General features: G+C 42.6%; 2 protein-coding genes across 2 annotated transcripts; both read left to right on the top strand.

Moving 5' to 3' along the window:
* The first annotated feature begins 14,990 nt into the window (after window positions 1-14,990).
* Window positions 14,991-29,712, top strand: LOC109906417 (shootin-1-like). The gene is made up of 17 exons (XM_020504097.2): window positions 14,991-15,174; window positions 18,494-18,543; window positions 18,741-18,801; window positions 20,779-20,873; window positions 21,117-21,276; window positions 21,519-21,616; window positions 21,705-21,786; window positions 21,890-21,984; window positions 23,961-24,107; window positions 25,141-25,294; window positions 25,613-25,775; window positions 27,716-27,774; window positions 27,951-28,048; window positions 28,166-28,195; window positions 28,290-28,343; window positions 28,548-28,728; window positions 29,017-29,712. Exons 1-17 carry the CDS (start codon window positions 15,141-15,143, stop codon window positions 29,166-29,168), a joined length of 1,713 nt encoding a protein of 570 aa, XP_020359686.2. The 5' UTR covers window positions 14,991-15,140; the 3' UTR covers window positions 29,169-29,712.
* An 11,103-nt stretch (window positions 29,713-40,815) lies between these two features.
* Window positions 40,816-66,874, top strand: LOC109906221 (protein TEX261). Its single transcript, XM_031791910.1, has 6 exons — window positions 40,816-41,003; window positions 48,588-48,667; window positions 49,009-49,162; window positions 49,360-49,427; window positions 49,901-50,003; window positions 65,401-66,874. Exons 1-6 carry the CDS (start codon window positions 40,934-40,936, stop codon window positions 65,514-65,516), a joined length of 591 nt encoding a protein of 196 aa, XP_031647770.1. The 5' UTR covers window positions 40,816-40,933; the 3' UTR covers window positions 65,517-66,874.
* The last annotated feature ends 5,215 nt before the right edge of the window (window positions 66,875-72,089 follow it).

The raw sequence follows: 72,089 nt of genomic DNA, 5'->3' as shown, positions 1-72,089 counted from the left end.
ACATTGGAAATGAGAACTTGTTCTCAACTGGCCTACCTGGTTAAATAACGGGCAAATTGAATTAGTCACATTGGAAATGAGAACTTGTTCTCAACTGGCCTACCTGGTTAAATAACGGGCAAATTGAATTAGTCACATTGGAAATGAGAACTTGTTCTCAACTGGCCTACCTGGTTAAATAACGGGCAAATTGAATTAGTCACATTGGAAATGAGAACTTGTTCTCAACTGGCCTACCTGGTTAAATAAAGGGCAAATTGAATTAGTCACATTGGAAATGAGAACTTGTTCTCAACTGGCCTACCTGGTTAAATAAAGGGCTAATTGAATCAGTCACATTGGAAATGAGAACTTGTTCTCAACTGGCCTACCTGGTTAAATAAAGGGCTAATTGAATCAGTCACATTGGAAATGAGAACTTGTTCTCAACTGGCCTACCTGGTTAAATAAAGGGAAATTGAATTAGTCACATTGGAAATGAGAACTTGTTCTCAACTGGCCTACCTGGTTAAATAAAGGGCAAATTGAATTAGTCACATTGGAAATGAGAACTTGTTCTCGACTGGCCTACCTGGTTAAATAAAGGGCTAATTGAATTAGTCACATTGGAAATGAGAACTTGTTCTCAACTGGCCTACCTGGTTAAATAAAGGTGTTCTCAACTGGCCTACCTGGTTAAATAAAGGTGTTCTCAACTGGCCTACCTGGTTAAATAAAGGTGTTCTCAACTGGCCTACCTGGTTAAATAAAGGTGTTCTCAACTGGCCTACCTGGTTAAATAAAGGTGTTCTCAACTGGCCTACCTGGTTAAATAAAGGTGTTCTCAACTGGCCTACCTGGTTAAATAAAGGTGTTCTCAACTGGCCTACCTGGTTAAATAAAGGTGTTCTCAACTGGCCTACCTGGTTAAATAAAGGTGTTCTCAACTAGCCTACCTGGTTAAATAAAGGTGTTCTCAACTGGCCTACCTGGTTAAATAAAGGTGTTCTCAACTGGCCTACCTGGTTAAATAAAGGTGTTCTCAACTGGCCTACCTGGTTAAATAAAGGTGTTCTCAACTGGCCTACCTGGTTAAATAAAGGTGTTCTCAACTAGCCTACCTGGTTAAATAAAGGTGTTCTCAACTAGCCTACCTGGTTAAATAAAGGTGTTCTCAACTGGCCTACCTGGTTAAATAAAGGTGTTCTCAACTGGCCTACCTGGTTAAATAAAGGTGTTCTCAACTGGCCTACCTGGTTAAATAAAGGTGTTCTCAACTGGCCTACCTGGTTAAATAAAGGTGTTCTCAACTGGCCTACCTGGTTAAATAAAGGTGTTCTCAACTGGCCTACCTGGTTAAATAAAGGTGTTCTCAACTGGCCTACCTGGTTAAATAAAGGTGTTCTCAACTGGCCTACCTGGTTAAATAAAGGTGAAATAAAAATACATTCAAATACAACTGGTCGGTAAAATACACAGCTACAGAATTGAATATTTGACCCAAGGTGTGTCAACAGTGTGTTACAGTGAAATGCTTACTTACTAGCACCTAAACAACAATGCAGTTTCAAAAAAATACAAATAAGAATAAGAGATAAAAGTAACAAGTAATTAAAGAGCAGCAGTGAAATAACAATAGTGAGACTATATACAGGGGGGTACCGATACAGAGTCAATGTGCGGGGGCACCGGTTAATTGCGGTAGTATGTACATGTAGGTAGAGTTATTCAAGTGACTATGCATAGATGACAACAGTGAGTAGCAGTGGTGTAAAGAGGGGGTGAGAGGGATGAGGGTTGGGGGGCACTGCAAATAGTCTGGGTAGCCATTTGACTAGAAGTTCAGGAGTCTTATGGCTTGGGGGTAAATAGAGTATAGTCTTGCACTTCACAATATATTGTCAATGTCAAATGACACGATATTCGATTTAATCATGTATCGGGACAAACCTAGTGCACATAAAATACATGTAGTGTTTAAATTACCATTTACCGAATAACAAATTAGAGTTAATTGGGTTTCTATCGCATTTTCAAATATACTGATGGTTTTCTCCAATAACATGTTGCGTTATAGTGAGTGTGCCCACCTTGGTATTGGCACCCACCTTGGTTTTGGCACCCACCTTGGTATTGGCACCCACCTTGGTATTGGCACCCACCTTGGTAGTGGCACCCACCTTGGTAGTGGCACCCACCTTGGTAGTGGCACCCACCTTGGTTTTGGCACCCACCTTGGTATTGGCACCCACCTTGGTTTTGGCACCCACCTTGGTTTTGGCACCCACCTTGGTATTGGAACCCACCTTGGTAGTGGCACCCACCTTGGTTTTGGCACCACACCTTGGTATTGGCACCCACCTTGGTATTGGCACCCACCTTGGTATTGGCACCCACCTTGGTATTGGCACCCACCTTGGTTTTGGCACCACACCTTGGTTTTGGCACCCACCTTGGTATTGGCACTTGAGCTCTAGCAAACAGCTGGCAGATACAGTGCTGGTAGAGCCTACATGATGAGATTATTATGGACAAAAGAGTGACATTATTTTTATTTGTTGAAAATGGCCGCCAAGCATCGATGATCATGTCACCAGAATAGGACCATTCGATATTTATTGGAAAGGAGCATCGAGCTCATTACAGTGCACTGTGAAGTTATTTATTTCATCAGTATCCTCACTAACTGCATGCTTTCCCGGCGAGTTGTAGTGGGAGGACCACACAACATGTCATCGCGTGACTCCAGGTTTACTTCGATATTATGGTTATTAAATCGCGGTTATTAAATCGTTATTAAATTGCGCATAAAAGCATTTCCACTGACATTTCTTGCATAATTAATTTTACAGACACAAAAAGATCCCACCTTGTCGAGCATATTTTGTTTTGTCGACATTTGGAAGATTTACTGACAAATTGTCAGTTTCCATCGGGCCTGTCGTGACATTTTTTTTCGACATGTACTTTACTGCATGAAAAGGTTGGATGAAAAACTGATAATTGATGCCTCATAATTTACCAGGGAAATACACATTTTTCATTACTGTAAAATAAACTTAATAGTCCTTTCATATTGCCCAACCAGTCTCCTTCAGGTCCATCCCAGTCTGTTTCTATATCAAGGTTCGGCTCAATTCAGAAAACTACCACGCCAAATAGTGACCATAAGATTGACCAAGATGCACCACTAACACATCTGGGACCAGGTTGCCTTTATTCAACCAGTCTCCCGACTTCCCAGTCTGTTCTCTTTGTCCACAGTTGTGCCAGGGATGTCTGGTTGGCGGTTGCTAACTATGTCACTTTGTGCCTGCCCAGACGACTGCTTCCTCTGCCACCATTCTGGCTCCACGCTGAGACAGTGACCATCCATTACGGGTCTGTGCCACAGTGTGCCAGTCGGCTCCAGCAGACAGACAGTATCTTCAGTGACCTCATCATCATGAGACAGTGGTGAGAATGGTAATGATGATGATGATGTACCGCCGTGTGTGATGTCACCTAGTCTTGGCCAGTAAGGCTCTCACTGGCTGACTGGCATTGTTTGTCTGTCAGCGGATTCTGATGGAGTTTTCTAGACTACAAATGACCTCTTTGTGCTGCTATTCGTTTCTTTGAGATAGTCATGTGCACACACAGCAGCAGCATCGTTTTCATTCTCAATTCACACACACACACACACACACACACACACACACACACACACACACACACACACACACACACACACACACACACACACACACACACACACACACACGCACACACACACTTCTAATCATTAATGTTTGTCACCTTTTCACTTACCTGAAATGTTTTGCTCAAATAAATCGAATTTAATTGCATAATTTTTAACAGTCTGGTAGAGATAAATATTAAAGCCAACTTTAAAATAACAAATAGGTACATTTAATTTCAGTTCCAAATCATTCAGAGTAATTGAACTCGACTTGGAATGTACATTTATATTAAATTATTATTATGTTAAAATTCGATCTAATTATTAAATGGGAACGGAATTGAGTGAAAATAATGGAATTGAACACAACACCAAATATAATCTGAAGCTTCATGTGATGCACCTTATTTGTTTTAAGGGACGCAGGTTGCCTAATTCGATATCTTTTAATGAACGAATTCGTCATAATTAATTAAATGTGCAAAACTAACAATATATTCTATAGCCTATTTATTTGTAGGCCTGTGGTCCCTCAGTTTCAATGAACTCAATGCCTTTGACTGCTTGGCAACAGTGTCCTGGCTGGCACTCTGCTGGTTGACAGTCTACTTGTGGTCTCTACTGGAAAAGAGCAGGGAACGCAACAGGTGGCAGAACATAGAGTTAGAGCACCACCTACAGGCCTCCCAGCAGTAGGACCGTAGTCTCTGTACTCTAGTCTAGCAGTGGACAAGCACAAATGCAGCAGACATGTTGCCAGTTCTAGAACAGTTGTAGAATTCCATACTGTACAGATGTGTTATTTCTCATTTGTTTGTGTGTGCATGTACTGCAACGGCTCGATATTATATCATGTCAATATCACATCGTATCGAAATCCCCTATCCAAATGTACTGTGTTTATTTATTTTTATTTAACCTTTATTTAACTAGGCAAGTCAGTTAAATAACAAATTCTTATTTACAATGACGGCCTACCAAAAGGCAAAAGGTCTCCTGAGAAGAGAGACAACACAACACTACATAAAAAGAGACCTAAGACAACAACATAGCAAGGCAGCAACACATGACAACACAGCATGGTAGCAGCACAACACATGGTACAAACATTATTGGGCACAGACAACAGCACAAAGGGCAAGAAGGTAGAGACAACAATACACCACGCAAAGCAGCCACAAGTGTCAGTAAGAGTGTCCATGATTGAGTCTTTGAATGAAGAGATTGGGATAAAACTGTCCAGTTTGAGTGATTGTTGCAGCTCGTTCCAGTCGTTAGCTCCAGTGAACTGAAAATACAAGCGACCGAGGGATATGTGTGCTTTGGGGAATTTAACAGAATGTGACTGGCAGAACAGGTGTTGTATGTGGAGGATGAGGGCTGCTGTAGATATCTAAGCATCAACCAGTGGGTCTTGCGACAGGTATACAGAGATGACCAGTTTACAGAGGAGTATAGAGTGCAGTGATGTGTCCTATAAGGAGCATTGGTGGCAAATCTGATGGCCAATTGGTAAAGAACATCTCGCTGCTCGAGAGAACCCTTACCTGCCGATCTATAAATGATGTCTCCGTAATCTGGCTTAGGTAGGATGGCCATCTGAATCAGGGTTAGTTTGGCAGTTGGGGAGATAGAGGAGCGATTACAATAGAGGAAACCAAGTCTAGATTTAAGCTTAGCCTGCAGCTTTGATACGTGCTGAGAGAAGGACAGTGTACCGTCTAGCCAAAAAACATCTAGCCAGAAGGACAGTGTACCATGAGGCAAATGTTTGGAGGTAGCTTAACATTTAAGTGCATTGGGTCAGTAACTGAAAGGTTGCTGGTTCCAATCCCCTGGGTAAATAATATGTCGATGTGCTCTTGAGCAATGTATTTAACCCAAATTGCTCCGGAAAAGAGTGTCTGTAAAAAATGGAAGTGATATGCTTGATCCGTTTAGTTCCAAAACGTTACATTTAACTTTGTTTGTACACAAAAAAATTATGCAGAAATAGAATTAGAGGGACGGACAAATCTGCTTAGAAATCGGGACTCGTGGCATCATTCTGGTTTGGTTTTGTTTTCACAGCACAGCGGAGTCACCGAGGGTTCAGTGATATCTACAAGGCTGCTCTGTCACATTTAATTATCTCGCTCGTTGTCTCTCTCTCGGTCTCTCTCTCCCTCTCTCTATCTCTCTCTCTTTCTCTCTTTGTATCTCTGTCTTTCTTTCTCTTTCTCGCTCTCTTTCCCTCTCCCTCCCTCCCTCTCTGTCTCTCTCCCTCCCTCTCTCTCCTTCTCTCTCTCCTTCTCTCTCTCCCTCCCTGTCTGTCTCTCTTCCTCCCTTCCTCTACTGTATTCTCTGGTTCACAGCATCATCCTCGATTCCCTTGTTCTAATAGTTTCTTGTCCTTGTCTCATCCTCTTCTCATCCGTACCAAACCTCTCTCCTGCACTATCTTTAGGTCTGACCGAGCAATGCCCTCCTCCACTCTTCCCCCTTTCCTCCTCCTCTCCTCCTCCAAGTCGCTTTCCCCCTCCTCCTCTCTCTTCCCCCTTCCTCCTCCTCTCCTCCTCCAAGTCGCTTTCCCCTCCTCCTCTCTCTTCCCCCTTCCTCCTCCTCTCCTCCTCCAAGTCGCTTTCCCCTCCTCCTCTCTCTTCCCCCTTACCCCAGTCGGTTGTCTTGTAATCTGTCTGCCCTGTGGGGTTGTGACCCATTGACCTTTGGGTGCCCTCTGCAGTGTAGCCTCTCAGTCAGCTGCAGCTGAGGTCCTGCCAAGAGAAGGGATAATCCTATCACACAGTCATGCTGCTGAGAGAGGCAGGGCAGGTGAAGAACTGTATGTTTGTGTGTGTTTATGTGTGCTTTTGTGTGTGTGTGTGTTTATGAGTGTGTGTGTGTTCCGATATGTGTGTTTATCCATGTTCACGTGATGCATCATTATTAATTGTCAACAGACTGAATATAAACTGACTGACAGAGTGTTTGTGAGTGCTATGTAATATACATTGATCTACTCTCCCCAACCAAACCTGCATTTATCTGGGGCATTAGTCCTAGTACCATGGCTACAGTACGATACGCCAGCCAGCTACAGTCGGCACCAGCAGAACAACAACTTGTAAACAGACACAGATGCCGGGCTGAGTGTGTGTCCTCAATCGACGCAAGGCATCAGATCATCATCTCCTAAACCCAGTGAGCTCTGTATTATCTCAGTTAAAATCCACACTGACTATCAACACACAGATGCTGCTGCTCGGTGGCTGTACTGTACTGTACTGTACTGCTCTCTCTCTCTCTCTCTCTCTCTCTCTCTCTCTCTCTCTCTCTCTCTCTCTCTCTCTCTCTCTCTCTCTCTCTCTCTCTCTCTCTCTCTCTCTCTCTCTCTCTCTCTCTCTCTCTCTCTCTCTCTCTCTCTCTCTCTCTCTCTCTCTCTCTCTCTCTCTCTCTCTCTCTCTCTCTCTCTCTCTCTCTCTCTCTCTCTCTCTCTCTCTCTCTCTCTCTCTCTCTCTCTCTCTCTCTCTCTCTATATATATATATATATATATATATATATATATATATATATATATATATATATATAAAAAAAAAACTGTATTAGCTAGCTGCCCAAGACGTGATGGTAATGATAAACAACTCAGCTTATGCCGAGTCCCTATGGGTTTATCCATTGAGTCAGGTCAAAATCAGGACATGGTAGGCCTGTATGCGTATATATATAAATTGTTACCAAACAGAGGCCTATAATAAAAATAGAACACGGAAATGTGTTTATTATCAGTGTCCTACATCTCCTCCCTGAGTCATAAGCATCAATGACTTATTATAACAGCACATTAAAGTGGCAATCAGCAGTAGCAACTATAACAAAGTGTATTGTTTCTCCTCCCCGCCCCTGTTTTGGTAAAAAGCTGATTGAGTGAGAAATGTAACCACTCAAACCATCCACGATGTCAACATGATATTTTTAACCATGTTTGTTTCAGTTACATTGTTTACAAAACTTGGAGTAAAACCAGCTTCTATTTTGATGGGTATGACAGTTGAACTTAAAGTTCATGCCACTGGGCACAAACAAACATCAGTTCAATGTTTATTTTTGATTTTTTTTTAACCTTTATTGAACTAGGCAAGTCAGTTAAGAACAAATTCTCATTTGATTTACATTTGGTTGAGGCCAAATGCCAACTAATGTGAATTCAAAGTGAAATCAACAAACAATTTCACCATGTTATTAGATTTCGGTTGTACATTGGATGAAATTAAGAGGAAAGGCCTTTACATTGATGACTTTGCAAATCCAATCCGTTTTCCATGTCATCACATAGATTGTGTGGGTTGAAAGGGGGGTAGAAAGCACGTTGCCTCAAACAATTTTTTGCACAGTGGAATGAGGCATTTCTAAGTTATATTCTCCAAGAAAGTGGGTACAGATCATTAATTTAATTCCAAAAATGAATGTAGCAACCGCCGATTGCTCCTTTAAAGCGTTAGCATTGTGCTCATTAATTTACTTTGCACGTTTTTGTTTTATCCCAGTACAAACACATCTGATTCCAATAGAAGTGGGTCGGCTATGAAATCGTTAGGTCCTGACTGCTAATAATTCCCAATACATTTATACACTCATAAAACAGTAAAATCGTTTTAGTACAAAAGTGCCGATATTCTTACTCTCAAAGTGATTTACGAAATAGTTCAATTGATCATAGGAATGATTCACAAATTTTTTTATTGACCCATTTCCTCAATCAAGTTCAGAATTGTAATTAATTCATATTTTGTATTGTGCAATAACGCAATAATTTGTGATAGCCTGGTGAAGATACAGGCCTATCTGAATAAAAGTTTGTGTTGTTCTTATTCTTAATTTCGTTTATTTCAACTTATTGATTGAAGTATTTTTTCTGTATAAATTATTAATATTTAAATAAATAAACACATATTTAGAAATAAAAAAATTGATAACTTGCAGAAAACATCTTAAAAAGATCGACATTATTTCTCTCTATCTTGCAGCAATCACAAAAATGTAAGACCAGCTTATAAAATAACTGTAAAACTAAAGAATTTCATAGAACTTCTAGAAATTGACTATGGACAACCTCGAACATTTTCTCTAATGGCACTTTTGTCCACCACAAATTTGTAGAAATATGAATCATTTAGAAATAAGTAGGAACATAAGGTATATATTTTTTACAACTAGGCCAGTCATGGTTGCCTATGTTGTTTTCTTTGAGAAAACATAAACATGGATAATAATGTGTGGAATGTCTTTACAAAGATGACAAAACATACAAAGAGGAGCAAAAAAGGTTGCACCTGCCACTATTTCTAAATTTCCACCTTTTATGCTGATCCTGGGTCAGTTTTGCATTTCCCCCACTAATGGAGAAGCTGATCGTAGATGTGTACTTAGGAGGGCAATGTCACCCTACACCAGTGGGGCTTTTACTGTGCTTTTACTGTGATAATGTCCTCTGCTAATAACATCAGACAGCAAGGATATTATGTGACAATTTCACCTTTATCACCATGCTGTAATTACTGTAACAAAGGTCAGGGTGCCAGACAGAGCTAGAAGTCTGGACGGCCATGTATCCACAGCGACAGACAGGTTGAGAAGCCTGGAGTGCCATGTATCCACAGCAACAAACAGAGCTAGAAGTCTGGAGTGCCATGTATCCACAGCAACAGATAGGTCGAGAAGCCTGGAGTGCCATGTATCCACAGCGACAGACAGGTCGAGAAGCCTGGAGTGCCATGTATCCACAGCGACAGACAGGTCGAGAAGTCTGGAGTGCCATGTATCCACAGCGACAGACAGGTTGAGAAGTCTGGAGTGCCATGTATCCACAGCAACAGACAGGTCGAGAAGTCTGGAGTGCCATGTATCCACAGCGACAGACAGGTTGAGAAGTCTGGAGTGCCATGTATCCACAGCGACAGACAGGTCGAGAAGCCTGGAGTGCCATGTATCCACAGCGACAGACAGGTTGAGAAGTCTGGAGTGCCATGTATCCACAGCGACAGACAGAGATAGAAGTCTGGACGGCCATGTATCCACAGCGACAGACAGGTCGAGAAGCCTGGAGTGCCATGTATCCACAGCAACAGACAGGTCGAGAAGCCTGGAGTGCCATGTATCCACAGCGACAGACAGGCCGAGAAGCCTGGAGTGCCATGTATCCACAGCGACAGACAAGTCGAGAAGCCTGGAGTGCCATGTATCCACAGCGACAGATAGAGATAGAAGTCTGGAGGGCCATGTATCCACAGCGACAGACAGAGATAGAAGTCTGGAGGGCCACGTATCCACAGCGACAGATAGAGATAGAAGTCTGGAGGGCCATGTATCCACAGCGACAGACAGAGATAGAAGTCTGGACGGCCATGTATCCACAGCGACAGACAGAGATAGAAGTCTGGAGGGCCATGTATCCACAGCGACAAACAGGTCGAGAAGCCTGGAGTGCCATGTATCCACAGCGACAGACAGGTCAAGAAGCCTGGAGTGCCATGTATCCACAGCGACAGACAGGTCGAGGAGCCTGGAGTGCCATGTATCCACAGCGACAGACCGGTCGAGAAGCATGGGGGGGCCATGTAACCATCGTTTCCCATGCTTGTTCAATGAACCATAAACAATTAATGAACATGCACCTGCGGAACGGTCGTTAAGACACTAACAGCTTACAGACGATAGGCAATTATGGTCACAGTTATGAAAACTTAGGACACTAAAGAGGCCTTTTACTGACTCTGAAAAAACCCAAAAGAAAGATGCCCAGGGTCCCTGCTCATCTGCGTGAACGTGCCTTAGGCATGCTGCAAGGAGGCATGAGGACAGCAGATGTGGCCAGGGCAATAAATTGCAATGTCCGTACTATGAGACGCTTAAGACAGCGCTACAGGACGGGCAGCTGATCATCCTCGCAGTGGCAGACCACATGTAACAACAACTGCACAGGATCGGTACATCTGAACATCACACCTGTGGGACAGGTACAGGATGGCAACAACAACTGCCCGAGTTACACCAGGAACACACAATCCCTCCATCAGTGCTCATACTGTCCGCAATAGGCTGAGAGAGGCTGGACTGAGGGCTTGTAGGCCTATGGGCAGAAATCCACTGTCGCTGGACCACACAGGACTGGCAAAAAAGTGCTCTTCACTGACGAGTCGCGGTTGTGTCTCACCTAGAGTGATGGTCGGAGTCGCGTTTACTCTGGAGCGGGATCGATTTGGAGGTGGAGGTCTGGGGTCTGGGGCGGTGTGTCACAGCATCATCGGACTGAACTTGTTGTCATTGCAGGCAATCTCAACGCTGTGCGTTACAGGGAAAACATCCTCCTCCCTCATGTGGTACCCTTCCTGCACGCTCATCCTGACATGACCCTCCAGCATGACAATGCCACCAGCCATACTGCTCATTCTGTGCGTGATTTCCTGCGAGAGAGGAATGTCAGTGATCTGCCATGGCCAGCGAAGAGCCCGGATCTCAACCCCATTGAGCACGCCTGGGACCTGTTGGATCGGAGGGTGAGGGCTAGGGCCATTCCCACCAGAAATATCCGGGAACTTGCAGGTGCCTTGGTGGAAGAGTAGGGTAACATCTCACAGCAAGAACTGGCAAATCTGGTGCAGTCCATGAGGAGGAGATGCACAGCAGTGCTTAATGCAGCTGGTGGCCACACCAGATACTGACTTACTTTTGATTTTGCCCCCCTCCCCCTTTGTTCAGGGACACATTGTTCCATTTCTGTCTGTGGAACCTGTTCAGTTTATGTCTCAGTTGTTGAATCTTGTTACGTTCATACAAATATTTACACATGTTAAGGTTGCTGAAAATAAGCAGAGTTGACAGTGAGAGGACGTTTCTTTTTTGCTGAGTTATATATATATATATATATATATTTAATGGTATATTCATTTACATTTTCTGTTTTATTTGTGTCATTGTCTTTGTGGGTCTGTTTGTGAGTAATGACGCTTACAATGACGTTCTGTTTCAATGTAGTCTACCCAAACAACTGCAGCCCATTCTCACACAAACCTCACCTTTCCCAGAGACAACATAAGTCCTGTAGGGTCCAACTAAAACATAATTTTTTACCCTTTAGTGTGTGTGTACTTTACTGTATTTATACTTGCGATAACACTTTTCAACAGTAAAAGCTCAAAAATAGCTGAAGGATCTCTTTAAAGTAGTCCCCATAGGTCAGTCTGTCAGTGCTGGAAGAGTATGAAGGAGTAGGTTATTGTTGTTTTAGGGTTGATTGTTGCAGATTCGAGATGCTTCTTTTTCTTCACGATGCTGCTAACCATTACATGTTGTTGTATTATGAATGTTAACATCAGAGATGGACCTGAGGTCTCTGCCCTTAACAGATATAGGCCTGGTCCCTGTGAAGCAGTCTACAGATAGAAATAACAGCATCCACTGTAGGGATTATTAATAAATCAAATCTAAGTTGATTTACATAGGAAGGAATAGTCTGAATAATTGGCGTACGTGTGTGCGTGTGTCAATAACAGAGGGTTCCCCATCCCAAATGTACACTGTGTCATGTTATCTCGAGAATGAGCTTTTAGTTTTTAATGGCAGATCTCTGTTGAGACTGCAAACAGAGGTCATGGCCTGAGTTAGGGTCTGCGTCCTAAATGGCACCCTATTCCCTATTAAAGTGCACAGCTTTTGATCAAACCCTTATGGGCCATGGCCAAAAGTAGTGCACTACATAGGGAATAGGGTGCCATTTGGTTCACACATAAAATGTTCCCCTGGTGTAGTACGAAGATACCGGATATGTTTTCTCTTGACAGTGACACTTCGATTTTTCTGTAAATTTAGAAAGACAGTGCCCCCCTTAGAGATGTCAACTGGAGTGCACAATTTCTTACTGAGGGCGGGGATACTTCAGCAAAGTAAAACTACAGTACACTGTTGAGTGGAAGAACATGGCATCTTATTCCCTATGTTGTGCAACATACTTTCATATGGAATGGAGGTCATTGGGATGTAAGATATATTTTAAGGACAGGCAGAGATGCTTTGGGGGATAAGTATTGAGGACAATGTTAAATCTCTTTAGGCTAGGGGGCAGTATTTTGATGTTTGGATGAAAAACATGCCCAAAGTAAACTGCCTATTTCTCAGGCCCAGAAGCTAGAATATGCATATAATTGTCAGATTAGGATAGAAAACTCTCTAAAGCTTCCAGAACTGTCAAAATATTGTCTGTGAGTATAACAGAACTGATATGGCAGGCGAAAACCTGAGGACAATCCATCCAGGAAGTGCTGTTTTTCTGAAACTACTCTTTTCCATTGCAAGCCCATCCTCCGTTTAAAGGGATATCAACCAGATTCCTTTCCCTATGGCTTCCACAAGGTGTGAACAGTCTTTAGACATAGTTTCAGGCTTTTATTCTGAAGAATGAGCGAGAATGATCACATCGCGTCAGTGAATAGCCAGATGTCCTCAGATTTGTGCATGCGCGCGTGCCGGGAGCGAGACCTTTTCTTTCTCTCTTCTATTGAAAAGGCTACCGTCCGGTTGAAATATTATCGATTATTTATTGTAAAAACAACCTGAGGATTGATTCTAAAAAACTTTGACATGTTTCTACGAAGTTTACGGATACTATTTGGAATTTTCGTCTGCCTGTCGTGACCGCACGAGCCTGTGGATTACTGAACAAAACGTGCCAACCAAATGGAGGTTTTAGGATATAAAGAGAATCTTTATCGAACAAAACAAACATTTATTGTGTAACTGGGAGTCTCGTGAGTGCAAACATACGAAGATCATCAAAGGTAAGTGATTAATTTGATTGCTTTTCTGACTTTCGTGACCAATCTACTTTGCTGCTAGCTGTTTGTAATGTTTTGTCTAGCGGGAGAATTGTCCTCAGATAATCGCATGGTTTGCTTTCACCGTAAAGCCTTTTTCAAATCTGACACGCCGGCTGGATTAACAACACGTTAAGCTGTGTTTTGGTGTTTTGCACTTGTGATTTCATGAAAATTAAATATCTTTAGTAATTGAATTTGCAATTCACTGGATGTTGACGAAAATGATCCCACTAAAGGGATCTGAGCGGCAAGAGGTTTTTAAGATCAAATCAAATCAAATGTTATTTATCACATGCACCGAATACAAATGAAATGCTTGCTTAGGAGCCCTTCCCAACAATGCAGAGTTTACACAAGAATATATACAGGGAGTACCAGTACCAGATCAATGTGCAGGGGTATTTGAGCTAGATATGAATGCAGGGTAAAGTGACAAGGCTTCAGGACAGATAATAACAAGAGTAAAATAAAGACCAGAGTATCAGCAGCAAATTATGAGTATAAAAATGTGTGTGTACAGTATATGTGTGTTTGTGTGTGTAATGTGTATGCATGTGTGTTTGTGTTTTGTCGGTATGCGTGTGTGTGTTATGTGTGTGTGTGTGTGTGCAAACAGTATATATGAATGTGTGTGGATAGGGTTTGTATATATAGTCTAGTGAGTGTGTATATGGTTGGTAAATATAGTCTAGTGTCGTGTCTTTGGCATCATTAAAGTGAAGACTTATTATATAAAATCTATTATCTGTAATTATTATTACGTGATTAAACTAATCATGTAAATGTTAACCAGGAAGTTGGGCACCAAGGAAAATCTTCAGATAACAAAGTTATAATTTTCCTAATTTAACTTTTCAGATATCTTAATATCTGACCAATTAGTCTTCTAATTAATGAATCATTCTTTACCTCACGTTAGTCTAAATTCCAAACGTTGAAAGTTGTTGGTTATCTGCACGAACCCAGTCTTTGCTATGAATCATCCATACATCAATTGTCTAAATCATTTATTTATTTACTAACTAACTAATCACAGAAATGCACAAACAACAATATATGGTTACAAGGAAATTATAAGGGAAGTGGGTGTGGACTGAGAAAGCCGGGAAAGATAAGAGACACTACACTGTTGATAATTATAATAATTGAAATGCTAATCCTTTGCACATGAACTCCCACTCATTCGGGAATAATTGCAATCAATATACTGTATAGTCTAGTGAGTGTGTATATGGTTTGTATATATAGTCTGGTGAGTGTGTATATGGTTTGTATATTTAGTCTGGTGAGTGAACTTGGGGTCAGTGCAAGATATAGTCAGTTAAGATAGTTTGTGTACCATTATTTGACTATTTAGCAGAATCCATGGAGTTGTCTTACTAAAATACACACTATGACAGTTTATTCACTTCTGGAATAAGTGTGTGAACAACTCCCCATCTTGTAACACTTAATGTCAAGACTTTCAGTTCCCTTTCCTACACACTGGGGCTTGTGTGTCAGTCAAAGGAAGGGAAAGATCACGAGTTACAACAGAACACAGAGACTGTAGAAGGGAGACTAGTCTCTCTTTGTCTAGTAGTCAGAGAACCACAGTCTAGAACCAGAACCAGAGCCTAGCTGGGTTGTGATGTGGACCCAAGGGGAAGACACCAACGCTGCAAGTGAGACTAACTTTGAATTACTCAATATATATAATATTTAAGGGTTTTGTGTATTTTTTATTGAGATAGTACAGTGAACAGGAGACAGGAAAGGTAGGAGAGACTGCGAGTCAGAAGGGCAGTGGGTCGGAGTTGAACCCATGTCGACTATGGTAGCCTAGGCTGTTTAAGGACCAAACAGGCCACAATGTCTCAATATTGTTGAGAAAGCCTCAAGGACTCTTGAGGATTTTTTACCTCAGTTTTTGTCTTTCCATTGTAGGCAGTTTTTGTAGGTCGACATTGTCTGTACTTGGTGGTAAATTCATTTGGTAGTATGTTATTAGTGATGCAACCAGAAGTTTATATGAATCCTGAATAAATATACAGTTGAAGTCGGAAGTTTACATACAGTTAGGGTGGAGTCATTAAAACTAGTTTTTCAACCACTCTACACATTTCTTGTTAACAAACTATAGTTTTGGCAAGTTGGTTAGGACATCTACTTTGTGCATGACAATGTATTTTTCCAACAATTGCTTACAGACAGATTATTTCACTTATAATTCGCTGTATCACAATTCCAGTGGGTCAGAAGTTTACATACACTAAGTTGACTGCCTTTAAACAGCTTGGAAAATTCCAGAAAATTATGTCATGGCTTTAGAAGGTTCTGATAGGCTAATTGACATCATTGAGTCAATCGGAGGTGTACCTGTGGATGTATTTCAAGGCCTACCTTCAAACTCAGTAGCTCTTTGCTTGACATCATAGGAAAATCAAAAGAAATCAGCCAAGACCTCAGAAAAAAAATTGGTGACCTCCACAATTCTGGTTTATCCATGGGAGCAATTTCCAAACACCCGAAGGTACCACGTTCATCTGTACAAACAATAGTATGCAAGTATAAACACCATGGGACCACGCAGCCATCATACCACTCAGGAAGGAGACGCGTACTGTCTCCTAGGGATTGAAGATGATGGAGGAAACGGGTAAAAAAGTATATTTATCCACAGTAAAACAAGTCCTATATCGACATAACCTGAAAAGCCGCTCACAAAGGAAGAAGCCACTGCTCCAAAACCGCCATAAAAAAATCCAGACTACGGTTTGCAACTGTACATGGGGACAAAGATTGTACTTTTTGGAGAAATGTCCTCTGGTCTGATGAAACAAAAATAGAACTGTTTGGTCATAATGACCATCGTTATGTTTGGAGGAACTAGTGCACTTCACAAAATAGATGGCATCGTGAGGCAGGAAAATTATGTGGAAAAATTGAAGCAACATCTCATGACATCAGTCAGGAAGTTAAAGCTTGGTTGCAAATGGGGTCTTCCAAATGGACAATGACCCCAAGCATACTTCCAAAGTTGTGGTAAAATGGCTTAAGAACAACAAGTCAAGGTATTGGAGTGGCCATCACAAAGCCCTGACCTCAATCCTATAGAAAATTTGTGGACAGAACTGAAAAAGCGTGTGGAGCAAGGAGGCCTACAAACCTGACTCAGTTACACCAGCTCTGTCAGGAGGAATGGGCCCGAATTCACCCAACTTATTGTGGGAAGCCTGTGGAAGGCTACCTGAAACGTTTGACCCTAGTAAAACAATTTAAAGGCAATCCTAACCAAATACTAATTGACTGTATTTCAACTTCTGACCCACTGGGAATGTGATGAAAGAAATAAAAGCAAAATAAATCATTCTCTCTACTATTATTCTGACAATTCCTATTCTTAAAATAAAGTGGTGATCCTAACTGACTTAAGACAGGGAATTTTTCCTAGGATTAAATGTCAGGAATTGTGTTTAAATGTATTTGGCTAAGGTGTATATAAACTTCTGACTTCAACTGTATGCATTTTTACTGTGTGTGTGTGCTCCTATCTGTATGTGTGTGTGTGCATATGTGTCTGTGTGTGTATACTGAGTTTGAGTGTTTATGGTCTCCTACTCTTCTACATGTCCCACTCAGCTGGCCCTAGAGATAGATGAGAGAGAGGGCATACTGAATTAATTGTTTTGATTCTGGTCATTTCAATTAGGTTCTGATCATGTTGAAATAACCACACCTGTCTCTCTGCAAAAAAATGCTACAACATCCCCCAATTATGAAATGATTTACTATGATATGAAACATTGGACGTGACTTGTACCTTATTTATTTTCCACATCCCTCCATAAAGCTGTCTTTGATTAGAGAATGTAAAGAATCAAACCCTTGTTCATAATTCTGTGTAGTTGAGGGAATGGTACGGCTCAGATCCATATTGAAAGTGAGACTTTCCGAATCACTTCCTGTATTCTCACCTCAGAATAGATTACCACAGTATGAGTAATACTACCCATAAAACCTAGCGGACAAACAGAAAAATGGTCCCAATAATTTTCCCACCATTCATTGTTCCCATATGGGATTTTTAGAAACACTTAAAATAAGGGCTGTAAACATGGTGTGACATTTTCATAACCATGTAAATCTCTCTAGGATAAGGTGACTGTAATTAATATATTAATATGGATAACATAAAGATCTACAAATGCATTGATGATCTGGACGAGACTGCCAAATCGAGGAAAATGTAATAATATCTGGATTAAGTATCTAATATTAGCTTAATGTATTCATTAATACATTTGCAACATTTCTTTAAAAAATGACAATTCAAAGAACTGTCTTGTGCAAGTTTTCACTTGACACAAAAACTGTTAGCAAAGGTGTCAGCTGGAGATGACGTGCAGGAGCTTGCAGGGATTTGTAGTCTTGCATGATGTCCACTTTGATGCTAATTAGCATTTTAGAATCTGAGAGTAAATAGAGCTGAATATTTTGATAAAAGTCACCTTGTTATCAAAATGTCACGTCAGGGTAAGCCTACATAAAACACAGCCCTTATTTTAAGTGTTTCTAAAATGAATGGTGGAAAAATAAGTGTAACCATTTCCCTGTTTGACCGCTAGGTTTTATGGGTATTATGACACCTCCACTGTGGGGCTCTATAGGATTAGGAAAACCTGACTCATTAGGATTTGTTGCCGTGTTCACATCATGTCAGAAACTCAGAAATGTTCGACTTGCTTACTCATTGTAGAAAGATAATACCCGAGTTTCCCACTTGGGAAGTATCAGAATCAACCAATAGGAAGCTCTATTCAAATCATTTATGTTCATTTTAACTCAGAGGTCCTGAGTTTCTGACATGGCGTGAACGCTGCATTAATGTCTTTCTTCCTCATTTATTAACCACTTATTTGTGATTAATATCGGGAAGAAGAGCCATAAGTTGCAATAACTGTACATTTTGATAAATGAAAGGATTTTGTTATATTTTCACAGCCTCTGGTGGAGAAAGCAGTTGCTCCTCTGAAGATGAAGGAGACATTCAGGTATATTTAGTAACATCTGGGAGACTCTATGGTTTCTCTGTTGGATAGAGACAAATCATCCCATGTTAAATCCATGGACATAGCTTAAGACTTGTATATTTAGTTCTTATATACCGGTAGCCTAAACAGATGATGAGAGAGTATGTCAGAGACTAGTCTGTGTGTATATGTGTATATTTGTTTGGTCTGTCCTGTAGTGTGAGATTCTGGAGAAGCAGAGGGATGAAGCCAATCAGAAGCTATCTGAGATGGAGGAAGGTGAGCTGCACCAATCAATATCCTTATAGTGTATGCAGAAAGTATTCAGACCCTTTAATTTCTCCACATTTTGTTACGCTACAGCCTTATTCTAAAATTGATTAAATTAATGTTTTTCGGACCTCCCGGGTGGCGCAGTGGGCTAGCTGTGCCACCAGACTCTGGGTTTGCGCCCAGGTTCTGTCGCAGCCGGCCGTGACCGGGAGGTCCATGGGGCGACGCACAATTGGCCTCGCGTCGTCCGGGTTAGGGAGTGTTTGACAGGTAGGGATATCCTTGTCTCATCGCGCACTAGCGACTCGTGGGCTGGGTACAGTGCACGCTAACCAGGTCTCCAGATGCACGGTGTTTCCTCTGACACATTGGTGCGGCTGGCTTCTGGGTTGGATGCGCGTTGTGTTAAGAAGCAGTGCGGCTTGGTTGGGTTGTGCTTCGGAGGACGCATGGCTTTCAACCTTCGTCTCTCCCGAGCCCGCTACGGCAGTTGTAGCGATGAGACAAGATAGTAACTAATTGGATACCATGAAATTGGGGAGGGAAAAAATGTTTTTCTTCATCAATCTACACACAATAACCCGTAATGACAAAGCAAAAACAGATTATTAGGAATTTTAGCAAATGTATTAGAAAGTAAAAACAGATTTTTTTTTTTTTACATAAGTATTCAGACCCTTTGCTATGAGACTCGAAATTGAGCTCAATTGCATCTGGTTCCATTGATCATCCTTGAGATGTTTCTACAACTTGATTGGAGTCCACCTGTGGTAAATTCAATTGATTGGACAATAATTGTAAGAGCACACACCTGTCTATATAAGTTCCCACAGTTGACAGTGCATGTCAGAGCAAAAATCAAGCCATGAGGTCGAAGAAGTGTCCGTAGAGGTCCGAGACAGTATTGTGTCGAGGCACAAATCTGGGGAAGTGTACGAAAAACTGTCTGCAACATTGAAGGTCCCCAAGCACAGTGGCCTACATCATTCTTAAGTGGAAGAAGTTTAGAACCACTAAGACTCTTCCTAGAGCTGACTGCCTGGCTAAACTGAGCAAACAGGGGAGAAGGGCCTTGGTCAGGGAGGTGACCAAGATCCCAATGGTCAGAGCTCCAGAGTTCCTCTGTGGAGATGGGACAACCTTCCAGAAAGAATACCATCTCTGCAGCACTCCACCAATCAGGCCTTTATGGTAGAGTGGCCAGACGGAAGCCACTCCTCAGTAAAAGGCACACGACAGCCCGCTTGGAGTTTGCCAAAAGGCACCTAAAGCACTCTCAGACAATGAGAAACCAGATTCTCTGGTCTGATGAAAACAAGATAAACTATTTGGCCTGAATGCCAAGCGTCACGTCTGTAGGAAACCTGCCACCATCCCTACGGTGATGTATCGTGGTGGCAGCATCATGCTAGTCAGGATCGAGGGAAAGATGAACGGAGCAAAGTACAAAGAAATCCTTGATGAACACAAGCTCTAGAGCACTCAGGAACTCAGACTGGGTTGAAGGTTCCCCTTCCAGCAGGACAACAACCCTAAGCACACAACCAAGACAACGTGGGAGTGGCTTCGGGACAAGTCTCTGAATGTCCTTGAGTGGCCCAGCCAGCGCCCCTACTTGAACCCGATCGAACATCTCTGGAGAGACCTGAAAATAGCTGTGCAGCGACACTCCCCATACAACCTGACAGAGCTTGACAGGGTCTGCAGAGAAGAATGGGAGAAACTCCCCAAATAAAGGTGTACCAAACATGTAGTGTCATACCCAAGAAGAATCGGGGCTGTAATCACTGCCAAAGGTGCTTCAACACAGTACTGAGTAAAGTCTCTGAATACTTATTTCAGTTTTTTTTATACATTTGCAAGAATGTCTAAACCTGTTTTTGCTTCGTCATTATGGGTTAGTGTGTAGATATTCTCTGTCTCACCCCACTATCTATTTATCTTTCCCTGTCTTTCTCTTCCCTCTATCTCATCTCTCCTCAGTATCCTCTCAGCTGTTGAAGGAGATGGATGTTCTAGAGATGCAGTTCCAGATTGAACGCTCCTGTAGGGAAAGTGCAGAGGCCCTGGCTGTCAAGGTGGGGTGCTTTATGGGTACTGTAGTTCAACTCCATTGAGTGTCTCAGTGACGTCATTGACTTAACAAGTCCGTGTTCCACTTGGGTGTGTAGGTTTTGTGCCAGCCCAGTAGTAACAAACACATCACCTAATCAAGGACTCAATGATTAGTTGAGTCATTATTGGGCTGGAACAAAAGCCTGCATACCCTGTGGAACACTGAAACAATGCTCTAAACAGATCTCTTCTCATTGGACACAAAGGTGACCAAAGACAACAAGGTTCTGAAGAGGAGGAGCCAGGCTCTGCTGCCATTCATCCCAGAGCTTCCTGAAAACCTGGAGGCTGACCTTGGGGTCGATCCCGACCCTGATGGGGACAGCGGGGAGGATGCTGTGCTGCAAGGACAGGCCCAGATAAGAGGTATAGAGACTTACACTATAACCACACGGAACTCATACGGTATCCTTTATGAACATGAGTGACAGATAAAAGTTATGGAATTGAGATTTGAGAGGATTGTTTTTGTACTTTTACTCGACCGATCGGGAAAATGTTAAGATACCTGCTCATCTTCCTGTCTCTCTCCTTACCTCTCTTTCATCTCTCCTTTTGTTCCATCCTGCCCCCCCCCTCCCCCCCTCCCCCCGTCCTGGCCTGGCCAGAACTGCAGGCCTCGGTGGACCAGCTGCTGGGGGAGAAGCTGCGGCTGTGTGAGCAGGTGGAGGCCCTGAGGGCAGAGCAGAACCAGCTCAAAGAACAGGTATCTAGCACTGACGGACAGACTCTAGACGTGTGTGAACTGCGTATGAGTATTTATGGTCTCCTACTCTTCTACATGTCCTACTCAGCTGGCCCTAGAGATTGATGAGAGAGAGGCCATACTGAAGAAAGTCTTCAAACAGAACAAGACCATGAATAAGATGAAGAGAGGCGAGACCCCACTCTGACACATCAGTGTTCCTCATGATATACACTCTATTCACCTCATACCAATGTCCTGTTCAATGTTTTACGTGTGTGTGCATGTCCATAGTGTCCCAGCTTGTGACAGAGGAGTTCACAGAGATCAGTCAGAAACTGGAGCTGGAGCAGGGCCTCAGACAGCACGCAGAAGTCTTCGCCCACCAGGTAAGCAACGCTGCGTGTGTTTGTGTGCATGCGTTCGTAGGTGTGTACATACAGTATGTGTGTGTTTATGTTTCTGAAAGTGTGTGTGCTGCTCAAAGTAGAGAGGAGAGCTTGACTGTGTCACGACATGTCTTTGTGAGAGGTATTGATGTGTTGTCAGCACTGAGCTGTCTGTCCAAACAACTAGCACACAGCTCATACTCCACAAGACTTCTTCACAGTCCCCAAGTCCAGAACACAGGCTAGGGGACGCATAGTACTATGTAGAGCCATGACTACATGGAACTCTCTTCCACATCAAGTAACTCAGTCAAGCAGTCAAATCGAGATAAAAAAAACCCAGATACAACTACACCTTAAAGAACAACGCGGACTGTGAAGAGACGCACACGTACTCTACACACAGGTACATTGTAATATTGTTGTATGATGGTATTATACATCTTGTATTGTATATAGATATGTAGTGGCGTAATAATGTTACATTTTGTACGTTTTGTGTGTGTAATGTAGGTGCCTTAATGTGTTTGGACCCCAGGAAGAGTAGCTGCTGCCTTGGTAACAGCTAATGGGGACCCCTAATAAATACAATACACAATTTCTAGGTGGCAGGGAAGGGTATTCACCCCTCTCTCTAGGTCTTAACACAAGGAGACAAGGAGCAGCAGTGGCTTCGACCAGGGCCCTGGGGCAGTTCTAGTGAATGGAGGAGTAATGGACAGGAGGGGGAGGTGGTACTTCTTCACTTCCTCATTCAGACAGGGGCCATATTGTGGGACAGGAGAGGGTTGGGGAGAGAGGGGATCCCCATTCATTCTGCATTCATACCAAGAGGACAAATCGGGCAGTGAAATACAAAGAGGTGTGAGAAGGGAGGGATGGGCTTGCTGATGATCACTTTGTAAAGGAGAAATGCACACACTCAAACACAGCTCCCTTTTTCCCAGCTGGTCATGTTGTAACAAAGGTGGCGGTAGAAAATTAGCGTCTCAGAGGACAACAAAAGTAGCCTCCCCTCTCAGAGCCCCCTCTGCTTCATAATTAGCACCCATCACGGCAGCAGTTTGAGAATGGGGACTATAACACATCCCCGTCTTTAGCTTGACACTTTACATTGAATACGGTCAATTGTCGCCTTTGTGCGCACTGTTCGCTATTTACCAGATGGGCACATAATGGGACGCCTCGCATGGGTCCTTACCTGTGAAAAGGACCCCAACTGTTCTGACACAACCACACAACTCAGCCTCCTTTACTCTCAATGCTCTGCAAAGGCTCCTCTGTTTGATGCTGGTCCTGTGTGTGTGTGTGTGTGTGTACGTGTTGTGTGGACACCAGCAGCCCTTGGCTTGTCAAACATTAGCGTTTCCTAATTGATGCCCTAGCTGTGTGAAAATGCCTTGTGCTATGGGGACTTTAGAGTGCTTACATCAGGGTAATTTGGACCAAATGTAATGATGTGTAGCCTAACACACAGATAGCTGCTTTCACTACACCCTCGCTGTGTTTGAACTTATGGAAGCCAGAAGTGAAAGTGACTCACTGACTTTTCAATTCCTAAACTCTCTTCCTGACTGTGACCCTTTGGTTAAAGCTAGTTTCACTATATATGTGACCATTCCCAGCTATATATTACAGGTTTATAGAGATTCTCATGCATGAGCCTCCACACATTCAATGCATTTACGATAGTCACTGAAGTTATCAAATAGGTTTGCTCCATTTATCAGCAATGGATGAATAGCTTTTTTAAGGGGAGCTTAGCATAACTGTTGTATAATATCAATTATAAACCAGTTGGTTTGAGCCTTGAATACTGATTGGCTAAAATGGTGGTATATCAGACCGTATACCATGGGTATGAAAAACCATTTATTTTTACTCTTCTAATTATTTTGTTCCGATATTATTGATTGATTGAGTGATCGATGGATTGATTTATTAATTTGTGGATTGATTGATTGACTGACTGGCAGGTGTTGGTGAAGCAGAAGCAAACCCAGAGACAGAGCATGGTGCTGCAGCAGAGTTCAGAGACAAGTATGCAGCTCCAACAGGCTCTGGAACAGGTGGCCCACATCAACAGTACCTTACAGGACATACAGCTCTACTACCGAAACCAGGTAGGGAGGGGGATGTGTGTGTTTGTGAGTGAGAAACACAGAGAGAGAGTGAGTAAGAGAATCGAGGGGTTAGTTGACAACGTTCTGAAAATAATGAGCGTGCGCATCTATGGGGCACAAGTCAGTGTATTGTGATTCTGGGCGGTCAAATAATTAGCAACAATGATAAGAAGCTGCCATGTGGGGAATTGTTTCAGCGCGTTGTATCTTGTTATTGATACAATTTTGTTTTGAGCTGTTTTGACTTTGTCACGTCTATGCTAATATGGCTAGAATTCGCTAGCTAGCTAACCAATAACTGTAACAATGTATTTGAGACACAAGTGCTCATCATGCCAATGTATTTATGTTTTCAATAAATATTTGTAGAGATAATATACACTGATGGTATAAAACATTAAGAACACCTTCCTAATTTTCAGTTGCATTGAGTTTGCCCTCAGAACAGCCTCAATTCGTCAGGGCATGGACTCAACAAGTCATCAAAAGCATTTCATAGGGATGCTGGCCCATGTTGACTCTAATGCTTCCCACGGTTGTGTCAAGTTGGGTGGATGTCCTTTGGGTGGTGGACCAGTCTTGATACACACTGTTGAGTGTGAGAAATCCATCAGTGTTTGCAGTTCTTGATACAAACTGGTGCGCCTCGTACCTACTACGATACCCCATTCAAAAGGCACTTCAATCTTTTGTCTTGCCCACCTGAATGACCCGCATCCACAATCCATGTCTGAAGGCTTAAAAATCATTCAAACAGTCTCCTCCCCTGATTGACATGGATTTAACAAGTGACATCAATAAGGGATCCTAGCTTTCACCTGGTCAGTCTTTGTCATGGAAAGAGCAGGTGTTCTTAATGTTTTGTACACTCAGCTAACCCCACTTGGTTTGCTCCACGGCTGCGCATGCACCGGTTTTGTTGCTAAACAACCCACCCGTCTAGAAGTTCGATTTAAATGTGGAAGTCTAATTTCGAGCATATATTATGTCTCTCCAGTCTATCTATCCATATCTGTATATATAACGATCACAGGTGAAGCAGACCCAGTGTGCTCTGGAGGAGAGCAGTGTTCTGTCTGAGCTGCAGATTGTCAGAGGCCAGCTGGAGAGCAGTGAGAAGGAGAGGAGGGCCATGGAGACCCATCTAAGGGAGGCGCAGATCACTGCCGCCCACCTCCAGGGAGAAGGTAGCTACCACCTCTGTGATTTAATGGCTGCGTTTACACAGCCCAATTCTGATCTGATTGGTCAAAAGACCAATTGGTGGAGGAATTCAGAGAATTGGACTGCCTGTGTAAACTCAGCCTTACATATATATTTTGTGCTAAAATCTTAAGTCTATATAATACGTGATCATAGTACCCTGATGTAAAATCAGTATAAATAATCAATTACTATTAAAAAAAAAATCTTTGCCCCATTTTCACTCTTTAAACAAATGCTGTTTTTAAAATAATAAAATATGACACACTGTTGTGGTTGGTGGTACTTTGTCTTCATTTTAGTGAAACATCTCCAGGATAGGCTGAAAGACCAGGTTTCCAAAGCTGACCAACCAGTGGAGGACAACTCAACCACTGCTGCTCCTCCTCCTCCTCCTCCTCCCCCTCCTCCTCCTCCTCCTCCTCCCCCTCCCCTGCCCCCAACTCCCTCCAGCACTGTTGTTGAGTAGGTTCTATACTATATTGTTCTCTCTTCAAATACAGTGCCTTGCGAAAGTATTCGGCCCCCTTGAACTTTGCGACATTTTGCCACATTTCAGGCTTCAAACATAAAGATATAAAACGGTATTTTTTTGTGAAGAATCAACAACAAGTGGGACACAATCATGAAGTGGAACGACATTTATTGGATATTTCAAACTTTTTTAACAAATCAAAAACTGAAAAATTGGGCGTGCAAAATTATTCAGCCCCCTTAAGTTAATACTTTGTAGCGCCACCTTTTGCTGCGATTACAGCTGTAAGTCGCTTGGGGTATGTCTCTATCAGTTTTGCACATCGAGAGACTGACATTTTTTCCCATTCCTCCTTGCAAAACAGCTCGAGCTCAGTGAGGATGGATGGAGAGCATTTGTGAACAGCAGTTTTCAGTTCTTTCCACAGATTCTCGATTGGATTCAGGTCTGGACTTTGACTTGGCCATTCTAACACCTGGGTATGTTTATTTTTGAACCATTCCATTGTAGATTTTGCTTTATGTTTTGGATTATTGTCTTGTTGGAAGACAAATCTCCGTCCCAGTCTCAGGTCTTTTGCAGACTCCATCAGGTTTTCTTCCAGAATGGTCCTGTATTTGGCTCCATCCATCTTCCCATCAATTTTAACCATCTTCCCTGTCCCTGCTGAAGAAAAGCAGGCCCAAACCATGATGCTGCCACCACCATGTTTGACAGTGGGGATGGTGTGTTCAGAGTGATGAGCTGTGTTGCTTTTACGCCAAACATAACGTTTTGCATTGTTGCCAAAAAGTTCAATTTTGGTTTCATCTGACCAGAGCACCTTCTTCCACATGTTTGGTGTGTCTCCCAGGTGGCTTGTGGCAAACTTTAAACGACACTTTTTATGGATATCTTTAAGAAATGGCTTTCTTCTTGCCACTCTTCCATAAAGGCCAGATTTGTGCAATATACGACTGATTGTTGTCCTATGGACAGAGTCTCCCACCTCAGCTGGAGATCTCTGCAGTTCATCCAGAGTGATCATGGGCCTCTTGGCTGCATCTCTGATCAGTCTTCTCCTTGTATGAGCTGAAAGTTTAGAGGGACGGCCAGGTCTTGGTAGATTTGCAGTGGTCTGATACTCCTTCCATTTCAATATTATCGCTTGCACAGTGCTCCTTGGGATGTTTAAAGCTTGAGAAATCTTTTTGTATCCAAATCCGGCTTTAAACTTCTTCACAACAGTATCTCGGACCTGCCTGGTGTGTTCCTTGTTCTTCATGATGCTCTCTGCGCTTTTAACGGACCTCTGAGACTATCACAGTGCAGGTGCATTTATACGGAGACTTGATTACACACAGGTGGATTGTATTTATCATCATTAGTCATTTAGGTCAACATTGGATCATTCAGAGATCCTCACTGAACTTCTGGAGAGAGTTTGCTGCACTGAAAGTAAAGGGGCTGAATAATTTTGCACGCCCAATTTTTCAGTTTTTGATTTGTTAAAAAAGTTTGAAATATCCAATAAATGTCGTTCCACTTCATGATTGTGTCCCACTTGTTGTTGATTCTTCACAAAAGAATACAGTTTTATATCTTTATGTTTGAAGCCTGAAATGTGGCAAAAGGTCGCAAAGTTCAAGGGGGCCGAATACTTTCGCAAGGCACTGTATAAATACATGACTACATAATCACTATGTTAGCAGGTAGCGGTATTCATAATCACTATATTAGCAGGTAGCAGTATCCATAATCACTATATTAGCAGGTAGAGATAGAGGTATCCTAATCCAAACAATTTAAACTTATTGGCAACTTTACATTGAAAATGTGAGCTTTTTGACCTTTGTTAAATAAAAGTGATGGTGGTACCCAGAGGTAAGGCAGAATCTGGTAAATGTTAGTGAAAACTCCTTCTGTTCTACTTCCTGTTCTTCCGGTCTAGTCAACTTGTCGTCCTGCGCAACAAGAGGAAGGAGTCCGTCAACAACACTGATAAGAATAGTGAGTGTTCTTACCCTGGTATGAATACACATGACTTACTGATTTATTTAACCTTTATTTATCCAGGGAATCCCAATCGAGACCAGGGTCTTTATGTCCAATGCTGCCGTGTCACTTCAATCAACAATCCATCTTAAACAGATTAAATTAGTCCACTTGTCTCCTCTCTCCACCAGAGCCAGATCCTTCTGTGGACATGAAGACCCGAGCGGTGGATGAGATGATGGAGAGGATAAAGAAAGGCATCGTCCTGAGACCCACCCTGAGACCACAGGTAAGGCGAGCTGGTGCATGTATCAATTGATTTATCAATCAGTCAGTCATGCTATCTATCTACTTGTTAGAGACAATTACAGTGGTCCAACATCTGACTGCTTCTCTCCTATCTCAGCCTGGATCAGAAGATGACAGTGCCTGGAGGGTGAGAATTTTCACGCCTTTCCTATTATAAGTGTTATAAAGATTATTTATTTAGTATTAAAATGCTAATCTTGTATTAATTTATCAAATCACAGGACCATAGGAGTGAGAAGAGAAAGTCAGCCGTGCTGGATCTAAAAGGAATGCTGGTAAGATGGGATCAATACGAAATGTCAAAAATGACGCATTTGCTGTTTTACTAGTGAGTCTATAGGTCGATGAGATTAATATTGTACTATGGAGGCTTTGAGAAGTCAAACCCTGCTTGGTTTACTGTACTTTCTATTATTTTCATTGACATGATTGGTTTACCCTCCTCACCTATCCTGATTGGTTGACCTATCCTATCCTAGGACACCATGAAACGCCCAGGCCACAGGAGGGCGGGGTCACGGAAGAGGATAAGCCGAAACGTAGGGGAGGCGGAGCTACATCTGGTGCTACTGAGGAGGAGGCGGGCCATGGGGGATGGACAGGACACCCCCGGACCCTCCCCAACCCCCTCCCCAGCCCCTCCCACCACCAAAATCCAAGGTGCAGCATCTCCATCCTTTGTATTGGGGAATAGGGGACAGTCAGTCAGTTTCTTTTTAAAAGTTTTGCAGGGGTCCTCTCTGGTTGTTTTGCTCACTTGGACTAAATTGATGGTATTACATTGAAAGATGGTCTGATCTTTAATGGCGCGAACAAGAAGAGGAAGATTGAAAGAGATAACAAACGAGGGGCCAGGAGGACACATCATTAACCCACATAGTGATATCTTTCACTTACCTACAGTAATATTTTAGCATACTTTTAATGTACCATATGTCGTGCCCTCAGGTCCCCAGCCGGGTGGCCCAGCAGCAGGTGCCCTTCTCTGCGCAGGAGAGCGTGGCAGCACCCCTGTGCTCAGGAGGCTCCAGCAGAACAGAGAGAAGAGGAACTCTCGTATCAGATCATCAGAACTGATCATCTGCCAGGAGGAGATCTGAGCCTTGGGGAAAGGGATGATTAGTGTTAGGATACTGTTCCACAGCATTTCCCAAACCTCTCCTGGAGTACCCCCAGCCAGTCAACTGATTTGATGTATTCCAAGCACTGCTGACGTAAATGTCATCTTACCTTTAATCAACAAACCCCTCATTAGTTAAATCAGCTGGCTTGTTTTGGAATATATCAAATGTGTGGACTAGCTAGGGGTACTGAAGGAGAGGTTTTGGGAACACTGTTGTAACAATCATATTGATGCACTGTATATTTTAATATATAGATTTATATGGTTAGTGCTGAGCGATTAGGGCTTTTTGAGGTCAGTTCGGTTTCTAAAAAAAGAACCAAATCTTCAATTTGGGTTTAGCATTAAAATATGTTTACAATAAATTAATTGTTGGTTGAATGCTGTAACAAAACAGAATAAATCAAATGATGGTAGTGATGTCTCATTACTATCACTTATAAGGCTCTAATCTAATTTATTCACATTACTTTACTTTAAATAAAAAATGTGTTATGTTTATTACATACTCGTTTTCAGTATGCGTGGCTTTGCTTTTATGGATGATGCAATACAATTAAATAATCCTTTTTTTTATCCTCCATGGACAACCCTAAATTCTGGAACTGTTCTTATCACCGTCACAAGAGGCTCTAAAACTATGGCAACTAGGCGAGGGGAAAGCGAGCAGCCCTGCCTTGTGCCTCGGGAAAGACTAAAAAAGGAGACATAATTCCATTCATAAGTACTGTTGCTTTAGGATTGGAATAAAGAACCCCTATTCACGTCCAAAAGCACATTTTCATAGGCCAGAGTGGGCTTTTCTCTTAAGAACCCTATCAAATGCCTTCTCAGAATCTAAGGAGACCGCAGCGGTAGGAACCATATTTGAGCGGTTTAACCACATGAGGCTCTAGAGCCTCATTAGTAGTTGAGGTCCTGTTCTTAATAAATCCTGCTTGGTCACTATGATATTAGGAAGTGTTCTCTCTAAGCGTATCTCAAGGGTCTTGAATCTTACAATCCACATTGAGGCTGTTAGCTCAGGTTCCCAGGCTCTGTCGTCTCTATGTTATAGTACAGTCTAGATCCTCTACCTGGTAATCTACGTAATTCTATACCAGACAAAAAAAGTATCCATATCTATGGGACTCGCTGAACAGGAGGATGTATATAAGTCTTCATAAAAATGTTGAAACACACATCTTTGGATGAGGTCACCATCTAATCAAATCAAATGTTATTTGTCACGTGAGCCGAATACAACAGGTGTAAACCTTACAGTGAAATGCTTACTTACAGGCTCTCACCAATGGTGCCAAAAAAAGGTGTGTGTGTGTGTAGGTAAGTAAAGAAATAAAACAACAGTAGAAAGACATTTGAAAAAAGAGTAGCAAGTATATATACAGACACCTGTTAGTCAGGCTTATTGAGGTACACAATGCAGATAGCCCGGTCAGCCAATGTGCGGGAGCACTGGTTGGTGGGGTCAATTTAGGTAGTATGTACATGAATCTATAGTTAAAGAGACGAAGCATATAAGATAAACAGAGAGTAGTAGCAGCGTAAAAGAGGGGTGGGTGGGCACACAATGCAAATAGTCTGGGAAACCATTAGTTAACTGTTCAGGAGTCTTGGGGGTACAGGAGTCTCGATGTTGCAGCTGTAGAACCTTTTGAGGATCTCAGGACCCATGCCAAATCTTTTTAGTTTTCTGAGGGGGAATAGGCTTTGTTGTGCCCTCCTCACGACTGTCTTGGAGTGTTTGGACCAATCCAGTTTGTTGTTGATGTGGACACCAAGGAATTTGAAGCTCTCAACCTGCTCCACTACAGCCCCATCGATGAGTATGTGGACATGCTTGGTCCTCCTTTTCCTGTAGTCCACAATCATCTCCTGAGTCTTGGTTACATTGAGGGATAGGTTGTTATTCTGGCACCACCTGGCCAGGTCTCTGACCTCCTCCCTATAGGCTGTCTCGTCATTGTCGGTGATCAGGCCTACCACTGTTGTGTCGTCAGCAAACTTAACGATGGTGTTGGAGTCGTGCCTGGTCATGCAGTCGTGGGTGAACAGGGAGTACAGGAGGGGACTGAGCACGCACCCCTGGGGAGCTCCAGTATTGAGGATCATCGTGGCAGATGTGTTGCTACATACCCTCACTACCTGGGGGCTGCCTGTCAGGAAGTCCAGGATCCAGTTGCAGAGGGAGGTGTTTAGTCCCAGGATCCTTAGCTTGGTGATGAGCTTTGAGGGTACTATGGTGTTGAACGCTGAGCTGTAGTCAATGAACAGCAATCTCACATAGGTGTTCCTTTTGTCCAGGTGGGAAAGGGCAGTGTGGAGTGCAATAGAGATTGCATCATCTGTGGATCTGTTTGGGCGGTATGCAAATTGGAGTGGGTCTAGGGTTTCTGGGATAATGGTGTTGATGTGAGCCATTACCAGCCTTTCAAAGCACTTCATGGCTACGGACGTGAGTGCTACGGGTCTGTAGTCATTTAGGCAGGTTGCCTTTGTGTTCTTTGGCACAGGTACTATGGTGCTCTGCTTGAAGCATGTTGGTATGACAGACTCAATCAGGGACATGTTGAAAATGTCAGTGAAGACACCTGCCAGTTGGTCAGCACATGCCCGGAGCACACGTCCTGGTAATCCGTCTGGCACTGCAGCCGTACGTATGTTGACTTGTTTAAAGGTCTTACTTACGTCGGCTACAGAGAGCGTGATCACACAGTCGTCCGGAACAGCTGATGCTCTCATGCGTGCCTCATGCGTGTTGCTTGCCTCAAGCGAGCATAGAAGTGATTTAGCTCGTCTGGTAGGCTCGTGTCACTGGGCAGCTCGCGGCTGTGCTTCCCTTTGTAGTCTGTAATAGTTTGCAAGCCCTGCCACATCCGACGAGAGTCTGAGCCGGTGTATTATGATTCAATCTTAGCCCTGTATTGACGCTTTGCCTGTTTGATGGTTCATCGCAGGGCATAGAGGGATTTCTTGTAAGCTTCCGGGTTAGAGTCCCGCATCTTGAAAGTGGCAGCTCTACCCTTTAGCTCAGTGCGTATGTTGCCTGTAATCCATGGCTTCTGGTTGGGGTATGTACATACAGTCACTGTGGGGACGACGTCCTCAATGCACTTATTGATAAAGCCAGTGAATGATGTAGTGTATTCCTCAATGTCATTGGAAGAATCTCGGAACATATTCCAGTCTGTGATAACAAATCAGTCCTGTAGTTTAGCGTCTGCTTCATCTGACCATTTTTTATAAACCGAGTCACTGGTGCTTCCTGCTTTAATCTTTGCTTGTAAGCAGGAATCAGGAGGATAGAGTTGTGGTCAGATTTACCAAATGGAGGGCGAGGGAGAGCTTTGTACGCATCTCTGTGTGTGGAGTACAGGTGATCTAGAATTGTTTTCCCTCTGGTTGCACATTTAACATGTTGATAGAGATTTGGTAGAACTGATTTAAGTTTCCTGCATTAAAGTCTCTGGCCACTAGGAGCGCCGCCGCTGGGTGAGTGGTTTCCTGTTTGCTTATTTCCTTATACAGCTGGCTGAGTGCGGTCTTAGTACCAGCATCTGTCTGTGGTGGTAAATGAACAGCCATGAAAAGTATCGCTGAGAACTCTCTAGGCAAGTAGTGTGGCCTGCAGTTTATCACAATATACTCAACTTCAGGCCAGCAAAATCTAGAGACTTCCTTAGATTTCGTGCACCAGCTGTTGTTTACAAATATGCACAGACCGCCCCCCCCCTCATTTTACCGGAGTGTGCTATTCTATTCTGCCGGTGCAGCGTTTATCCCGCTAGCTGAATATCAATGTTGTCATTCAGCCACGATTCCGTGAAACATAGGATGTTACAGTTTTTTTATGTCCCGTTGGTAGGATATTCGTGATCTTACCTCGTTTAGTTTATTGTCCAATGATTGCACGTTGGCGAGTAATATTGACAGTAACGGCAGCTTTCCTAGTTGTCTTCTGCGGGTCCAGACGAGGCATCTGGTTCTTCTTACTCTGCGTCGCTTCCTCTTGCGAATAACTGGGATGTCTGCCCTGTGGGCTGTTTGGAGAATATCGTGTGAGTCCTGCTTGCTGCTGTTGTTGTTGTTGAAGAAACCTTTGTCTAATCCGAGGTGAGTGATCGCTGTCCTGATATCTAGAAGCTCTTTTCTGCCGTAAGATACGGTTGCAGAAACATTATGTACAAAATCATTTACAAATTTCGCAAAAAACAACACATAATAGCACAATTGGTTAGGAGACCGTAAGACGGCGGCCATCTCCTCCGGCTCCATCTTCCTGATCTTATCACCCTTCTTAATCGTTAATCGGGATTAAGTTGTGTGTTCTGCATTTTTTGTTGTCTTGAATGTAGCCTGCCTGTCTTCTCACCTCCCTTATAAAAACTGGTTCTAAGTCTAAACAGTGCAAATTCTGCCTTTTTGTTATACATTTCATGCAACTGAAATTTCAGCTTGTAGGCAGTTTGAAATGTGCGGTCTGTGAAATGTCTTGCCAAATCCCTTTCCAAGACATATATCTCAGTTTCTAATATTTTTACTGCTTCAGTCCCTTCTCTCTTCTTTTTAGACGTATGTGCTATCCCTCAGTCCCTTCCCTCTAATATACAGTGCTTCGGAAAGTATTCAGACCCTTTCACTTTTTCCACATTTTACTACGTTATAGCCTTATTCTGGCTTAAATGTTTTTTTCCCTTATCAATCAACACACAACAACTCATAATGACAAAGCAAAAACAGGTTATAATTTAAAAAAAAATTATAATAAAAAAAAAAACTAAAATATCACATTTACATAAGTATTCAAACCCTTTAATCATTACTTTGTTGAAGCACCTTTGGCAGTGATTACAGCCTCGAGTCTTCTTGGGTATGACGCTACAAGCTTGGCACACCTGTATTTGGGGAGTTTATCCCATTCTTCTCTGCAGATCCTCTCAAGCTCTGTCAGGTTGGATAGGGAGCGTCGCTGCACAGCTATTTTCAGGTCTCTCCAGAGATGTTTTGATCAGGTTCAAGTCCGGGCTCTGGCTGGGCCACTCAAGGACATTCAGAGACGTGTCTTGGCTGTGTGCTTAGGGTCGTTGTCCTGTTGGAAGGTGAACCTTCACCCCAGTCTGAGGTCCTAAGTGCTCTGGAGCAGGTTTTCATCAAGGATCTCTCTGTACTTTGCTCCATTCATCTTTCCCTTGATCCTGACTAGTCTCCCACACCTTGCCCCTGAAAAACATCCCCGCAACTTGACGCTGCCACCACCATGCCTCACCGTAGGGATGGTGCCAGGTTTCCTCCAGACGTGACGCTTGGCATTCAGGCCAAAGAGTTCGATCTTGGTTTCATCAGGCCAGAGAATCTTGTTTCTATTGGTCTGAGAGTCCTTTAGGTGCTTTTGGGCAAACTCCAAGTGGGCTGTCATGTGCCTTTTACTAGTGGCTTCCATCTGGCCACTTTACCAAAAAGGCCTGTTTGGTGGAGTGCTGCAGTGATAGTTGTTCTTCTGGAAGGTTCTCCCATCTCCACGGAGGAACTCTGAAGCTCTGTCAGAGATACCATCGGGCTCTTGGCCACCTCCCTGACCAAGGCCCTTCTCCCCCTATTGCTTAGTTTGGCCGGGCGGCCAGCTCTAGGAAGAGTCTTGGTGGTTCCAAACTTCTTCCTTTTAAGAATGATGGATGCCCCTGTGTTCTTGGGGACCTTTTTTTTGGTAGCCTTCCCCAGATCTTTGCATCGACACAATCCTGACTCGGCGCTCTACAGACAATTCCTTTTACCTCATGGCTTGGTTTTTGCTCTGACATGCACTGTTAACTGTGGGACCTTATATAGACATGTGTGTGCCTTTCCAAATAATGTCCAGTCAATTGAATTTACCAGAGGTGGACTCCAATCAAGTTTTAGAATATCTCAAGGATAATCGATGGAAACAGGATGCATCTGGGCTCAATTTCGAGTCTCATACAAAGGGTCTGAATACTTATGTAAATGTAATATTTATGTTTTTTCTTTTTTCTAAATTGGCAAACATTTCTAAAACATGTTTTCACATTGTCATTATGGAGTATTGTGTGTCGATTGATGAGGATTTTTATTTATTTAATCCATTTTAAAATAAGGCTGTAACATAAGACAATGTGGGCAAAAGTCATGGGGTCTGAATACTTTCCAAATGCACTGTATGCTTTAGAGGTTCCCCATACTGTGGAAATCCTTTCAGTTGAGCCTATGTTTGATTTTTTTTAGGTATCTAAGATCATCTGCAAGTGATTGGCTAAAAATCACATCTTGAATAGCATGGTGTTGATTCTGAATCTACCCTTCCTCACAGCTAATATCAATATGTAACTACTATAGTATGATCTGTGGGGTGATGGGTCTAATCTTGCAATCAATCACATTATTAACAATGAAATTAGATAAAATATAAATCTATTCTGGAGTGTGTCTTATGACAGTGGGAGAAAAACGTATATTCTCTATCATCTGGATGGACTCATCTCCATATGTCTGTAAGGCCCATATCTTCTGCTATTGCAAATCTATCTTTTCGTGTGGAGTTACCTGTAAATATACTTCTATCATATTGTCCATGTCCTTCCGTATTTCCCAGTTTAATGTTGACCTCATGAAAAACAAATCAGGGTCCTCCTTGTTGGGAAGATATATGTTGCATAACACTACCTTCATCCCACTTATAAGAGCCTCCATGCAGATAAACCTGCCAAAGCTCATCAGTGTTGCTTCAACATTACAAAATTAAGTATTTTACTTGTCAGAATTATCCCCCCATTTTGTTTGGAATTAAATGAGCTATGATAAACTTCTGCAACCCAGCCTCCTCTAAATTCCAGTGCCTCTGTATCTGTTAAATGTGACTCCTGTATGAACACAATATCAGCCTTAAATATATCCCCCCAAAAATAGCCTTCACTTGGTTACCACAACCATTTATGTTCCAAGAGATGATGTTTACATAACCATTAGCCATATTTGCTTATAGTGATTATAGCCTGTGAGTGGTTATAGCCTCTGAGTAGTTATAGCCTGTGAGCGTGAAGTGTCCCATTTAACACGTGGCAACTCTAATGAACATCATTATAACATTTCACAATATATGCTCCTGCTGTACAATGAAACAGTGTAAATAAACATAGAAAACCAACCCCAAAATAAAACAAAGCAACTAGGAATGTAACGTTGCTTCTCGATGAGTCAATTTGGTGTTTATTTGCTAGTTGATGTGGCCTTCTGTGAATACCTTGTGTAAGGCTTGAACACGTTTTAACCGCGTGTCGACATTCCAATAACGCCACTTTAGCGAGATGTTTCAAAATGGGAATGATCCTTATATTAAACTGTACTTCAAGTCAATATATTAAGACAAACATTTAAGTGTATGCCGTTGAATTTCAATATTTACAGTACCAGTCAAAAGTTTGGTTCACCTACTCTTTCATTGGCTTTTCTTTATTTTTTTATCAAGGCAAAGGGTGGCTACTTTGAAGAATCTCAAATATAAAATATATTTAAATTTGTTTAACACTTTTTTGGTTACTACATGATTCCATATTTCATAGTTTTGATGTCTTCACTAATATTCTACAATGTAGAAAATAGTAAAAATAATGAGAAACCCTGGAATGGGTAGGTGTGTCCAAACTTTTGACTGGTACTGTTCATGCAGGTATTAGGTGCTCTATAAAGTGCTGCCACCTTTTTCGGCGGTCCCATGTCAATCCAGTTCAGAATTATTCAAGCTCTGTCAAGATTGTTGTTGATCATTGCTAGACAGCCATTTCCAAGTCTTGCCATAGATGTACAAGCTGATTTATGTCCAAACTGTAACTAGGCCACTCAGAAACATTCAATGTCGTCTTGGTAAGCAACTCAGTGTATATTTGGCTTTGTGTTTTAAGGTGCATTTGACTCTCAGTGTCTGTTGGAAAGCAGACTAAACCATGTTTTCCTCTAGGATTTTGCCTGTGCTTAGCTTTATTCCATTTATTTTTATCCTAAATAACCCCCTAGTCCTTGCCAATGACAGACATACTCATAACATGATGCAGCCACCACCCTGATTGCAAACAGAAAGCATATTTTTTATTCTGTACAGGCTTCTTTCCTCTCTGGCAACTGAGTTAGAAAGGACACCTGTATCTTAGTAGTGACTGGCTGCATTGATATACCAATAAGGGGAATTGAAAACTTCACTATGCCTAAAGGGATTTTCAGTGTCTGATACCAATAGATGCCCTTCTTTGCGAGGCATTCGAAAACCTCCCTGGTCTTTGTCGTTGAATCTGTGCTTGAAATGCACTTCTCATCTGAGACACCTTACAGATATTTGTATGTGTGGGGTACAGAGATGAGATAGTCATTCAAAAATCATGTTAACCACTATTATTGCACTTATGTGACTTTTTAAGGAAATGTGTACTCCTGTTCTTATAGTATTTAGGCTTGCCTTAACGAAGGTGTTGAATACTTGACTCAAGACTTTTCATTTTTCATTATTTTCCCCAAAACAATTCTGGGAAAAAAAGATACTTTAACATTATGGGGTATTATGTGTAGATCAGTGAAACAAAATGGCAATTTAATACATTTGAAGTCCCCCTATAAGACAACAATATGAGGAAAACATCAAAGGGTGTTAATGCTTTCTGGAGGCACTGTACCAGTGAATGAAAACGACACATACCATCACCAAATTATTTGTACTGTTTCTTTTACAGTTTTTTCCAACTGCTTACACACAAAATCTTTTCATGTCACACGATTTTTGAAACCTCTCACTCAAAGTGCAAAACTACACACCAAATATCCAAAACCATAAGCTATTTCTCAGCCTTTGACTCAGTTGTCAATTGCATAAAACACTTTTTCAAAACACTACACACAATTCTCAACCTAAAACACAAAAATCTAACAGGAAGGGACTTGCTTTCCTTTTCCAAACACAACCAATCAAAATGCTACACTTATTCACCAGGTCAGACACACACTCCTCACATGTGCAAACACTAATAGCTTAACTGATCACTAACCAATCACTGCTTTACTGTAGTATAGGCCTATAAATAGGTCAAAGGTCAGATTACCTGTTTTGAACAATGGATGCCAACAATGGACAGAGAGCAAGAGGAGTAGGAGGGAGAGGAAGAAGAGGACGAGGGCAAAGAAGAGAAGGAAGGAGAGCCATCTCTGATGAGATTAGGGCAACACTTGTTGATTATGTGATCAACCACGGTTTGACCATGAGAGAGGCTGGACTGAGAGTCCAGCCCAACTTGAGTCGATTTACAGTGGCGTCCATAATTCGAACCATCAGAAATGAGAACAGGTATGCAACTAAGGACTATTTTAGCATTACAGTAATGTACTGTAAAATACGTATGACTTCATAGTATTGCATAAACATTTGTAACTCTAAGCCATCCATTTACTGCACTGCATTGAATGAATGAAGTTGGTTATCATGCTGTACTACCTTTTTTTTGTACATTGTTTACAGTTCCTATGCTGAACACATACTGTGTTTGAATTCTGTACAGAGTGGAAAGGCAAAGACATCATGGAGGACGAGGACGCTTGTTTACAGATGTACAAGGGACTGCAATTATAAATATGGTTTTGGCCAACAATGCAATTAGGATTTGACAGATAAGAGCATATATTGAATAATGACACCATATTTAAAAACATCAATGCTGTAAGCCTGTCGACCATACAATGCATCCTCCAACGGCACCGAGTGACGATAAAACAACTTTACAAGGTGCCATTTGAGAGAAACTCTGACAGTCAAGAATATGCGACATGACTTTGTAGAGGTATGTATGCAACACTACTTCCAGTACTTCAGACATACCATATTTACTCATCTGTATATCCTTTTGTCTGTTACAGAGAATATTGGAGCTGGATGCCCATGTAATTCGCCATTAATTTATTTATGTGGATGAGGTTGGCTTCAACCTCACCAAAACCAGGCCCGCGGAAGAAATGTAATAGGACAGAGGGCAATTACCAATGTCCCTGTACAGCGTGGGGGTAATATAACTGTGTGCTGACATCACTCAAAACGGGGTCCTCCATCACAATGCCACACTGGGTCCGTACAACACCGGCCATATGCTGACTTTTCTGGATGCAATTTACACAATGCTTGTCCCTAATCCAGATCAGGAGCCTGCTAGATTTGTGCTTTTATGGAACAATGTTAGTTTTCACAGGGCTGTTCTGGTCCAAAACTGGTTTGCCACCCATCCACAATTTGTAGTTTTGTACCTACCCCCATATTCACCTTTTCTAAATCCCATAGAGGAATTATTCTCAGCCTGGCGCTGGAAAGTGTATGATCGCCAACCCTATGCCCGTATGCTGCTTCTCCAGGCAATGGAGGACGCATGTGGGGACATAGAGGTTGCCTCTGTCCAAGGTTGGATATGCAATGCTAGGAGATACTTCCCTCTATGTTTGGCAAGAGAAAACGTGTCTTGTGATGTGGACGAAGTATTGTGGCCAGGCCCAGGCCGGAGAAGAGATGAAGCATAGCTTAGCACTGGTGACTGTTGTATGCTACTGTATACAACAGTAATGTTTGGCCTAATAAATATTTTCTGTTTCTACATTGCATTGGTGTTTACAGTGTACTTGTTACCCCTCTCAGCAGATTATTCACTGTAGAACATTGTATTGAAATGTAGATATAAGCCTATGAAAGACAAAACAGCTTTAGATTTAGAACAAGTGTTTACATGGTATATCCAAAAATGTACTATTATGAAAGCAGTGTTTGCCATTTGATGCGAATGCTTCATTCTGACATGTGTTTATGGCATTTTGAACACAGTGTTACATTTTGAAGGAGATGTGAGGCATTTTGTGTGTGGTTTTGGGAATTGTGTGTAGAGTTTTGAAAAAAGGAGACAGTTTTGAAAATGTGTGTAAGCAGTTGGAAAAAAAATGGTGAAAGAGTGGAAATACCTTCTCTTATTCTGGACTTCCTTATAGCTGGACATCAAGCCCCTTAGCTCACACAACAGAGGAACTTTCTATACTTGGGTTGCTGAGGTGTTGTCGAGCTAAGAGCGCACAGGTGATTTTAATGGTCCTCCAGCTTTTGAAAACGTCTGAAATGGTGGCTGGATGCATGCCACCTTTTTGAGTTCACACCTCCACACCCCCCTGCTCTTTGTTAAAAGTACTGAATGGGATAACTGTCACACTTCAACTCTGACACCATTTCAGTGTCTGCTGTGTGCAGTTCACTCATTATTTATTTAATTTAGCTACTTTACTAGGTCTGCTTTTCACTTTCAGCATAAATGTTTTAAAGGTGTTGGTTTAAAAACAAATGCTGCTACCCCCTTTGTGTAGGTGTGTGTGTGAGGAAATTAACATAAATAAAATAGCCTATTCTACTATATTTCTATTGTCTCACTACTATTTCATAAATTACAGCATGCATGGAAAACCAACAGGTAATTGCAGCACATTCACTTCTGATAATGTATTTGATTAATTTATCTATCTCAGTCCCTCTCTGTGGGAAGCATAGCGGCACAAAAAGTTGCTGCAATTCCACCTCCGAACAGAACTGGCGCTGTAACCTCAGCGGCACACTGGATCCTTGAGGGGAGGAACTGACCATCCATCAGTTAGCTAAATTATTTCCAAGCGTAGCACTCACTGTCACTTTTGTTTTTTCATATGTATGTGTTTTATTTTACATGAAACGAGATGTGGTTTATTTATTTACTAAGTTGGCTGTCGTTGGTGATACAAATATCTTTCGTCACACTAGCAATTGGTGAGTTTACTTGTAACGTTACATTGTTGAAGTCGTTAGCTTCGCCACATTACCTTTATTTTCCCACTCGCCTTGTATTGATACCTGTCACTTTGACCTCGGGTCGGAGTGACAAACAATCGACAATGTAGCGGAAGAAAATGTATTCAACTGACTTGCTAGGATAACATTAACCTTGTAGCTAGCAATGCACAGTGTGGCAAATTCCCATAGCTAGTTTGCTATCGAGCTAAAAGCCAACTCAATCAGGTAACTAGCTAACGTTAGCTATGGTTCATGTTCAAGAGAGTTTAAGCGAATCCACTAATACTTTTCACGTGAAACGTTACTAACCAATCATTTGACATTAAACTAGCCAACAAGTCGTTGCCTATGTAACGTTAACCACTCATCTCGTCTTGCCTCAACCGTTTCATCTCCACCCTGCAACTTGTGACAAAGCTAACTAGCTATTGTTAGCTTGCTACCGAAATAGCTAACACCTGTACATTGTCATTGGGCCAGTTCGTTTTGCAAGGGCCGGTTCCCCGGGCGGGTGGAGACTAATGGAATAGTCTACAATTCGAAACTCCGCCGACCTGGGGCACTGGGCCATGTAAAATAAACTAGTGCTAGTGGCCCATGTTGTTGTTATGCAAGTGGCTAATTGTATTAGCTAACTATCTTTTACCACTGTTTACAAAAGTACTGTACCGTTACTGTATAGCCATTGAACTTTACAGAAAATCAATAGCTGGAGAGGACTATCTAGCACGCAACTGTTGCCCTGTCCTGTCCACGTTGGCACTTTCAGAAACTCATGATGTCATCTCACCTGGCAACGTTTAACCTCTGCCACTCCGAGCATGCGTACCTGTGGAGGATGGGTTGCAACATTCCATTGCGTCTTGGGCCGAGTCATCATTGATTTATCTACTCAATAAAAATAACACATGCTGCCTATATCTCCAAATAAGTTATAAACTACTGTACAACAAGCTATGGGAGATGCCTGGTTTATACCCTTAAAAAAGTCTAATAGGCTATTAGGCTTAGCTTTGCAGATGGCTTTATACATTATTTTTTCCCCCTGCGCTACATAAATGTGTGTCTCTAAGCTTAGATGATAATACTAGTTTCAAAGTGATAGTCAGTGAACCTTGTTTTGTTACATAGGCATAAAAAATATATCCTAAAATCCAATCTTGTTTTACAGTTAATACGTATTATGACAGTGTCTATTTAGCAATTCATCAGCATATTTACTAATAACTAGTAAATTAAGATAGTCCATGTGGATTTAATGCTCTTTTTTGGTGGTCTCTGGTACATTCTAATAATGCCTTCGTTCCATCTGAAATCCACAGCAAAATGTAATACTTTGAGTATTTACCTCCCAGATTGTAACACAATACCAGAACACATTTGTCCAATCTAAATTACTGAAAATGTATGAATTCAGAAAGGGAACATTCAACTTTTATTGAAAAAAAACATTTAACATGTCTTCTCTTGAGATAAAATCATTTTACTGCAAGATATGAATAGACACAATTGTTTGTTCTTCAAATGATGTATTTTATTAACTGAAATGAAATAAATAGCCCAAATTATCTTGAAAGAATACACTACCAGTCAAAAGTACAAAACTATCAAATAACACATGGAATCATGTAGTAACCACACTTTTGACACACTCTTGGCATTCTCTCAACCAGCTTCATGAGGTAGTTACCTGGAATGCATTTCAGTTAACAGGTGTGCCTTAACAGTTAATTTGTGGTATTTCTTTCCTTCGTAATGCGTTTGAGACAATCAATTGTGTTGTGACACGGTAGGGTTGGAATACAGAAGATAGCCCTATTTGGTAAAATACCAAGTCCATATTATGGCAAGAACAGCTCAAATAAGCAAAGAGAAATGAAAATCAAATCTCGTTTGTCACATGTGCTGAATACAACGGATGTAGACCTTAATGAAATGCTTACTTACTACAAGCCCTTAACCAACAATGCAGTTTGAAGAAAAATACGTGTTAAGTAAAAAATAGGAAATAAAAGTCAATGCAAATAGTCTGGGTAGCCATTGATTAGCTGTTCAGGAGTTTTATGGCTTGGGGTAGAAGCTGTTGAGAAGCCTCTTGGAACCAGACTTAGCGCTCCGGTACCACTTGCTGTGCGGTTGCAGAGAGAACAGTCTAGGGTGGCTGGAGTCTGACAATTTTTGGGACCTTCCTCTGACACCGCCTGGTATTGAGGTCCTGGTTGGCAGTAAGCTTGGCCCCGGTGATGTACTGCCCTCTGTAGTGCCTTGCGGTCGGTTGTCATACCAGCCAGCCAGTGATGCAACCAGTCGCTCTCGATGGTGCAGCTGTAGAACCTTCTGAGGACACATGCCAAATCTTTTCAGTCTCCAGAGGGGGAATAGGTTTTGTCGTGCCCTTTTCAAGACTGTCTTGGTGTGCTTTGACCATGATACTTTGTTGGTGATGTGGACACCAAGGAACTTGAAGCTCTCAACCTGCTCCACTACAGCCCTGTCGATCAGAATGGGTGCGTGCTCGGTCATCCTTTTCCTGTCGTCCACAATCATCTCCTTTCTCTTGATCACGTTGAGGGAGAGGTTGTTGTCCTGTTACCGCATGGCCTGGTCTCGGTCTATAGGGAGGAGGTCATTCTTCTTTTTAATTTTTAATTTGACCCCTTTTTCTCCCCAATTTCGTGGTATCCAATTGTTTTAGTAGCTACTATCTTGTCTCATCGCTACAACTCCCGTACGGGCTCGGGAGAGACGAAGGTCGAAAGTCATGCGTCCTCCGATACACAACCCAACCCAACCAAGCCGCACTGCTTCTTAACACAGCGCGCATCCAATGTGTCGGAGGAAACACTGTGCACCGCCACAGGTGTCGCTGGTGCGCGATGAGACAAGGATATCCCTACCGGCCAACCCCTCCCTAACCCGGACGACGCTAGGCCAATTGTGCGTCGCCCCACGGACCTCCCGGTCGCGGCCGGTTACGACAGAGCCTGGGCGCGAACCCAGAGTCTCTGATGGCACAGCTGGCGCTGCAGTACAGCGCCCTTAACAACTGCGCCACCCGGGAGGCGGGAGGAGGTCATTCTCATCGTTGTCTGTGATCAGGCCTTCCACTGTTGTGTCATCAGCAAACTTAATGATGATGTTGGAGTCGTGGCTGCCCATGCAATCATGAGTGAACAGGGAGTACAGGAGGGGACTGTTGAGGATCAGTGTTGAGGATCAGCATGGCGGATGTGTTATTACCTACCCGTACCACCTGGGGGCGGCCCGTCAGGAAGTCCAGGATCCAGTTGCAGAGAGAGGTGTTTAGTCCCAGGGTCCTTAGCATAGTGATGAGCTTTGAGGGCACAATGGTGTTGAACGCTGAGCTGTAGTCAATGAATAGCATTCTCACATAGGTGTGCCTTTTTTCCAGGTGGGAAAGGGCAGTGTGGAGTGCAATAGAGATTGCATCATCTGTGGATCTGTTGGAGCGGTATGCAAATTGGAGTGAGTCTAGGGTTTCTAGGATAATGGTGTTGTGGGCCATGACCAGCCTTTCAAATCACTTCATGGCTACAGACATGAGTGTTATTGGTCGGTAGTCATTTCGGCAGGTTACCTTAATGTTCTTGGGCACAGGGACTATGGTGGTCTGCTTGAAACATGATATGGTATTACCGACTCAGACAGGGATAGGTTGAAAATGTCAGTGAAGGAACTTGCCAGTTGGTCAGCGCATGCTCGGAGTACATGTCCTGGTAATCCATCTGGCCCGCGGGCCTTGTGAATGTTGACCTGTTTAAAGATCTTACTCACATTGGCTGCGGAGAGCGTGATCATACAGTCATCCGGAACAGCTGGTGCTCTCATGCATGTTTCAGTGTTACTTGGATTGAAGCGAGTATAGAAGTAAATGAGCTTGTCTGGTAGGTTCGGGTCACTGGGTAGCTCTCGGTTGTGCTTTCCGTTGTAGTCTGTAATAGTTTGCAATCCCTGCCACATCCAACGAGCGTCTGAGCCGGTGTAGTATGATTCCACCTTAGTCCTGTATTGATGCTTTGCCTGTTTGATGGTTCGTCAGGGGGCATAGCGGGATTTCTTATAAGCTTCCAGGTTAGTGTCCCGCGCCTTGAAAGTGTTAGCTCTACTATTTTAGCTCAATGCGGACATTGCCTGTAATCCTTGGCTTTTGGTTGGGGTATGTACGTACAGTCACTGTGGGGACGATGTCTTTGATGCACTTATTGATGAAGCCAATGGCTGATGTGGTGTCCTCCTCAATGCCATCAGAAGAACCCTGGAACATATTGCAGTTTGTGCTAACAAAACAGTCCAGTAGCTTAGCATCTTCTTCATCTGACCACTTTTTTTAATTGACAGTCACTCGTGCTTCCTGCTTTAGTTTTTGCTTGTATGCAGGAATCCGGAGGATAGAATTATGGTCAGATTTTCCAAATGGAAGGAGAGCTTTGTATGCTTGCGTGTCTGGAGTTTTTTTCCCCTCTGGTTGCACATTTACATGCTGGTAGAAATGAGGTAAAACAGATTTAAGTTTTCCTGCATTTAAGTCCCCTGCCACTAGGAGCGCCGCCTCTGGATGAGCGTTTTCCTGTTTGTTTATGGCTGTATATAGCTCATTGAGTGCTGCCTTAGTGCCAGCATTGGTTTGTGGTGGTAAATAGGCGGCTACGAAGAATATATATGAAATCTCTCAAGACTTCCTCGAGACTTCCTTTGATATCATGCACCAGTTGTTGTTTACAAATATACATAGTCCGGCACCCCTTGTCTTACCAGAGGCTACTGTTCTATCCTGTCTATACAGTGTATAGCCCACCAGCTGTATTTTATTAATGTGGTTGTTCAGCCATGACTCGGTGAAATATAAGATATTAGTTTAAGGTTTCAAGCTTCCTTTTAAGAGGCATTTTCTCAGATTGAAGAATGACGCAGGTGTTAATCATGGGCTTTGCTACACAGAAAGCAGCATTTGACCACTCTATTGTCAACACTTTGATTAAATCAGTAGACCTAGATCCATATCTTTGAAAATACCGTATCATTAGCTTTTAAAACAATTCAGTCTGTTTTCTTTTATCAAGTTTTGGACCAGAGTGAGGCTGTCTCTCCACTAGCCTACCTATTGTTCCTGCAGTGAAGACGATTCACCATCTTCATTGAATGTTTTCATAATTTATCTGCAGATAATTGCCAAGAAGCCTACAAGTATGCAAATTAGGGAAGCAAATGAAAGGCTTTCTTACCTATGCGATTCGGTAGGCTGCTGACGAGTCAATCACTTTTAACGTCACTGTCTGGCAAGTCCTGATAGACTTCATATCGAAAATACAAATTAGATCTTTAGTTTACTTGTCCCGATGTGATACCATGGACATATAACTACGTTGTATGATTTATGAATGGCAAGGATATGACATTGACTTTATTCAGTCAGTTTGACACCATTTATAAACTAGTCAAGCTTGCTGCTCTTCTGTAAATAAGAATTTGTTCTTAACTGACTTTCCTGGTTAAAGGTTAAATAAAGAAATCAAATTACTGTTCATCAATCAAATGACAACTTAGCTCTCTCAAACCCATCTCTATATGTATTTTAATTTCACCTTTATTTAACTGGGCAATGACTGCCAAACCTGGATGACGCTGGGCCAAATTGTGCGCTGCCCTATGGGACTCCCAATCACGGCCGGATGTGATACAGCCTGGATTTGAACCAGGTACTCTAGCGACGCCTCTTGCACTGAGATGCAGTGCCTTAGACCGCTGCACCACTCGGGAGCCCTATTTAGGGTTTTCAGCCATTACATTCGCCCACATTTGGCTCTGTGTAAACTACAATTGACACTGTTTTTAACGTCAATTATCATTGCTCTCTAAACGGTTTTGGAAACATATACTGATATGACCTTTGTCTTTCATTTCAGTGAAAAATAATCTTTCAAATAAAAGATACGATTATTGTAGCAGTTTTGCACAGATCCTGTGTGCCTCCAGCTGACCAACTGCGCTTCCTCCTCAGCTCACACACAGGTGTTCGGAGCACGCTAGATAGCTAATTGGCGCAGGTGATGGCCTATGTCTACTGTCTGTCTACTGTCTGTCTTCTGTAAACGAGCGCTGTAACATGGAGATATGGCCATGTGGGGAACACCAACCCTATAAAATGTGTATCAATGTACCTTTTTGGCTTTTGAAAATGTATTGCTTGCTGATATGAATACGTTCCTTATTTTTCCAAAACATTACCGCAAGTGATGCGTGTACATTTTTTGTGCAATCGTCGGGGCTCTTAACAAATCTTCCCCTGTCAGAAGATACTATCGTCAGTATGCACCAAAGTAGTTAAGGTCTATGAATGGGGCTATGCTCCAGCACTTCCAATGTGCCAGAAAACAATAGGCTAAGTGGATTTTGACTCGTCGTTTCCACACTATATGGGACGTGCAAATTGACTCGCATGGATTATGGAGGAGCATCATGCTTTCCTCCCTCTGTGTGAAGGAATTTGACTGCAACCACATCGTACACAACACATACACCCAGGTACCGGGAGGTGGGACAGACGGCAGACTGTCAAACCAGCACTGTTTCCCGGTCATTGCTCACTTTGACTGACAGGCACCTGTTCAATCAATGGATCGCTTGAAGATGCATATCGTTCATTCTAGCTGGAGGGCTCGGCAGACTTTTTTTCTGACCTGAGAATTGAAAAGTAACTTAGTTAATTTAAGTGGAAAAAGTACCCGACTGAAAATGAGTGTGTAACCAGCTGTACAGCCGACAGCCGGCGCTAGTGGAAAACTGTGGTCTGTGTGTAGAATGGCGGACGAGTGGGGGAGTGCCTTGCCTTGCGTGATGAGATGCAGTGTTCTCCCGTGTGCTTGCCTGGGGTGTATCTGTCACCAGCTTCTCTTTGACCTAAATATTTTGACTTGTTATAGTGTCGTTGCCTCAAGTAGCCTCTTCTGGAAGCATGTTAGTAAATGTCTGCTTCTATCTAGGCTACCTTCAGTTTTTCAGGGGTTATTTTGGGTTGTGTGTGTTATTCCTCAATTGATCTCATCTCTCGTATGTTACAGTACAGTGCGGTCTATAGACGGGTTAGCTGACAACGTCACCAAAACGATGCGCACTATTCAAATGGGGCAGAAGTCCGTGAGTTGCGATTCTAAACGGTCAGATAGCTAGCAACCATGACAAGAAGCTGCCATGTGGGGAATTGTAGGAGTCTAATTTCATCTAGTTTTATCTTGTTCTTGACACCATGTCTTGTTTTGAGGTGTTTCTACTGATGGCAAAAATTTGCGAGCTAGCTAACCAATAACTGTAACAAAGTATTTGAGAGACAACAAGTGCTCATTGTGCAAATGTATTTATGTTTTCAATAAACATCTGAGATTTAATGTATTTTATGTTACCAGTCAAACCAACCCTGTCTGTTTTACCTCATAGTGGCACAAGTGGCGGTTTTGTTGCTAAACAACCAACCTGTCTATGGACAAGCTGGTAATGCATTTGGTTTGTTCTTGTTATTTATTAGTATGTCTCTCCTCCCCCCAGCTGCTGGCCTGTATTATTTGGCAGAACTAATAGAAGAATACACAGTTGCCACTAGTCGAATAATAAAGTACATGATACTGGTGAGTAGTGTCTCTTGACTGATATCAATTCGAACACAATGCAAATGATTTCCTCTAGTAGCTCTTGTATTTAGAATGTCATGGAAACGGAGCTCTCTCACCAACCAATCTCTCTCCCTCCATTCCCTCATTTAATAGGGACTAGGAGTTTTTCCTGGTCACCACTTTACCTGACCAGGAGAAACTCCAAATCCTAGTTATAGCCTATAAGGTCCTGAGTTTTTCAAGATCATGTGATCAGGGAAAACCCCTGGCCCTTATGTCCTGTAAGCTTGACTCCCAGTCCAGATGTTTTGAAGTACTAGCAGCTAACCATTGCTCTGTGCATGCATCCTCTCTAGTTCTCCACAGGCGTGCTGTCGGGGCTGTACCTGTTTGAAGGCTTCCCATGGCTGATGATGGGCTGTGGTCTCTTCACCAACCTGGTGTACTTTGGCCTCCTGCAGACCTTCCCTTACATACTGCTGAGCTCACCTAACTTCATCCTCTCCTGTGGTGAGCATCAGAGACCGGCAGCTGCAGAGGCAGAAACCAGTGTGTAGTGGGGATAGCTTCTCTATGTATAGACGTCTATGTACAATATGCTGGGACAGTAGTGTTTACCTGATCACGCAATCTGATACATGTTCAGTAGTTTTAACATCTGTCTCTCGCTCTCGCTCTCTCTCTGCCTGTCTCTCTCTCTCTCACAGTATTGGTGGTGCTGAACCACTACATGGCCTTCCAGTACTTTGCAGCAGAGTATTACCCCTTCTCAGAGGTAAGCTTAGGTCACACACTCTAAGGTAAGCCTAATCTGTGTTGATCACTCCTGAGCTCCAATGAGCAAAGTATTGCAGGGTACATATTAATGTATTCACTTAGCACATGACACAATGGAAGGGAGATGGCTTATACCTCACCAAGGGAAAGATGGTTGCTATGAAATAGAAAGCTCTGATTAGTTGGTCGGCCAGTCAATCAAGAAACCAAGTTATTATATTAACAGTCAATATAACACTACCTAGGACCTGAAGTTAGGAGCTGACCAGAAAAAACTCTCAGCCCTAGTTGTTAGCTCTAAGGCCCAGAGTTTTACCTGGTTAGGAAGAAATCATGGTCTTGCCTTGTACCCATGTGTCTCCTCCCTCCTCACCCTCCATGTCTCCTCTTTCCTCACGCTTTATGTCTCCTCTCTCCTCACCCTCCATGTCTCCTCTCTCCTCACCTCTACCTCTTCTTCTATCCCTGAAGGTCCTTGCGTACTTCACCATCTGTCTGTGGATTATCCCCTTCTCGTTCTTCGTGTCACTCTCTGCTGGGGAGAACGTGCTTCCATCCACCATGCAGCAAGGAGGTGAGCTCTATGATACTGTTCACCTTGTGGTTAGACGACCCAGGTCGTCTTAATACTGTTCACCTTATGGTTGGACCAACCAGGTTGTCGTAATCAATCAAATGTATTTATAAAGCCCTTTTTACATCAGTCAAATTCACAAAGTGCTATACAGAAACCAGCCCAAAACCCCAAACAGCAAGCAACGCACCCGTAGAAGCACGGTGGCTAGGAAAAACTACCTAGAAAGGCAGGAACCTAGGAAGAAACCTAGAGAGTAACCCGGCTCTGAGGGGTGACCAGTCCTCTTCTGGCTGTGCCGGGTGGAGATTATAACAGAACTCGACCAAAATGTTCAAACGTTCACAGATGACCAGCAGGGTCAGATGATAATAATCACAGTTGTTGTAAAGGGTGCAACAGGAGTAACCTCAGGAGTAAATGTCAGTTGACTTTTCATAGCCGATCATTCAGAGTTAGAAACAGCTGGTGGGGTGGAGAGAGAGTCGAAAACAGCAGGTCCCAGACAAGGTAGCATGTCCGGTGAACAGGTCAGGGTTTCATAGCTGCAGGCAGAACAGTTGAAACAGACTACACTCATAGGACCTACTGAAGAGATGAGTCTTCAATAAAGACTTAAAGGTTGAGACCGAGTCTGCGTCTCTGACATGGATAGGCAGACCATTCCATAAAAATTGAGCTCTAGGAGAAAGCCCTGCCTCCAGCTGTTTTCTTAGAAATTCCAGGGACAATAAGGAGGCCTGCGTCTTGTGACCATAGTGTATGTGTAGGTATGTACGTCAGGACCAAATCAGAAAGATAGGTAGGAGCAACCCCATGTAATGCTTGGTAGGTTAGCAGTATAACCTTGAAATCATCCTTAGCCTTAACAGGAAGCCAGTGTAGTGAGGCTAGCACTGGAGTAATATGATCACATTTTTTGGTTTTAGCCAAGATTCTAGAAGCCGTGTTTAGCACTAACTGAAGTTTATTTAGTGCTTTATCCGGGTAGCTGGAAGGTAAATGCATTTCTGCATTTTTGGACAGAAAGTTTAAAGATTTTTGCAATGTTACATAGATTTTAAAAAGCTGTCCTTGAAACAGTCTTGATATGTTCGTCAAAAGCGAGATCAGGGTCCAGAGTAACGCCAAGGTCCTTTACAGTTTTATTTGATATGACTATACAACCATCAAGATTAATTGTCAGATCCAACAGAAGATCTCTTTGTTTCTTGGGACCTAGAACTAGCATCTCTGTTTTGGCCGAGTTTAAAATAACAATGTGCCGCCATCTACTTCCTTATGTCTGAAACACAGGCTTCCAGGGAGGGCAATTTTGGGGCTTCACCATGTTTCATTGAAATGTACAGCTGTGTATCGTCCGCATAGCAGTGAAAGTTAACATTCTTTTTCCGAATGACATTACCAAGAGGTAAAATATATAGTGGAAACAATAGAGGTCCTTAAACGGAACCTTGAGGAACACCGAAATTTAGTTGATTTGTCAGAGGATAAACCATCCAGAGACACTGAAATCTTTCCGACAGATAAGATCTAAACCAGGCCAGAACTTGTCCGTGTAGACCAATTTGGGTTTCCAATCTCTCCAAAAGAATGTGGTGATCGATTGTGTCAAAAGCAGCACCAAGGTCTAGGAGCACGAGGACAGATGCAGAGCCTTGGTCATTAAAATGATGCAGAGCCTTGACGCCTTTAAAAGGTAATTTACCATTTTCGAGTGCAGTCTCAATGGTATAATGGGGTCTAATACCAGACTGAAACGTTTCATATACATTGTTTGTCTTCAGGAAGGCAGTGAGTTGCTGTGCAACAGCTTTTTGTAAAATCTTTAAGAGGAATGGGAGATTTGATATAGGCTGATTTAAAATAAAAAAAATAATAATATGGTACATTTTCTGGGTCAAGGTTTTGCTTTTTCAAGAGAGGCTTTATTACTTCCACTTTTAGTGAGTTTGGTACACATCTGCTGGATAGGGAGCCATTTATGTTCAACATAGGAGGGCCAAGCACAGGAAGCAGCTCTTTCGGTAGTTTAGTTGGAATATGATCTAATATGCAACTGGAAGTTTTAGAGGCCATGTGTATTTTCATGAATGTGTCAAGAGATATAGGATTAAAAGAACTTGAGTCTCTCCCTTCATCCTAGGTCCTGGCAGTGTTGTCCAGACTCAGGACAAGCTTTGGAGGAATTTTTGGAGGAATACACAGATTTAAAGAGAAGTCTGTAATTTGCTGTCTAATGATCATGATCTTTTCCTCAAAGAAGTTCATGAATTTATCACTGCTGAAGTGAAAGCCATCCACTAGGGTAATGCTGCTTTTTACTTAGCTTTGCGACAGTATCAAAAATACATTTAGGATTGTTCTTATTCTCAATTAAGTTGGAAAAATAGGATGATCGAGCAGCAGTGAGGGCTCTTCGAGACTGTCTTTCCAAGCTAATCGGAAGACTTCCAGTTTGGTGTAGCGCCATTTCCGTTCCAATTTACTCTAAGCTTGCTGCAGGGCTTGTGTATTTTCTGTATACCAGGGAGCTAGTTTTTTATGACAAATGTTTTTAGGGGTGCGACTGCATCTAGGGTATTACGCAAGGTTAAATTAAGTTCCTCAGTTAGGTGGTTAACCAATTGTTGTACTCTGACATCCTTGGGTAGGTGGAGGGAGTCTGGAAGGGCATCTAGGAATCTTTTGGTTGTCCGAGAATTTATAGCACGGCTTTTGATGATCCTTGGTTGGGGTCTGAGCAGATTATTTGTTGCGATTGTGAACATAATAAAATGGTGGTCCGATACTCAAGGACTATGAGGAAAAACATCAAGATCCACAATATTTATTCCACGGGACAACACTAGGTCCAGAGTATGACACGGCAGTGAGTAGGTCCAGAGACATGTTGGACAAAACTCACTGAGTCGATGCCTCCGAAAGCCTTTTGGAGTGGGTCTGGACTTTTCCAGCAACAAAACGCACAGCAACACGTAAACAAGTCCACAAGTTGTGACAGAAAATTACGTCAGCACTCAATTGGGTTCACCTTATGGTTGAAACAACCAAGTCGTCTTAATTAAGGATTGGTGTCCCGCTAGTGGGACAACTTCCGTTGAAACTGGAGGGCGCGCAATTCAAATAAATAATCATAAATATTATGGATTTTAAAAATGTAGGTACGTATAAAAGTGTCTTATATCGGCTGAAAGCTTAAATTCTTGTTAATCTAACTGCACTTTCTGATTTACAGTAGCTATTACAGAGAAAACATGCCATGTGATTGTTTGAGGACAGCGCCCCACATCAAAATATTTTTCCACCGGCACAGGTTTCATACATTCACATATAACGATTAAATATTCACTTACTTTTTGAAAATCTTCCACTGACTTGTCTTCCAAAGGATCCCAGCTATAACATGTAGTGTCGTTTTGTTAAATAAAATCCTTCTTTATATCCCAAAAAGTCAGTTTAGTTGGCGCCATTGATTTGAGTAATCCACTCATTCAACTTGCAGAGAAAGGAATCCAAAAATCTACCCCTAAATTTTGTTTCAACAAGTCAAAATCCATTTCTATTTGCTCCTCAGATACCCTAAAATGTAATCAAACTAATATTTATTTCGGAAAGAAGTATGTTCAATAGGAAACCGATTTTAGCAGGTGCGTAATGTCTTCATGGCGCGCGCGAACATGAATTTCCAAGACTGTGTCCTTCTACTAAAAATGTTACAAGCCTGAAACCTTGAACATAGACTGACACCCCGTGGAAGCCTTAGGAATTGCACCCAGGGAGCTAATTTTCAGTATGGCATTTCTAAGAGGATGGTCTCTCTCAAAAAAAAATTCTGGTTGGTTTTTCTTTGGATTTTCTCCTACCATACAGTTGAAGTCGTAAATTTACATACACTTAGTTTCGAGTCATTAAAACTAGTTTTTCAACCACTCCACAAATTTCTTGTTAACAAACTATAGTTTTGGCAAGTCAGTTAGGACATCTACTTTGTGCATGACGCAAGTAATTTTTCCAACAATCATTTACAGACAGATTATTTCACTTATAATTCACTGTATCACAATTCCAGTTGGTCAGAAGTTTACATACACCAAGTTGACTGTGCCTTTAAACAGCTTACACAATTTCAGAAAATGATGTCATGGCTTTAGAAGCTTCTGATAGGCTAATTGACATAATTTGAGTCAATTGGTGTACCTGTGGATGTATTTCAAGGCCTACCTTCAAACTCAGTGCCTCTTTGCGCGACATAATGAGAAAATCAGCCAAGACCTCAGAGAGAAACTGTAGACCTCAAGTCTGGTTCATCCTTGGGAGCAATTTCCAAATGCCTGAAGGTACCGCGTTCATCTGTACAAACAATAGTACGCAAGTATAAACACCATGGGACCCCGCAGCCGTCATACCGCTCAGGAAGGAGATGCGTTCTGTCTCCTAGAGATGAATGTACTTTTGTCTGAAAAGTGCAAATCAATCCCAGAACAACAGCAAAGGACCTTGTGAAGATGCTGGAGGAAACCGGTAAAAAGTATCTATATCCACAGTAAAACGAGTCCTATATCGACATAACCTGAAAGGCCGCTCAGCGAGGAAGAAGCCACTGCTCCAAAACCACCATAAAAAAGCCAGACTACGGTTTGCATCTGCACATAGGGACAAAGATTGTACTTTTTGGCGAAATGTCCTCTGGTCTGATGAAAATAGAACTGTTTGGCTATAATGACCATCGTAAGCCGTAGAACTTCATCCCAACCATGAAGAACGGGGGTGGCAGCATCATGTTGTGGGGTGCTTTGCTGCAGGTGGAACTGGTGCACTTCACAAAATAGATGGCATCCTGAGGGAGGAAAATTATGTGGATATATTGAAGCAACATCTCAAGACATCAGTCAGGAAGTTAAAGCTTGGTCGCAAATGGAGTCTTCCAAATGGACAATGACCCCAAGCATACTTTCAAAGATGCGGCAAAATGGCAACAAAGTCAAGGTATTGGAGTGGCCATCACAAAGCCCTGACATCAATTCCAAAGAAAATCTGTGGGCAGAACTGAAAAAACATGTGCAAGCAAGGATGCCTACAATCCTGGCTCAGTTACACCAGCTCTGTCAGGAGGAATGGGCCAGAATTCACCCAACTTATTGTGGGAAGCTTGTGGAAGACTACCTGAAACGTTTGACCCAAGTTAAACAATTTAAAGGCAACGATACCAAATACTAATTGAGTATATTTACACTTCTGACCCACTGGGAATGTGATGAAATAAATAAAAGCTGAAATAAATCATTCTCTCTACTATTATTCTGATATTTCACATTCTTAAAATAAAGTGGTGATCCTAACTGACCTAAGACAGGGAATCTTTACTAGGATTAAATGTCAGGAATTGTGCAACACTGAGTTTAAATGTGTTTGGTGTATATAAACCTCCGACTTCAACTGTTTCTATTGTGTTATATTCTCCTAAGTTATTTTAACATTTCTACAAACTTCTTGTTTTCTTTCCAATGGTACTAATTATGTGCTTATCCTCGCTTCAGGACCTGAGCTACAGGCAGTTTACTTTGGGCACGTCATTCAGACAGGAAATGGAGAAAAAAGGGGCCTAGCCCTAAGTAGTTTTAATACTGTTCACCTTATGGTTGGACCAACGTCTTACATTTTTGTTCTAGCCCAGTACCAATGTAGCCTGGTTGCCATCCTTGTTCAACTATTACATTCCGCTCCTGCCATTTGCCAAAGAGACTGGCCTTTCGGCAATCTTCAAAGATGAACATTCTTTAATTAATGATATTGAGCAGGATTTGATCCTGATTCGATAACACTCACAGCTATCATCCATTCACAATGATTTTGCAAATTAGACTGATAGGAAAATATTAACTTTATTCATACATTTGATTGGAAACATTCTAACGTTAGGCATTCTGATGTTATATATATTTCATTATAACTTTGGGTTTAGGGAGAACACGAGGATTCCCGTTTCTTGCATTTTTACCACCAGCCAATGTGATCGCAAAGATTTTTATTTTTTTATTTTTCAAAATAAATTAGCAAGCTATATTGCTACTTCTGGGACACGCATTGGGCTAGGCTACTGGTTCAACAGCTATGAGAGGAATACAGAGGATGAAAGAGGGAGAGGCCAGTAGAGATGCCAGCGGAGATGTGTGAATTGCACTAGAAGGGAACAGTGAAGACTGGAGTGTAAGTTAGAAGTTAATTCCCAGGTGGATTAGGGCTAATTAATCCACCATTTGTATGCTAGCATATACATTAGGCCTAGTCTACTAGGGTGAATTTAGGCCACCACCAGAGCACATTTTTTTGGGGGTCTGACACATTTTGTGCCAATGAATTGAAGTTGGACATGGCCAAATGCGTCAAGTTTAATAAAATGTGCAATTAAGTCTACACTAACCTTTTCCACTAGTGGCACTGGTGCTACAAATGTTTTAATATGCTTTCAATAGCTAATTTCTATTTTATTTAACCATTTTAACTAGGCAAGTCAGTTAATAAGAACAAATTCCTATTTACAATGACGGCCTACGCTGGCCAAACCCTAACCCGGGCGACGCTGGGCCAATTGTGCGCTGCCCTATGGGACTCCCACTCACGGCCTGTTGGGATACAGCCTGGAATCGAACCAGGGTCTGTAGTGTGACGCCTCTAGCACTGAGATGCAGTGCCTTAGACCGTTGCATGATTTACATTTTAAATAATTGATTAAGACCTGGCCTGTCCAATAATGGGCCTGCATTCCACATAAAACCAGGCTAATAATTACTAGCCATCTCTTAAATTAGCATGCCCTTGTGTTTTTAAATTGATTTGGAATTTTAAAATAAAGTGCAAAATTACCTTTCCATCTACCCGAAGACAATTATTTTGTATTTTATTAGGATCCCCATTAGCTGTTGCAAAAGCAGCAGCTACGCTTCCTGGGGTCCAGACAAAACATGAAACAATACAGAAAATGAATAGACAAGAACAGTAGCATGTGATTATCATTAGCATCGCTAATTGATACACAAAGTGGTAGACATATAGGGCCTACTCGCACCGCACACAGCAGGGCTCGACATTCAAATATATTTGCCAGTGGCACACCGGGTCAGTGCCAACTGAAAGCTACAGGCTGGAATGAAAAAATAAATAATAATACTGGCAGGGTCCATATCTCACAGGAAAGTGAATGATCCGTGCATCATTTCAGTAACAGGTGATTTTCTTTCATTTACGAGCTGAGCAAGTAGCCTGAAAATGTAGGACTTTTTCAAGCACTTAGTTGCAATTTTCAAGGATCTACATTTTTATATTTAATTGTTGTAATAGCCTATAGGTAAAAATATATAATCACCTCAATGTATGCAACAAAATATGCATTACCATTAATAGGCCTACACAATGGAATTATACATTGACATTTATTTTTACATTCTAAAATATGTGGACCAACATTTCTAAAAACATGTTTTAACTTTTGTAATTATGGGGTATTGTGTGTAGATCGGTGAGGGGGGGGATCAATGCAATCCATTTTGAATTCGGGCTGTAACACAAGAAAATGTGGAATAAGTCAAGCGGTATGAATACTTCCTGAAGGCACTGTATGTGTGCAGTGCGCGTGTGATAAATAATCGACATAACGAACAAACGGCTCCAGGAATCAATCCGTTTTTAAAAATCAAATGTATAGCCTAGATTAAAAATAGCATTATTACAATATTTTTCTTTCACTGGCGCAAGCGCGCCACTGACGGGGATGATCGACAGGCCCGGAGGGTTTCCAAAACCGGGCAGCCCTGTATGTGGAGCCCCGACACACACAGAAGGGCATTCCCGTGCCGTTGTTGCCTCTTTAGAAAGTTGCCTTATTTTTGGCCAATTGCACATTACTGTTTGAATAAATCATGATAATAAAACAAATTAAGCAAATTGTCTAACCCAAAAATAACGTGACCAGGTAAGAGAAATTCACTGGCACCCTTTTGAACAATTCGAAAAAAAATGTGTGTTGCACTACCAAGTCTAACAGTCACATTTGGTCGTAGTATCGAACCCTTTATAGTGCCGAGGCCTATTTAATGAAACCCTGGCTGTTGGTGTAGGCAACCGATAGCAAAGCAGGGAATCCCCAATTCCCCACTGATCTCCTTTTTGAAAATGGCAAGTTCATTTTCTCATCCATAAATGCATATCAAGTGCAAGTACACTGGAGGGCCTTTTCATTAGGAGGGAAGTCTACTGTGGATAGCTAAAATAATGATTATGATCACGTTCTCTCAATTGTTATATTTGGCCTATGGGGACACCTATACATTTGGCAGCCACGCACGAGTGACCAGTGTAGCCTTTTATCTTCTACAGTCGTGGCCATAGGTTTAGAATGACACACATAAATTTTCATAAAGTCTGCTGCCTCAGTTTGTATGATGGCAATTTGCATATACTCCAGAATGTTATGAAGAGTGATCAGATGAATTGCAATTAATTACAAGGTCCCTCTTTGCCATGCAAATGAACTGAATCCCCCAAAAACATTTCCACTGCATTTCAGCCCTGCCACAAAAGGACCAGCTGACATGTCAGTGATTCTCTTGTTAACACAGGTGTGAGTGTTGACGAGGACAAGGCTGGATATCACTCTGGCATGCTGATTGAGTTCGAATAACAGACTGGAAGCTTCAAAAGTATGGTGGTGCTTGGAATCATTGTTCTTCCTCTGTTAATCATGGTTACCTGCAAAGAAACATGTGCTGTCATCATTGCTTTGCACAAAAAGTGCTTCACAGGCAAGGATATTGCTGCCAGTAAGATTGCACCTAAATCAACCATTTATCGGATCATCAAGAACGTCAAGGAAAGTGGTTCAATTGTTGTGAAGAAGGCTTCAGGGCGCCCAAGAAAGTCCAGCAAGGGCCTGGACCGTCTCCTAAAGTTGATTCAGCTGCAGGATCTGGGCAGCTGCAGGATCTGGGCACCACCAGTACAGAGCTTGCTCAGGAATGGCAGCAGGCAGGTGTGAGTGCATCTGCACGCACAGTGAGGCGAAGACTTTTGGAGGACGGCCTGGTGTCAAGAAGAGGAACAAAGAAGCCACTTCTCTCCAGGAAAAACATCAGGGACAGACTGATATTCTGCAAAAGGTACAGGGATTGGACTGCTGAGGACTGGGGTAAAGGTCATTTTCTCTGATGAATCCCCTTTCCGATTGTTTGGTGGCATCCGGAAAAAAGCTTGTCTGGAGAAGATGGGATTGATGGGTCCATTTAGGGTGTGTGTGCGAGTTCGCTAATTCTTTCTAAGCCTTTGTCCATTCAGAAGGTTTCCTAAAATAGCCTGTCTGGACTCCATCTCTAAAGAGAGGAGGGACTAATAATAGAACAGAAATTAGCATAATAAAATAAAATGTCAGCAAGTCATGATGACCAGCATACTGTGTATTCAAACCACTCGACTTTTTCCACATGTTGTTACGTTACAGCCTTATTCTAAAATGGATTAAATGTTGTTTTCCCCCCCTCATCAATCTACACACAATGCCACATAATGACAAAGCAAAAACAGGTATTTAGAAATGTTTGTAAAAAAAAAATGGAAATATGACATTTACATAAGCATTCAGACCCTTTACTCAGTACTTTGTTGAAGCACCTTTGGCAGTGATTACAGCCTCGAGTCTTCTTGGCACAGCATGGCAGACATGTATTTGGGGAGTTTCTCCCATTCCTCTTGGCATATCCTCTCAAGCTCTGTCAGGTTGGATGGGGAACGTTGCGGCACAGCTATTTTCAGATCACTCCAGAGATGTTCGACCGGGTTCAAATCAAAATCAAATCAAATGTTATTTGCCACATACACATGGTTAGCAGATGTTAATGCAAGTGTAGCAAAATGCTTCCGACAGTGAGGTAATATCTAACAAGTAATCTAACAAATTCACAACAACTACCTTATATTCACAAATGTAAAGGATGGAATAAGAATATGTACATAGAAATATATGGATGAGCGATGACAATGTGGTATAGGCAAGATGCAGTAGATGGTATGAAATACAGTATATACATATGAGATAATTTAGGATATGTAGACATTATTAAAGTGGCATTATAAAAGTAAACACCTTTAAAGTGGCATTATTTAAAGTGACTAGTGATACCTATGTGATTGACCTTTAGCCATGTATTCATACATTTTGTGAAAGTGTGATAAGTGGTGCAGTTATGTGTGTCTGATGGCAGTGTATTCCAGACATTGGAATACTAGAGGTGCTTTTCCTTAAGGGAACTATACAGTCACCTCTTGTGGCAGACCTTGTGGATCTGCTGCCATATGTTTGGGTTTTCTGTTTAACAAAAATACAGAGTGGAGGGGGAGACAGACCATTTAGGATCTTGAATACAAGACATGCGTTGGTGTATTGCACAAGACTTTCCCAACTCAGGAGCCCATGCTTTCCGAGGATACAACAGTGATGATGGCTATTGGGCTTCCTTTTTCACATGCTTTTTAAAAGAGAAGTTGGAATCAAGTATGATGCCAAGGTACTTAAAATCAGATACCACCTGGAGCTTCTCCCCTGACACATCGACATCTGGCTCAGTAGCATCTGTTGCCCTCTTTGTGAAGAACATGCAAACAGTTTTTTCACATTGAGATGCAAACACGAGTTACTGAGCCACGTTGTAACCTGGACCATTACAGTAGTGAGTTCTTGTGCAGCTTGTTGTTTGCTATTTGCATGCACATGTAGCACTGTATCATCTGCATACATTTGAACTTCAAACCCAGTACAGACAGAAGGCAGATCATTAGGCTGAACAGGAGGGGCTCCAGTATTGACCCTTGGGGCACAACCACATCATAGCTAAGAGTGGGCGACAGCTCATTGCTCACTCTGACACACTGAGTTCTGCCTTCAAGGTATGATGGTCTTCGACAATTTTGTGATGAGAATCTCATGGTTAACAGTATCAAAAGCCTTCCTTAGGTCCAGAAACACAGCCCCAACAACGCCCCCTTTGTCCATCTTGGACTTCACATTTTCCAGAAGAAAGCAGTTGGCTGTTTCTGTGGAGTGTTTTGCTCTGATGCCAAACTGCATGGGGTGTAATGTGAAGGGGCTGTTGTTGAGGTGGGCAATCAGTTGTTACACACTTTTCAACAACCTTTTCAACAACCTTTGACACCACAGGTAGTATACTAATGGGCCTGTAGTTACTCACGTCAGCAGGGTCGCCCGATTTAAAGATGGCCATTATAATGGCCAACTTCCATACCCTTGGAAACACCCGAGACCAATAGATGTGTTGGTGACCTTAGTAATGGGGCCAATGAGTGACTCTTTGTAGTTTTTAAGAAAGGTAGAGTCCAGCCCAAGGTAGAGTTCTTTAGTGAGCTAATCACCTTGTTCACCTTTGACTCAGAAACCTCCCTTATGATGAAGACAGGTTGAGTGTCATTCACTAGCACTGAGCCCAAGAAACCAGTGGAGGGGTTCTGTGTCAGTTCCCTGACAGAGTCAATAAAGTAGGAATTGAAGGCTATTGCTATTTCGACTGCATCCTGTGTTTGTTATTCACCATGTTCATAAAAAAGTTTGCCTTGGCCTGTCTGATTTCCTTCATCACCTTATTTCTCAACATGGTAAACCTACGTCTGTCATGCTCTAATTTGGATCCTAGGGCTATTTTTAGAGCATAATCTCGTTCTTTCATCAATTTCCAGATTTCTCCATTTAGCCAAGGAAGAGTGCTCTTTTGGCCAGGTTTGGATTTGTCAATCAAGCCCACTAATGTTGTGTCGTCTGCGAACTTGATGATTGAGTTGAAGGCGTGCATGGCCATGCAGTCATGGGTGAACAGGGAGTACAGGAGGGGGCTGAGCATGCACCCTTGTGGGGCCCCAGTGTTGAGCATCAGCGAAGTGGAGATGTTGTTTCCTACCTTCATCACCTGGGGGGCGGCCCGTCAGAAAGGCCAGGACCCAATTGCACAGGGCGGGGTTGAGACCCAGGGTCTTAAGCTTAATGATGCTAGCTTAACTAGTCTCTCAAAGCACTTCATGATGAAAGAAGTGAGTGCTACAGGGCGATAGTCATTTAGTTCAGTTCTCTTTGCCTTTGGTATAGGAACAATGGTGGCCATCTTGAAGCATGTGGGGACAGCAGACTGGGATAGGGAGCTCTGTCCGGGCTCTGGCTGGGCCACTCAAGGACATTGAAACTTGTCCCGAAGCCACTCCTGCGTTCTCTTGGCTGTGTGCTTAGAGAGAATGTTTCTCATGGTCTGAGAGTATTTAGGTGCCTTTAGGAGTGGCGTCCGTCTGGCCACTATCATTAAAGTCCTGATTGGTGTAGTGGTGCAGAGATGGTTGTCCTTTTGGGAGGTTCTCCCATCTCCACAGAAGAACTCTGGAGCTCTGTCAGAGTGACCATTTGGTTCTAGGAAGAGTCTTGGTGGTTCCAAACTTCTTCCATTTAAGAATGATGGATGCCACTGTGTTCTTGGGAACCTTCAATGCTGCAGCAATCTTTTGGTAACCTTCCCCAGATCTGTGCCTCGACACAATCCGGTCTCGGAGCTCTACAGACAATTCCTTCAACTTCATGGCTTGGTTTTTTGCTCTGACATTCACTGTCAACTGTAAGACCTTATATAGACAGGTGTATTCCTTTCCAAATCATGTTCAATAAATTGATTTTACCACAGGTGGACTCTAATTTTATTTATTTTGTATTTATTTCCCCTTTATTTAACCAGGTAGGCAAGTTGAGAACAAGTTCACATTTACAATTGTGACCTAGCCAAGATAAAGCAAAGCAGTTCGACACATACAACGACACAGAGTTACACATGGAGTAAAACAAACATACAGTCAATAATACAGTAGAAACAAGTTTATATATGATGTGAGCAAATGAGGTGAGATAAGGGAGGTAAAGGCAAAAAAAAGGCCATGGTGGCGAAGTAAATACAATATAGCAAGTAAAACACAGGAATGGTAGATTTGCGGTGGAACAATGTGCAAAGTAGAAATAAAAATAATGGGGTGCAAAGGAGCTAAATAAATAAATAAATAAATAAATACAGTAGGGAAAGAGGTAGTTGTTTGGGCTAAATTATAGGTGGGCTATGTACAGGTGCAGTAATCTGTGAGCTGCTCTGACAGCTGGTGCTTAAAGCTAGTGAGGGAGATAAGTGTTTCCAGTTTCAGAGATTTTTGTAGTTCGTTCCAGTCATTGGCAGCAGAGAACTGGAAGGAGAGGCGGCCAAAGAAATAATTGGTTTTGGGGGTGACCAGAGAGATATACCTGCTGGAGCGTGTGCTACAGGTGGGTGATGCTGTGGTGACCAGCGAGCTGAGATAAGGGGGGACTTTACCTAGCAGGGTCTTGTAGATGACATGGAGCCAGTGGGTTTGGCGACGAGTATGAAGCGAGGGCCAGCCAACGAGAGTGTACAGGTCGCAATGGTACAGGTCGCTATTTTGTAAATGACATCGCCAAAGTCGAGGATTGGTAGGATGGTCAGTTTTACAAGGGTATGTTTGGCAGCATGAGTGAAGGGTGCTTTGTTGCAACATAGGAAGCCAATTCTAGATTTAACTTTGGATTGGAGATGTTTGATGTGGGTCTGAAAGGAGAGTTTACAGTCTAACCAGACACCTAGGTATTTGTAGTTGTCCACGTATTCTAAGTCAGAGCCGTCCAGAGTAGTGATGTTGGGCAGGTGCAGGCAGCGATCGGTTGAAGAGCATGCATTTAGTTTTACTTGTATTTAAGTGCAATTGGAGGCCACGGAAGGAGAGTTGTATGGCATTGAAGCTTGCCTGGAGGGTCCAAAGAAGGGCCAGAAGTATACAGAATGGTGTCGTCTGCGTAGAGGTGGATCAGAGACTCACCAGCAGAGACTCACCGACAGCAGACCCTCCGATTTGACACACTGAACTCTTTCAGAGAAGTAGTTGGTCAACCAGGCGAGGCAATCATTTGAGAAACCAAGGCTGTCGAGTCTGCCGATGAGGGTGTGGTGATTGACAGAGTCGAAAGCCCTGGCCAGATCAATGAATACGGCTGCACACTAATGTTTCTTATCGATGGCGGTTAAGATATCGTTTAGGACCTTGAGCGTGGCTGAGGTGCACCCATGACCAGCTCTGAAACCAGATTGCATAGCAGAGAGGGTATGGTGAGATTCGAAATGGTCGGTAATCTGTTTGTTGACTTGGCTTTCGAAGACCTTAGAAAGGCAGGGTAGGATAGATATAGGTCTGTAGCAGTTTGGGTCAAGAGTGTCCCCCCCTTTGAAGAGGGGAATGACCGCAGCTGCTTTCTAATCTTTGGGAATCTCAGATGACACGAAAGAGAGGTTGAACAGGCTAGTAATTGGGGTGGCAACAATTTTGGCAGATCATTTTTTAGAAAGAAAGGGTCCAGATTGTATAGCCCGGCTGATTTGTAGGGGTCCAGATTTTGCAGCTCTTTCAGAACATCAGCTGACTGGATTTGGGAGAAGGAGAAATTGGGAAGGCTTGGGTGAGTTGCTGTGGGGGGAGTGCTGTTGACAGGGGTAGGGGTAGCCAGGTGGAAAGCATGGCCAGCCGTTGAAAAATGCTTGTTGAAATTCTCAATTATTGTGGATTTATCAGTGATGACAGTGTTTCCGATCTTCAGTGCAGTGGGCAGTATTGAAGTTGTAGAATGGAAACAGGATGCACCTGGAGGCTCAATTTCGAGTCTTATAGCAAAGGGTTTGAATACTAATGTCAATGTGATATTAAAAAAAAAATCTGCGGTATTGTGTGTAGATTGCTGAGGAAAAAATACTATGTAATCTGTTTTAGAGTAAGGCTGTAACAAAATGTGGAAAAAGTCAAAGGGGTCTGAATACTTTCCGAAGGCACTATATGTTGCGAGGAATGGCGACAGGTGCCAGTTTCTTTCCTCATTCTTGGCATGCAACTGAAGCAAACCGTATTTGAATTGAACCTTGTAGGCTAATATTTTCTGTATCATTATTACTCTCTCATTATGGAGTCCTCTCTAGCCACTTTGGAGTACATGATCTTGCATTGACACTTCTCACAAGCACTTCATAACGGAAGTTTTTATTGTTGTTCTTAACTTTCTAACTCTATATTGCGCCAAATGTTGTTGTTTCCAAATACCAATCAGCAACTGCACCTTAAACCCAGTTGCATATTGAACATTCAGATTGCCGAAATGCCAGTCTCTTTGGCAAATGACACGAGTGGAATGCTAGCTAAAAAGACTGGATTAGTTGATTCAGGTGTGCCAGAATTGAAAGATATTGTCATTTTCACAAAGTGAATTGATGGTCAGTTATTTAATGACTTTTTATTTTATTTTTCTCACCCTCTCTAGATGACGTGGTCTCAAATTACTTCACCAAGGGCAAGAGGGGCAAGCGGTCCGGAATCCTGCTCATCTTCTCATTCCTCAAGGAGGCGGTGTTGCCTAGTCGACAGAAGATGTACTAATGCTCTACCTGGGGGTTTGGGTGGGGGGGGTACGGTAGATAGGGTTTGGGTGGGGAGGGTGGGGGGGGTACGGTAGATTTGGGAAGGGACTAAAGGAGAGGTGGCGGAGGAGGAGGAGGGAAGAAAAGGAGGAGGAGGAGGAGGAGGAAGGAGAGTGCATCGTAGCAGAGCAGATGAGAGCTCCCACTATTACTACGGACTAGCAGCAGTGCGTTTTACAGGACTGGTACATCTCTCTTACTCTCTCTGTGTCCGAAATGGCACCCTATTCCCTATATAGTACACTATATATATATATATATTAGTGTACACTATATAGGGTATCCATGTCTGCCAAGGAACAAGTGAAGACTTCTTCCTCCCTCTCTGGCTCGTTTTCCAGCTACAGTAAAAGCCTCTGTAGGCTCTACTCCAACACTCTTCTGTTCTGTTTTATAAAGGTTTGTTAAGGAAACTACGTGCTGGTGTGAGTCGTCTGGGCCGTATTCATTAGTGCAAAATGGAAACGAGCGTTTCTTATTGGACAAGTTCATGTTGTTCCCTCTCTGTTTATAGTCAGTTTTCTTCTGTTTGGTGCCTAATGAATAACAGCTAAGTGGAGAAGTCATGTTGGAAGGGAGAATGAGAACAAGGTTGGCGTAAAACGAAACCAGATAGGATCTCTTGAATGAGTCCAAATGGCACCCTATTTCCTACATTAGTGCACTACTTTTGACCTGAGTCCCATGGGCCCTGGTCAAAAGTAGTACACTATATAGGGAATAGGGTACCATTTGGAACGCAACCCTTATCTTGTGTTGTGTGCTGGGCCGTTAACTCCCTGCACGTATGGGCTCGCCTATAACCCAATGTTTGTACGTGGACCCATAGGAATGCATTTTTTTGTTGTTTCTTCACTGTTCCCCATTCATTGACTTCATCGTTATAAAATTACTTATTCTCTTGAACTGTTTAAAAGAAGAAAAAAAGCTTAAATAATATAAGTGATTTTTTTTGGGGGGGGGGTATCAATTGATAGAAAAAACTGAACAAACAAACATTCCCACAAATACTTGTGCAATGATTTCTGTATGCCTGTTATGGCTGAATCTGGGTGTGTTTAGAGGGAGGAAATGATAATGTGATTATTAAAGAGGCAGTACATGGTGTGAGACTCATCACTGATTGGTTATATGGAAGCTGCATGGTATAAGACTGATTAGCTGTGAGGCAGGGGACAGTGCTTTCAGAAAATATTCACACCCCTTGACTTTTTACACATTTTGTCATTTTGCAGCCAAGATTTAAAATGGGTTAAATAGAGATTTGGAATTAGCTTTTGAGATGTTTTACAAATGTAATAAAAGTGAAAGCTGAAATAAGTATTCAACCCCTTTTGTTATGGCAAACCTAAAGTTACAGACTAAAAATGTGCTTAACAAATCACACAAGTTGTATGGACTCACTCTGTGTGCAATAATAGTAACAAGTAGTAGTTTAACAATATTTTTGAATGAGTACCTCTACGCCTATCTCTACCCCACACATACGATTATCCGTAAGGTCTGTCAGTTGAACAGTGACTTTTACACCCAGTCACTACAACGATACATGCATCCTTCCTAACTCAGTTACCGGAGAGGAAACCTCTCAGGGATTTCACCATTAGGCCAATGGTGACTTTAAGACAGTTACAGAGTTTAATGGCTGTGATAGAAAACTGAGGAAGGAACGACAACATTGTAGTTACTCCTCAATACTAACCCAATTGACAGAGTGGAAAGGAAGCCTGTACAGAATACACATGTTCCAAAATGTGCATCCTATTGGCAATAAGGCACTAGTGTATACTGCAAAAAATGTGGCAAAGTGTTATGTTTGGGGCAAATACAACACAACACTGAGTACCACTCTTCATATCTTCAAGCATGATGGTGGCTGCATCATGTTACGGCTATGCTTGTCATCGGCAAGGACTAGGGTGTTTTGGGGGATAAATACAGCTAAGCACAAGCAAAATCCTAGAAGAAGACCTGGTTCCGTCTGTTACTGGGAGACTAATTCACCTTTCAGCAGGACAATGACCTAAAACACAAGGCCAAATATACACTGGAGTAGCTTACCAAAATAACAGTGAATGTTCCTGAGTGGCCTAGTTACAGTTTTGACTTAAATCTGCTTGAAAATCTATGGCAAGACCTGAAAATGGCTGTCTAGCAATGATCAACAACCAACTTGACAACTTGAAGAATTTAAAAAAGAATATGGTATAATCCAGGTGTGCAAAGCTCTTAGAGACTTACCCAGAAAGACTCAGCTGTATTCTTTGCCAAAGGTGATTATAACATGTATTGACTCAGGGGTGGGAATACTTTGATATTTCTGTATTTCATTTTCAATAAATTAGCTGAAATATCTCAAAACATTTTCACTTAGTCATTATGGGGTATTTTGTGTAAATTGTTGAGATAATTGTTTGATTAAATCCATTTTGAATTCAGGCTGTAACAACAAAATATTAAATAAGTCAAGGGGTATGAATACTTTCTGAAAGCACTGTACATGGTTTGTGATATGTGATTGGCTGGGTCGAATGTTCAGCATTTTGCAGATGAAGGGCATTGCCGGGTTGTGTTCAGGAGGTATGCATTGGGAAACGCGTTGAAACAGAAAACGAGAAAGGAGTGTTCTTATTGGACTACTGAACTGAACACTACCCCTGCTACCACAAGGCACTGAGCATTGTGTGCTTACTGTCTGTGTATGAACTTACTGTCTGTGTATGAGCTTTCTGTCAGTGTATGAGCTTTCTGTCTGTATGAGCTTTCTGTCTGTGTCTGAGCTTTCTGTCTGTGTATGAACTTTCTGTCTGTATGAGCTTTCTGTCTGTGTATGAGCTTTCTGTCTGTGTATGAGCTTACTGTCTGTGAATGAGCTTACTGTCTGTGTATGAGCTTCTTGGGCTAGCAGCAGTTACAGAGGGGTGAAAGGTCAAGCAGAGGTCAGAATATGCCATCCCAGAGGTGTGAAGTGCTTCTCAGGAACTGTGTGTGTGTGTGTGTAAGAGGACAACCACAGCTCCCCCTCCACCCCCTACCTTCTCTTGTCTAGCTCTCACCTGGAGACCCAGTCTAGACCCTGAGGGAGTTTCATCAAGAGACCAGGCCTCTGTTTGTGACAGGTGACCCAGGTCACAGCGATCTCACCCCTCTGTCACCCCGCCACCACCCCTGCACCGCTCCCTTACACTCACACAGGAGACTGAGGAGCTCCAAAAAGTGACTGGAGACTGGTGAACTCAGAGCTGTAGTTCCACTCATGCATAGCCTGTGTGACATGGGGGAACGAGTTATCACACTTACAATGACACAATGACACAACAGCGCTTCATTGGGATAACAGTGTGTGGTGTAGAGAGATACTGGAACATTGTCTTTAGGGAGCCCGGAATGAACGGTCTCCTGTATTCAACAACATACATATTCATAAACAACCTATTGGTACCCTTTGTTAGCTCTGGAAGTCCTTGTACTGCCTGACATAATCTTTATGGCAATTCTATTGAACAAAGAATCTACAGCAGCGTTTCCCCAACTCGGTCCTCGGGACCCCAAGGGGTGAACATTTGTTTTTTTGCCCTAACACTACACAGCTGATTCAAATGATCAAAGCTTGATGATTCATGTATTATTTGAATCGGCTGTGTAGTGCTAGGGCCAAAAGAAATGTACCCTTGGGGTCCCGGGGACCGAGTTTGGGAAACTCCGGTCTACGGTATTAATGCCACCAGTAATGTGTCTCAAATATCACACTCTTGAATAAAACTCATTATATGTTAATTCAAAAAAATATGTTAACCCGATTTCCTGTGATGTTTTGTGATGTGTCTCTCCGTTATAGTAGTGTAAGACTAGCAGGAAGTGGATCTCTCAACCCATCCAGGTAAAGGATATCTTCAACGACAGATCTAGGATCAGATTACCCATCTTAGCTTTAACCATTAGAGGGATGAAAGATATCTGACTCCAGTTCAGTGATTAGGGGCAACTTCTACCTCTTCCTTCTCCTTCGTCAGTAGTGGCCAGGCTTCAGCTCCTCGTCCAGTTGCATGGCCACCTCTATCCTGAAGGACGTTCCAGTGCAGGGAGGGGACTGACTGGGGGACCCGTCCCACTTGGTAGTGTACTGGGGATATCCATCCCAACGGGCCCTGTAGAGGGTGACGTGGCACCTCAGGTCGGGCTCCGGAGGGAAACTAAGGCTGGTTGCTCAGACGTACCCCCAGGCGGGGCCCCTGAACGTTGCCTGCGGCGGACCTTGGTCCCATGGCTTTGTGGCTCCTCATCTATGGAGAGGCACTGGCCAGGAGCCTGGTTCCATGTGGCCGTAGGCTCAGAGGAGCGGGAGGCCCTTCTTATCTGCCCAAGCCGTGACCTTCTCTTCCATCAGCTCCTGTCTCGCAACCTGAGCACCACAGAAACCAAGAGACATGGAGGAGAGACAGGTGATCATCTTTAGGGAAAAGTGATTCCTTTTTTAATATATTCAAGAGTGGACTTTTGAACATTGTTGACGATGTTAGATCTGTGCAACACATAATATCAGTAATATATCTGTAAAATAGCAACAGAGTATTAGTTCTAGTAACAGTAATAATAACTATGCATAGTGTTTCCCACATCTTCTCTATGCTCTCGGCCCTCCTGGGCATGTTGAGCAGATACTGCTGAAGGTTCTGCAGCACCCTGCGTCTCTCCACCTCTCTCTAATTCTCTTTCTACCACATAGAGTCATTGAGAAAGCTGGTGGCAAACAGCCAATCACACTGCATGTCACTTCACTTCAAAACTACAGCAGAGCAGATTTGGATTATGACATCAGCAACATCTACTAACGAGCGTCTCTCTGTCGTGGCTGGACTACCTGGTAAGTACGCGACTACTACACCCCAACAAACACACGCACATCTCTCTCTGTTTCTGTCTCACACAGCTCTCTGTTTCTGTCTCACACACAGCTCTCTGTTTCTTTCTCATACACAGCTCTCTGTTTCTGTCTCACACACAGCTCTCTGTTTCTGTCTCATACACACCTCTCTGTTTCTGTCTTATACACAGCCCTCTGTTTCTGTCTCACACAGCTCTCTGTTTCTGTCTCACATACACACACAGCTCTCTGTTTCTGTCTCACACACAGCTCTCTGTTTCTGTCTCACACACCTCTCTGTTTCTGTCTCATACACACCTCTCTGTTTCTGTCTCATACACAGCTCTCTGTTTCTGTCTCACACACCTCTCTGTTTCTGTCTCATACACAGCTCTCTGTTTCTGTCTCACACACACCTCTCTTTCTGTCTCACACACCTCTCTGTTTCTGTCTCATACACACCTCTCTGTTTCTGTCTCATACACAGCTCTCTGTTTCTGTCTCACATGCACCTCTCTTTCTGTCTCACACACCTCTTTGTTTCTGTCTCACACACAGCTCTCTGTTTCTGTCTCACACACCTCTCTGTTTCTGTCTCACACACACCTCTCTGTTTCTGTCTCATACACACCTCTCTGTTTCTGTCTCATACACCTCTCTGTTTCTGTCTCACACACAGCTCTCTGTTTCTGTCTCACACTTCTCTCTGTTTCTGTCTCATACACAGCTCTCTGTTTCTGTCTCACACACCTCTCTGTTTCTGTCTCATACACACCTCTCTGTTTCTGTCTCATACACACCTCTCTGTTTCTGTCTCACACGCCTCTCTGTTTCTGTCTCACACACCTCTCTGTTTCTGTCTCATACACACCTCTCTGTTTCTGTCTCACACACAGCTCTCTGTTTCTGTCTCACACACCTCTCTGTTTCTGTCTCACACACACACACACCTCTCTGTTTCTGTCTCACACACACACACACCTCTCTGTTTCTGTCTCATACACACCTCTCTGTTTCTGTCTCACACACAGCTCTCTGTTTCTGTCTCACACACCTCTCTGTTTCTGTCTCACATGCACCTCTCTTTCTGTCTCTCACACACACACACCTCTCTGTTTCTGTCTCATACACACCTCTCTGTTTCTGTCTCACACACCTCTCTGTTTCTGTCTCACACACACCTCTCTGTTTCTGTCTCATACACACCTCTCTGTTTCTGTCTCATACACAGCTCTCTGTTTCTGTCTCATACACACCTCTCTGTTTCTGTCTCACACACACCTCTCTGTTTCTGTCTCACACACCTCTCTGTTTCTGTCTCACACACCTCTCTGTTTCTGTCTCACACACACCTCTCTGTTTCTGTCTCATACACCTCTCTGTTTCTGTCTCACACACAGCTCTCTGTTTCTGTCTCACACACCTCTCTGTTTCTGTCTCATACACACCTCTCTGTTTCTGTCTCACACACAGCTCTCTGTTTCTGTCTCACACACCTCTCTGTTTCTGTCTCACACACAGCTCTCTGTTTCTGTCTCACACACCTCTCTGTTTCTGTCTCACACACCTCTCTGTTTCTGTCTCACACACACCTCTCTGTTTCTGTCTCACACACACCTCTCTGTTTCTGTCTCACACACAGCTCTCTGTTTCTGTCTCACACACCAC

This window comes from Oncorhynchus kisutch, linkage group LG16 (assembly GCF_002021735.2).
Source record: "Oncorhynchus kisutch isolate 150728-3 linkage group LG16, Okis_V2, whole genome shotgun sequence".
Classification (NCBI taxonomy): Eukaryota; Metazoa; Chordata; class Actinopteri; order Salmoniformes; family Salmonidae; genus Oncorhynchus; species Oncorhynchus kisutch.
This window is presented reverse-complemented; position numbering and strand designations above follow the sequence as displayed.

Coding starts and splice junctions, on each gene's coding strand:
- LOC109906221 (XM_031791910.1), top strand. CDS start 40,934: ATGTGGTTTATTTATTTACTAAGTTGGCTGTCGTTGGTGATACAAATA. Junction 48,668..49,008: donor TAATAAAGTACATGATACTG/GTGAGTAGTGTC, acceptor CATCCTCTCTAG/TTCTCCACAGGCGTGCTGTC. Junction 49,428..49,900: donor AGTATTACCCCTTCTCAGAG/GTAAGCTTAGGT, acceptor CTATCCCTGAAG/GTCCTTGCGTACTTCACCAT.
- LOC109906417 (XM_020504097.2), top strand. CDS start 15,141: ATGTGGACCCAAGGGGAAGACACCAACGCTGCAA. Junction 15,175..18,493: donor GGAAGACACCAACGCTGCAA/GTGAGACTAACT, acceptor ATATTTTCACAG/CCTCTGGTGGAGAAAGCAGT. Junction 25,295..25,612: donor CGCCCACCTCCAGGGAGAAG/GTAGCTACCACC, acceptor TCTTCATTTTAG/TGAAACATCTCCAGGATAGG.